Raw genomic sequence first — 72,089 nt, forward strand, 5'->3', positions numbered from 1 at the left:
GAGCCATCTGTACAGATGCGTGTGTATCCGTTGTACTTCTTAGTCATCTCGCTATATTGGTCCCCAGCAGATCGGTAATGTGGGTCCCATTTACGTCTCCTAGGTGGTAAATATTCAATCTTTAGAGATGCGCGTAGCCAAGAAGCGTCGCATACTACTTCCTTTCCGAGAATCCTCGGAACAGACAGGCCTAGTTCCTGGAGATAGTGAAGCAGTCTGAGGTCGAAAGGTTGGGGTAAGGACTTCTTCCCCTCGAATTGTTGAGCGGGCATGGTCTCCTGCCTTGAGCATTTGGAGAGACGAGACCTGCTAACTGGGCACTTACCAACTCTGGTCTCCTTGATTACGGGCTGCACGTTTGGTCTATTTTCAAATGCGCGTTTTGGTTGATTTCCGGGCTGTCTGCTTGAGTATGTACCTTCCAGCAGTATTGGGCTTTCTTGGACTTATGCTGTTAGCACGGTTAGCATAAGTGGTGTTTAGACTTATCATATCCAATTTTAGCGAAAGTAAATAGGTGCTGATTTCTACGACGCGTACCCGCCTTGTTGCGGCTGAAAGGTAGCAACAACTCCTGGTCGTAAGACCCCGTAACAAGCAAGGGAGTACTCCCTAGTTCTGTTTGCATTCTTTTTAGAACGATGGACGTAATCCGTGGTTGTCTGTAGCCGATCCTGTAGCGGTCAAGAGGTACAAAGAGTGACAGGAGAATATAGAAGATCCCCAGCTGTCCATGGATCGCTGCGGATAGTAGTCACATTCGTAGGCTTACCCAGATTTCTTTTGTAGGAGGAAGACAGCGAGTATGGGTAAATCCTACGGTAGTGAGGATAGGATAACTCTGGTCATGCTAGAGGACTAACTGTTAGTTAGGCCTGAGCGGAAGAGTAGGGCGGAAATTTCCCCATTCTCCTCATTTTCGGAGAGTGAAGGCTCGGACATGGATGTAGGGACATCTACCCAGGATGTTAGAGGCGACCCGTCAGTCGAAGAGTTCAAGGCGGCTAAGGACAGACCTGACAGTTCTGTCGCGATGTTGGCTGCAGCGCGGCAAAGTTTAGACAATTTTTTTAGATTATGTCGAAGGTCCCCGCGCTAACGCTGCGGGGACGAGGAGTAGGATATTGCCACGTCTAAGGCATGGTAGGGGTGTTCTTTCTGATTTGGCAGATAGTTTCGAGAACTTGGCCTCCAGACCTGCGGAGGTCAAGGTATTTCAGATTCCAACGCCTGCTCCGAGACAACAGAAGCGTTACGCTGACGTTGTCAAAAGCAAGCGTGAGGCTAGTCAAGCCTCGAAGAAGCCTGAGGTGTTGTTCGTCAACAAGCCTGAGGGGTCTACTAAAACTACTAGGCAACTTAAGGAGGATTTTCACGTCTTCTTAGTGATCAGAAAAAAATCAGAATTAGGGAAATTAAAGAGGCCAGCAGGGCTGTGGTAGTGGTTGCAAACTATAAGGACAAGTCATCTCGGAGTCTCCTCAGGTACAAAAGCTCGATGTTAAGGTCGACCCAAAGTGAAAGCGTAGCCCTGTGTTATTGTCTACGACATTGACCGATGGCTATCCGATGTAGAGGTTCTGTCTCGTCAAAGAGCAGAATGAATGAGGCCGAATTCAGGAGAAAGAGTGTAGGCTACTCTTTAAGACTGGAAAGCGTGATGCCCAGAGGTATCACGGCGTGTTTGAACTTGGCGCTGTTCTCTTTAAGAAGTCTGTATCTGAGGGTAGGTTATATGTCGATTTAACGTCCCGTAAGTTAAGCAGTACGTGGATGTTCAAAGGTGCTTCAAGTACTGTCGTTTTGGCCACAGAGCCAAATTCTGTAACTATGCGTCGTTCTGCGCGCATTGTGGCGAGGAAGGTCACAACCGTGACGATTGTCTGCAGAAAGCCGAGGCTCCATCTTGCGTCAACTGTGAAAGGTTGCGCAAAGAGTGCAAACATTCCGTCAACAGTAAGGACTATGGCTGTTACGTCCGGTAGAATTAAATTTCAATTCCTTGAATAGTTAGTATCCTTCTTTGAAGCTTGGTGTTTGTACGTAGTGTTCGGTGAATTAATGTTGTGAGTCTCAGAGTTCTTTCTCGCAACGTCCATCAGAAAGCTGATCTACCAGGTCGTGCGGGTTTTTAGTTTTCTATATTATAGTGATCCGTTTGCTCTTCGGTGCGGAGGACTGCTCATTTTAGGTTTCAATGAGATGCCAAATCGCTTGTTTGGCGAAAGTTAGGTGATGACTGTGAGCATTTCTTGCGGGTCGTGATTCTGATTACAGGGTCGCCTTCGCTTCGAACTCAAATGGATCTATCTTTTATTACGTTAGTCTCAGTCTTCGATTGAGTGCCGTAATTCTCAGTTGTGAGACCTGGTAGAGTTTCTGATTTCCCTGCGGTTTCTATTGTTGTGTTTCTTCTATACATTTTGACTAGCTTATTTCTCCTTTAACCTGCGCTGGCGTCTATGAGTACTGTGTCATGATTAGTATACCGGATGGCTAGAGTTCCGCTTGGGAGTTGAATTGACCAGATGTAGGCGTGCTTGGCACTGTGCCTCGGTTAGAGTAGTTCAAGTTTCAATGGGGCCGTGCCCGAGAGTATTTAATTCTCCCGTGTGTGATTTTAATGACAGCATGGTGACTTGTCGAATTTGAGTGTACACTTATTACTGGGGCTAATAAGTTTAAATGTTGGTTGCCATCAACGTAGCTGCAAATCCAAGTGGTCCTCAAAGTTACAGCTGAAGTAGGAGAATAGAGGTTATACTCAGCTTCCGAACGGACCAGACCTGAGGTCCTCTAGGACATATATTCTTCACGCTGGTAGCGCTCCAATCGCTAACTTAAAGGTATGCCGTCGTGGCAATATTTTGGCTGGATTTGATATGCTGTCGTGGCATAACTTGTTGCAATCGTTTGTAAAGTGGGTACTTACGGTTGTAGGTGGTTATAGTTTTGTACTGATAGGCGCGGGGTCTTGCATCTTCCGCGTGTAGGCTTTTAGCTTAGTACCTGAGGGCTTCATAGTAGAATTAGGTGCCTGATGTCTTTGAAGGCAAAACTTGACTAGAGCGGAATTTACCGATGTGGATGTCCCTCGGGGCATCTGCATCGGTGGCATCTCACGAGGCCGGACTGAACACTCTGGAATGTGATCAGTTTGAAGGCGAAAAGATGTCCTCCGATTAAACCACTCAGGGCTAGGAACGAAGGGGGTGGTGTAGCGACCAGACACGCTACATGGAGGATTTTCTTTCCCTCGGGAGGGAATTGAGATGACCGCGCATTTGATAATTTATTATTTCCTCCTACAATGTAATGGAAATTTATTGGATTCCGTTAATAGTCTTAATATATGGGTAGTGGCATATTCACCTGTGAGTATTCGAATGTAAGTATTGTAAAATAAGTCTAGTAAGCCCTAATTTTTTCTCTCGCAGAATCATACAGAATAGACCCGTGTTCAACAATGCTTCTATATGTGTCCAGAATGGTGTGTTTGTCAGGATCCCTGTTGCAGGATGATATGAGTTTAAGGATGTTAATTCTCCTTAGACATTCAGCCTTAATGTACTTAATGTAACTCGAGAAAGACAGCTTTTCATCAAAGTTCACACCTAGAAGTTTAATCTCTCCTGTTTCATTTATTTCATCTTCACCCAAGTAATTTTCGATTTTCAATTAATTCATATAATAAATTTTGAAAAAGATTTTAACGATTTATTTAATTTTGAAATTTAAATATGTTACAGATTTAGAGCAGTAAATCACCTCTTACTCTACAACAATACAATTTTTATTACTTTACAATGCAAGTTTTTCAAAGCAACTTCTCATTTTTGCTTCTTACTTCAACATTTGATTATCTCTAAATTAATTACATATTGGAGAATTAAGTTGTAGTGATTCAAATCTTTGTTCTCTTACGTAAATTTTATTATTAGTTTATTCATTTAGTTTTATCAGATGACAATGCATTCTTTAAGTGAAACCGAAAGAGTAACTATTGAATAATATGGCCAATAGACACCATGAGTACATCCTTTACAAAGGATATGTGATTTATTTAATAATAAATTTCTAAACAGAGAACCAATTAGGAAATCAACTGTGACCGAGGCAGTACAACGATTTTTAAGAAACCAACACACTAAGAAATCATCCTCGCACCGGGAGACCATGGCATTAGTTATTTATATTTTTTAGTTATTCAGTTAACGAAATTCTTAAAAACAATCATTTTTACTCTTATAAGTTCTTTTTCACTCTTGTGTAAGATCTTTTAGAAGAAAATTTTGATCGCCGTGTCGAGTCTTGTGATATTAACTGCAAAAAATAACTTTGACAAAAATTTTTCTAATTCAATATTTATTACGCATGTTAAATGGCTATGTTAATAAGCAAAACTATCGATACTGTAGCAATGATAATCTCAGATGGATGTTAGAGGGTGATACACAGTACTGTGATAAAGTTAAAGTTTGGGCAGGAATCGTTGGTAATCGTATTTTAGGGCATTTTATTTTTATTGAAAATTTTAAAGGTGATGCTTATTGCGACTTGTTAGCCGATAGGATTTTACCAAATATCCAGAAAAGGTTTGGATAACAATTAGATAACTTATGGTTTCCATTTAGCCATTTAATTTGTAGTAGTGTTGCAAATTATTATTGTGTATTTAATTAGAGTTATTTATTATTGTGAAAACTGTTATTATTAGTGTTTGGGCCATTAATTGCAACATTAACTGTTTAAAGTTTGTTATTGAGTGTAATGCTGAAGATAATACTAAATAAAAAAGTTAACACGGGGCGTTTTACTTCGTTTTTATACTCTCGCGATTAATCCGTTTTTGCAGTTTTTATTACTTATACCCAAAAAAGCGAAGGCATTTGTCAAGAAACAGTTTTCTTCATCGTTTTTCTTGTAAAATTTTACATTGAAATCATCTATCATTTTCCATGTAATACCTTCCTATTTAAAAAAGAGGTTCGATTCTAATGTGGCGGATTCAAGATGGTGGACAACAATTTCTAACACACGATAAAATAGTAATTTGGTAACTGGATAGATCCGCACTTGTTTTTACCTTCTAGTTTCCTTCAGATTTGAAATATAAAGTCGTCTCCATACTTGAATATCACCTCTCTTTTTCTGTTTAGCCTCCGGAACCACCGTACGGTATTACTTCAGAGGATGGTATTATGAATGTAAATGAAGTGCAGTCTTGTATAATCTCAGGTCGACCATTCCTTTGTGGGATTATATTTATCTACTACATTTAATTGTATATTAAAAGATTTATTCAAATCTTACAGTATACAATTAAATGAATATCCTAAGACAGGTTTAAAAATTCATTACTCAAAAAGAAAAAATAGTCTTAAAACGAATGGAAAAATAAGGATGGAAAACTATTTAAAACAAGTTAACATGAACTAAATGTAAGTAATTCTGGAGAGAATTTTAAATGGCTTCCTTACACAGCAACAGAAAAAAATTCAGATAAGCATCCAATTAGTTTCAAGAATTTTATAAGTTTAATAATTTAATTAATAATTTTAAATTTAATTAATAATTTTATTTTAATAATTTTAAAAGTTTTAAAAGTTTAAGAATTTAAGACGTATTTTTAATCAAAATAGGGCTATCTAATATAAATTGCTACAGTGACTAATAAATGTTATTGAATAGAATAAAAATTGAAGATTTATTTCATTAATAATCAACATTTAAAAAAGTTGTAAAACACAGAATATTTATATAATTCATTTAGACACGATGATTAGTGACTACAGGATAATTGATATAAAATAGGTTTGTTAATTTATAACAGACTTGATGCTCAGGTAAACGTATAAAAATTTCTTAAAAAGATGCACTTATATTCAAACAAAAAGCTTTGTGAGATTCCATCTTTAATTCGATACATCTGATTCAAAATTAAGCAGATATGCGGGTTCCTATTACGAGATAGACTTTATAGCGAATTTTAATATAGGTAGATAAATTCTGATACAGGCATGAATACAGTTACAGTAGGATGTGTGTTCAGACTGTATTTAATTAATAACCAGTTAAGACGTATTAAAGTAATATGTTTCTTTTTATCATGGGGTTAGGTGTGAGTTCAGATTTAATTTTCCTTTGATCTTAACCGTTTTCAGATAAAACAGCTCTTATTATGTTTGCAAACTAGTTACAAAAGCGGTCTCAGAATTATCAATGTAGGGAATCTATAGTCATCTAAAGTCACGTCTAGAAATTAGAAAAGTCAATTTTTTATTAAAACAAATAAATAAAAGTAATGAAAGCAGTTGGTGTGTACACGATTTTAACTTTTTTCTTGTTATTTTTTTTTTTTTAATTATCCTCCGAACAAAAGATTTAAAACACAGTAGTGAATTTCAAAGCAGATTAATTATATTAATATAACTAATAAATCTGTAATATATCTAACTGATTAACAGATGTGTTTTAAATAAATGAAAATTGTTATTAATATCCCTTTCTGTAGCCCAGTTCCGACTTTTGGTGATCCGGGTTAATTGTTTTAAACTGTAGTCACATATTTTCCTATTTGTGACTGGATACACTATAATCTCCTGTAAATTAAATTTGTGTATCATCAAAAATTTATTTATTTATCCTATTGACAGAAATTTTGATTTTTACCCAGTAATCCTTTACCTAAATTGGTATTATCTAAAAGATTTTATCGGACAAAATAGCTTGCTTTTAAACTATATTATCGAATATTTAGGGTCTTCTATAATGACAAGAAAAATTCAGTTTGCATTGGCATAAATTAAAAAAACCAATATATATATATATAAAAATCAAGAGGGGTAATGAATTATTTGATTGACATTAAGTTGAAAAGTATTTTATTTTAGTAAAATCTTTAATAAATTTTTTTTAATAGTAATACCAGTTCTCAGCTACCAGTATACAATTTATGTAGACGAATTGATTCATACTCAGAAATGACTCATTTTTATATTAAATACCTATATATTGTTAACAGTAAATATGTTAACGTTGAAATTTTTATTTTATAGCTTATAATTATAAATTATAATCCTCTACATAAATACAAAAATTAAAAAAAAAATCTTTGAAGTAATTAAACTTAAAAATACCAACCTTGTGACTATTAAAAAATAATAAACAATGATTTACATTTAAAAACTTATTTTGTTAAAACATGTGTCACCTACACGTTGTTTCTAATGATGAAATAATTTAAAGTTAACGTAATGCAGAACTTACTAAACAACAAAAGGAAATAGAAATTAAAATAAACTTTATTAATCTGAAAAAAAATGAAAACATTTAAAAGAATTCTTCGTAACAAGAAATAATAATTAAGGTACTACATTTTATATTAATAAACAGTCGGTTGCATTCCTGTAATCGGTTTTTATTTCTTCATATAAGTAGTTTACATATTGATCTTACATCAATAAATTCGATGACCTTGATTTGTTATTTAAATAAAGATTAAGATTATTTAGATAAAGATTCTTTAAAAAAAAAAGTTTTTATTCCTAAAAATAAATGAAGAAAATAAAATAAAAATCTTTTTCTTTAGTTTTTATAAAAATAACAGGTTAGTTATTTTTCAAAAAGAAATATTACTTTGCGTGATATTTCAAAAACTTCAGATTTTTTACTTATTTTATACAAAATCAATGATTTTTTACGACTAAATAGGCCACTTAAAATTTAACACACTATAATTATCGGCAATGCTAGTGGTTTTAATGATGAAGAAGGAACGAATTTAAATAACAGCGAAAAAATGTATATTGTTTAAATTGTTTATTCGTAGGCTACGTCTATGAAGAACTTATATATTTTTATTTAATAAAATGAAATATATTTAAATTTAGTTTTTGTTTAGCCTAAATGTAAATAATATTACAAAAATTGTTAAAGATTTTTAAAAACGTCTTTATACTTTTTAGTCATACATTAATCAAATTTTTATCATACATTGCATGAGTTTAATTAGTATGTTAATTTGGATTTAAAACCTGGCATAGCCGTTTTTAAGATTTTGCAATTTTTCACACCCGCACGCTTAATTTCCACTCTTAATTTACCCACGTACGTGGGAATGTTTACAAACGTAATGGTGTAATATTAGTAACCTTAGTAAATGTGCAAAATTTCATCAATAAGCATGTCAGGAAATATGTTAAATTATTACACCTGCATCCTTAGTTTACACCCGTACGGGGACAGGTTTGCAAAAGTAATGATGGAATATTGTGTTGTCCCCCGACCTTAATAACAGTGCAAAATTTTATCGATCGGCAATGTCAGGAAGCATGTTAAATTAAGGATGGAAGATTTGAGGACAAACATGAAACAAATTGGAAAAAAAACTTTGCGAGTTAAAATAAAGCAAGTAAACAAATTCTCGGCTATTTTTAGTACAACTGTAGTCTACTTATATATTTTTTCTATGAAACTTTTATAAATTTTATTTTTTTCAAGCGTTTTACCTATTTTATCAGTAAATCGTAATTAATTTACAAAAAAGAAAGTATCTATATAAGTTTATAATTGAGCTGTGAAATATAACTTTAAACAAAAAATATATTTAAATTTTTTATTAAAGTAAGAAAACTAAAAACTAATCGTAAAGAACTTCAAATATTATTATCCATCAATAAAAACCAACTGTATTACGTTATTACTGCTTGGCTGTTTTCATTTCCATGCAAAATAGAATCGTAAAAAAAAATTAATGAAAATTTATAAAAAAAGAAATAGTTTATCTAGAATGTAAGTTAACATAAAATCTAATTAATAACCGCCTGGAATGTATAATCTAACTCCGAAAACTTTCAAGTAAGGTTATAATTGGTCTTAGAAATCACTGCAACTTTATACAGAACCTGAACTGTAACACGATTGATGAGTTTCATATCATTTAACTTTCATTTAATAACTATAATTCAGAAAAATATTGCGGATAATATTTTTTGCAACAGTGTTCTCATTTTAATAAAAAGTGGAGCGAAAAATAATAAAATTTATTATTATATACTTTAAAATAAAAACAGTTATAAAGAAAAAAAAAAAAAAGTATATTTATTATGTAGTTTAACAAGAAATAAATATTAACAATTAAAAAACACGAATGCCAAAACAAAAAAACATTGCTGACAAACATTGCTCTTTACTATAATTACTAACATAGGATAATAAATAATGAGCGTGCAAGTGACAATTTTGTATAATATTTGTGTATAGTATAATTTTGTTTTATAATTTTTTAAATCTATTTAAATACATATTTTATATATATATATATATATATATATATATATATATATATATGTGTGTGTGTGTGTGTATCCTATGACATTCCCGGTAACGTAAGGATTCCAACACGGGATCATACATCTAAATCGGTGCAGTTGTTGGACTGTTACAATGGAACAAACATACATACATACACCCTGAATACGCTACAATCATTTTTGCAACTGTGTAAAATTAAAAAATCGAATAAAATTGATAACGATTTTATTTTTATATTAAAAAAGTTTTAAAACAGAAGATAACATGTAACTGAAAAGAATATTCAGAGGAACAGTTCTTACATTGCAACATTATTACACTCTTTTCGTAAAATATTTATATCAATTAGAAATCAAGATTTTGCACGCACATTTTACTTAAAATCATTCTTTGTTTACGTAATCACAATAAAAATAAAAAGATAAAAAATGTTAACCTCTATACAAAAACAAAGCGTAATCTAACTGAACATTCATGTAGCCAATTGCTATTTTAATTTAGGAACAAATATTTAGATAATACTATAAAATTTATTTTCATGTAGTTTCATTACTAATAAGTATTAAATAACATTTTAATAGATTAACTTGCTGTATAAAAGGACATTCTATATTTTAGGTTTAATAGTGCTGCGATATATAAATGAAATTAAGGGAGGTTGGTCTTAATTTTGCTTTTAATTTTTTTCAGTATATAAAAAATTGATTCAAATAGTTAACAAATATATATATATATAATTACGATTACTCTTTTATTAGTATACTAATTATTATAACGAAACAATTTTTAAAATTTTCAATTTTGATAAATAGAGTAGAGTGACTAAAAACACAATTAGAGAAATTCCAATTATTCAAAGACAAGGACACATGAATCCGCCACTTAGAAATTCTTATTGAATGGCACAATTAGGACTTAAGATGAACAGAAGAATCTCAACTTCTAATCTTACTATAGAGTACTACAATTCTCGTCGGTACAACGAAAAAGTTGGGTTAAGTGCAAACTGTCATAAGCCTGCTAATGGAAGAATCCATTCAGTACCTTCATGTTAATGAAAAAGATTGTAACCTGAGCTAAAGTAACTTATTTTGTGGAAGAGCAATTCATTGCTCACAAGTTCATCCAATTATTTCTAAGTGCCGAATTAAAGGTGGATAATTTGAATAACAGCTTTTATCCGAAAACGAAAGAATTTTTGACATAACTTTAATAAAGAACCACTAGATGTACTGAAAGAAGTATTTTATATATTGATATAAATAAAAATAACGATTTTGGTTCCTTCTAATTCTTTATTAACATCAATGTGAATGCATGAATCTGTTTGAGATTAGCTTTTTATAGTCCTTCATAATAGAAAATAAAAGTTGAAATTAAAGAAAGGATTACTCACTTTTGAGAAGTAATTGTATTGTTTTTTTATTGTTGTATAATGAATTATGACAAAATTTTTTTTAGGAAAACCGTAATCATAGTCATCATTCTAGTGTGAAGTACAGATGTATTATTATATCTATCTGTCTACACACACACACACACACACACACACACACACACACACACATATATATATATATATATATATATATATATATTTAAAAGAACTAGTCTGTGAATGATTCATAATCAATGCCAGCAAAAACTACTGAAGATAAATTGATGAAAATTTTTATACATGTACTTCATACGGTGTAAATGCACACTAAGAAAGAATTTCTTGAAATTACGAGTTTAAAGTATTAAGATCGAGTAACAATGAAATTTACTTTTTTTTTCAATTTCTCGGAAATAAATGAAGATATCATCTTCAATTATGGTGTGTGTAATCTTCATGTGAATATCTAAAACCAATTTCTACATTATTTGTAATTCGACCTTGAAAGGGGTGAAGTAAGGTAAAAAAAATTTAAGAATGATTGAAAATTTTCCTCATTTCCGAGTAGACTTTTATAAACGAGATATTCAGTAGATCTGGGCTTCCAAATACTCTTCAGATTATCCAAAAACCGTTTTCAGTTTTTTGAATTTTAATTTTTTAAGGAGTGCTGCGCTGTACGACGCGGCGGCTCAAGCAACACAGTCACTTCCACTGTTACTGTATCCACTCTATACAGTAACAGTGGTGCAGCCAGTCACTCACTGCACCTGCCTCTTGTTACTTGATTTAAAAATATGAAATAAAAAAACTTTGACCGCGACGGGAAACGTAACTATATACGGCGGTAGAAGCCACGACGGGAATGCTAGTTTTTATATTTGTTATCATTTAACATTTGAAGCAAAAATCTATGTATTAAGTATAACTAACTAATTTAGATTTGATTTCCTCTCAGATCAATCTTAGCTGATATCATTAAATATAAATTGAAGAGGCAGAAAAATTTTAATTGTTCAAAATGTTATATACATCTGAGAATGAAAGAACCCTCTCTTTTTCCTGTTTAGCCTCCGGTAACTATCGTTTAGATAATACTTCAGAGGATGAATGAGGATGATATGTATGAGTGTAAATGAAGTGTAGTCTTGTACATTCTCAGTTCGACTATTCCTGAGCTGTGTGGTTAATTGAAACCCAACCACCAAAGAACACCGGTATCCATGATCTAGTATTCATGGATGAATAGAATGAAAGAACCCATCTCTTCCCTTTTATACGTACGAATAAATCAACTTGTAAATGTCTCGATTTATTATCTTGTGACTTGCCAGTACAGGAGTGATTAAAAATAACTTATACAGATAGATATATACGCCTAAATTTCGAATTATTCTTATTTTTTATTATGGCTATAAAGGAATTTATAGCTAATTTGTGTAATTAATAGCGTCTATTCTAATATTAAAAATATTTTGTAAAAATCATATCAATAATATATTTTCAAATTTCTCTTTTTCAAGAAATGTAAAAATTAGGAAGAATGGTTCAATATCAATCTAAAGTATTACAGGATAATAGTATTACAGAATTATAATTATGTGTACATTTACACGTTTGCAGAAACATATTTTCTGGCCGTTAGAAAGCTCTATTTTGTCAGCAAACAGAAAAAGGTGTAAATAATAATGCACTGAGATCGATAATCCTCACATCCGGAACATAACATTTACGTTCCACGTCTAGGACGGAAGCAGCTGTACATAAGTACTATTTATAATACTGGCTAACGGAGCTCCGAGTGTTTTCCCATGGTGATGAAATTATTTTCGGCCTGATTCCACCTACAGGCCATACTACAAGCGTTGGATTTTTCGGCCACACGCACATATGAAAATTTAAATGATTAAGGAACTGGATTCACACCATCTTTAGAGCTGGCGATATGGCGGCCAGGGTCAAATTGATTGCAGTGTAACGGAAGCCCTTCCGCTATCCACATGCCCCCCGCTATGGAAAGAATGTAGCTATGGTGCCTATGTATGTCGGTACATGGAATTTCAGAAAATTTCTGTGTGTAGAGGCCTGGAGTCAGTGCAGAGACTGCGCATCCGCTCTCTCCCAGGACATATGCCGATTCCACCGGAGTACCGGACCGGACATCCAGGGTCGGTAGGCCTGGAGTGGGGGTGTACCCCGGCGGCTAGCCTTGCTACAGAAGGGAACGAAAAGCATGCAAATTGAACAATCATTAAACGTGACAAATGTTTTACGCAAACACTCTCGTTTGAAACTAACCATTTCGCCTGAGGCAAAAAGGAGAAAAAGTACTGAGGCTGGAAAGATGGAGAAGGAGATAAAGAGCATACAGAAAGCTCTAGTCAAGAATAATTTTGGTAAACCAAAATATTTGGTAGTTAGTAGAGAAGATGGAAATTTTTCGAGGATAAATCTTTTCCTTATCGCTCGAGAGATAAATAATTGTGCTGGAGGCCCAGTAAAGGAAATCCGTAAACATACAATGGACTTCATATAAAAACGACTAATGACAACCAGTCGTAGAAGATCCTTGGGCTGAAGAAGAAAGGTGAATTTGCTGTACGAGTTGATCCTCACAGCACCCTCAATACCTCAAAGGGTGTTGTGGTTTGTCGGGATCTTCTCAATTGTACGGAGCAGGATATTGTAGAAGAGTTGACACCTCAGGGAGTGATTGAATGCCAAAAGGAAATGTCAATCACTCCTCAGGGAGTGACTGAACATGAAGAGGAACGGCAAAGTTCTTCCATCTGCATTTCATGTCCTTACTTTTAATAAACCAAGCCTGTCGGAGAAAGTGCGGGCAGGTATGCACCGTTTGAATGTGCAGGTTTTTGTGCCGCAATCAATGAGATGTTTTGTCAACGTTTTGGTCACACCGCTGCTCGGTGCGAAAGGCCACAAATGTGCATGTATTGTAAGAAAATTCATGAAGAAGAACCATGCAAGGATCCTTCTACTTGTGCAAACTGCGAAGGACAGCATTCCTGTAAATCTAGAAACTGTCCTGCTTACAAAGACCAGGTGGTTGTGCAGTAAGTCAAAACCCTGCAGAAGGTCAGCTACTTCGAAGCAAAGAAAATTGTAAGCGCACGCAAGCCTAGACCAACAATAACTTATGCTCAGGCTGCGACTGCAGTTCCTGCTCCAACTGCTGTTGGTACAAACCAGTTTTTCAGCTAACATGCATGGATATTGGCTACCATGATTGAGAGAATAATAGATAATAGAATGAAAGCTCTCACACAAGGAATTTAAAAATCCTTTGATAAAAGTACTGCCTCCAGAGGCTAAGTCGTCAGTGAATGAAAGCGAATCTGACTTTAGGAAAACAGCTACTAAACCAGAGGTAAAAGTGAGTTTGCGTGACATATTTGATGATTTTGCAAAGAGAATGACTGCTTCACAGTCTTCTACGGAGGCTCCCACGTCTCCTACAACCGAGGTGGGCTCTGAACCACAAAAATCTACACAGGGGAGATCTGTTTCCCCCCTGCCTGTGGCGGTGATTGGTGCGACTCCTTTTGCGGGGATCTCTGAGGTTCCCGCTTCTCAATCGGCGCCTAAACCAGATGAACCTAACCCGCCATGGCACTATATGACGCCTAAATCGAACCATGGACCGGCTTTTGAATCGGCGCCGACCCATGTCCGTTACATAATATTATAAAATTGATATGAGAATCAATAAAAATAAAATCTTTTGTGAATTGGTTAACTGCTACCACTACCGTTTATTTATGGAATTAAAATTATATTTTCATTTACGATTCAAATCAGCCAATTGTTTTCTAGGTTATACAACTTAAAGTAGGTTCAATTTTTTTAGGATTTCATTTAAGAAATTTGAACTTACTTTAATGAAATGCATGGATCTTTATCAACTCTTAGTTTTTCAAATTTTGGTCAGGGCCGATTTTAAGTAGGAAATCTGAATAGCAAAACTGGTTGGGATATATAAGAAGAGAAAAAGTACTTTTGATAAAAATGATAGAAAGATCAGAAGAAGGTGCAGTAAATAAAGCCTGAAAAGAGTACAAATTGTAGACGAACAAAAAGGAAATAGGAATTATGAAGTTCTCAAAAGTTTAGCTGACAATAGAGGACAATGGAGACGTAGTAACACAAGGAACTTACTTCATGATAGATAATGATAAGAGATTAATAAACATTTATGAATAATAAATGTAGAATTGCTAACAATTTTTATGTGCTCTATTGGTGAAAACTCCCTCTATGAATCATGAGACATTGCCGTTGGTGAGGAGGCTTGAGTGCTCAGTGATACAGAGTAGCTGGACCGAAGGTGCAACCATATTGGAGAGGTATTTGTTGAGAGCCAGACTAAGGAATGACGACAGCAGCTCTTTCAGTAGTTACGGGCGTAGTTCAGAGGACGTAGTTCGGACGACTTAAACGGCCATATCAACATAACTCAGTCTTCTGAATACTGCGCAGCTGAAATCAATGGAAAAATACACCTGCTTTCTTTCGAAGAAAAAATAGCTCTCTGCATTTTCATATAGCAATGATGGATAATATAGCATATTTTCATATAGCACCTTCCTTGATAAAATATTCCCAACTACTGGGTTTTATTCCCAAACTAGTCCCCCGTTCGGATCTCCGCGTGAGTACTACTAAGGAAGGGGTCACCAGAAAATTAAAAAATAACATTCTACGACTAGCAGCGTGGAATGTTAGAAGTCTAAAAAAGGATGGTAGGTTAGAAAATTTAAAGAGGGAAATGGATAGAATAAATGTAGATGTAGTAGGAATTAGCGAGGTTCGGTGGGAAAAGGAAAAAACCTTTTGGACAGGTGATTTTAGAATTATTAACTCAGCTTCAAATAATGGGCAGGCAGGAGTAGGTTTCATAATGAACAAGAACTGTTCATTTTTAGAGTATTTGAAAATGCATAGCGATAAAATCATTGTAATAAGAATAAATCGAAACCTAAACTGACAACGATTGTTAACGTCTATATGCCTACAAACGCCCATGATGACAATGAGGTAGAGTGTGTATACGAAGAAATTGACGAAGCAATTAAACACATAAAAGGAAATGAAAATTTATTAATAGTTGGATATTTGAATGCAAGGATTGGAAAAGGCAAGGAAGAAAATATGGTGGGTAAATACGGGCTAGACAAAAGGAATGAAAGGACCGACTTATAGATTTTTTACAATTTTTTTACAAAGTACAATTTAGTAATTGCCAACACCCAGTTAAAAATCATAATAGAAGAATATAAACATGAAAAAAGCCAGATGATACTGCAAGGTATCAGATAGATTACATCATGGTAAAGCAAAGATTTAGAAATCAACTCGTCGGCTGCAAAACTTACCCTGGAGTAGATATTTCTAGTCAACATAATTTAGTGATAATGAAATGTAGATTGGGTTTTAAAAAGCTGAAGAAATGTTGTCAGATAAATCGGTGGAATTTAGAGAAGCTTGATGAAGAGGTGGTAAAGAAGATTTTTGAGGAGGACATCGAGGTCTGAGTAAAAAAGATAAATTAGAAAATGTAGAAGAAGAATGGGAGAATGTTAAAAAGGAAATTCTTAAATTAACAGACGCAAACTTAGGTGGAACAAAGAGAACTGGTAGAAAACCTTGGGTTTCAGACGATATATTGCAGCTGATGGATGAACGTAGAAAATATAAGAATTCTAGTGATGAAGAAAGTAAAAGGAACTATCGGCAATTAAGAAATGCTATAAACAGGAAGTGCAAACTGGCGAAAGAAGAGTGGATTAAAGAAAAGTGTTCAAAAGTGGAAAGAGAAATGAACACTGGTAAAATAAACGGAGCATACAGGAAAGTTAAGGAAAATTTTGGGGTACATAAATTAAAATCTAATAATGTGTTAAACAAAGATGGTACACCAATATATAATACGAAAGGTAAAGTCGATAGATGGGTGGAATATATTGAAGAGTTATACGGAGGAAATGAATTAGAAAATGGTGTTATAGAGGAAGAAGAGGAAGTTGAGGAGGATGAAATGGGAGAAACAATATTGAGATCTGAATTTAAGAGAGCATTAAACAATTTGAATGGCAGGAAGGCTCCTGGAATAGACGGAATACCTGTAGAATTATTGCGCAGTGCAGGTGAGGAAGCGATTGATATACAAACTGGTGTGTAATATTCATGAAAAAGGGGAAGTTCCGTCAGATTTCAAAAAGAGTGTTATAGTCATGATACCAAAGAAAGCAGGAGCATATAAATGCGAAGAATACAGAACAATTAGCTTAACTAATAACAGTACAAGGTGAAAAGATAAAGATGCTACGATTTGCTGATGATGTAATAATTATAGCTGAGAGTAAAAAGGATTTAGAAGAAACAGTGAACGGCATGGATGAAATCCTCGCAAGAATTACCGCATGAGAATAAACAAGAACAAAACGAAAGTAATGAAATGTAGTATAAATAACAAAGAAAGACCACTGAATGTAAAAATAGGAAGAGAAAAGATTATGGAGGTAGAAGAATTTTGTTGTTTGGGAAATAGAATTACTAAAGATGGACAAAGCAGGAGCGATATAAAATGCCGAATGGCACATTCAAAACGAGCTTTCAGTCAGAAATATTATTTGTTTACATCAAAAAATAATTTAAATATCAGGAAAAGATTTTTGAAAGTATATGTTTGGAGCGTCGCTTTATTTGGAAGTGAAACTTGGACGATCGGAGTACCTGAGAAGAAAAGATTAGAAGCTTATTAAATGTGGTGCTATAAGAGAATGCTAAAAATCAGATGGGTGGATAAAGTGACAAATGAAGAGGTGTTGCGACAAATCGATGAAGAAAGAAGCATTTGGAAAGATATAGTTAAAAGAAGAGACAGACTTATAGGCCACATATTAAGGCATCCTGGAATAGTCGCTTTAATATTAGAGGGTCAGGTAAAAGGAAAAAATTGTGTAGGCAGGCAACCTTAGGAATACGCTAAACAAATTGTTAGGGGTGTAGGATGTAGGGGGTATACCGAAATGAAACGGTTAGCACTAGATAGGGAATCTTGGAGAGCTGCATCAAACCAGTCAAATGAGTGAAGACAAAAAAAATATATATATATAAATATATAATTATTATCATGAATATTATAAACCAAATTTAAAAATCAGCTCATTTTCTACACACAGAACATTTTAATAACATTTTTTTTTTAAATAAAAATTATAACCTTGACGTCGGTAAAGAAAATAATAGTTGTATAAAACAAATCGCATTGCTTGTTTTAAAATCCGGTTCTTAGGTGTAGTTCGTTATATGATTAATTTTCATATTATAATCGATAATGAAGCGTAGAACGAAAAATTTAATTTATTGCAAAATTTATGTATTAACCTCTCAGGATATTCGTTATTGTATTTATCTTGTAAATAAACATTACATGAACTAAAAACAATTAAATTATTGAATTTATAATTTAAAACAATGTACAACTGACAAACTGAGTAATTACTGATTCTTCTATTAATGAATTTTTAACATATTATTAGGCTCGTAATGAAAGAAAATATTTTTCTAGAAGTATGGGCAGCATTTTGTATATATATATATATATAATTTAGTTTCATGAATATTATAAACCAAATTTAAAAATCAGCTGACTTTCTAGACATATAGACATTTTAAAATTTGAATAACAATATTTTTTTAAATAAAAATTATAACCTTTACGTCGTTAAAAAAATTATAGCTGTATAAAAAATTCATGGCTTGTTTTAAAATTCTTTTAACGAAAATCTTTATTTATGTAGACAGCTTCAAGATATTTTCTATTTTATTGTTTTTATCATTACATAAAATTAAATTGTCGTAGCATGATCATAAAATGACAATGTAATTCTGATATTAAAAGTATTTTAAAGCAAATATTAAATATATATACATATAATATGCTCTCTGTAATTAAGGAAAAATGTTTTGTGTTAATTGAAATAGTAGAAATGGGTAGGATCAACCAAAGTTACAACATAGTTAACAGTACATTTTTGCCTAATTAATTTTTGTTTATTTTTATATCCAAAAAGTAATTTTAGAAATGTAAATTGTCTTTAAATAAAAATAATTTTAATAATACAAAATAATATATTTTTTTATTATTTATTTATAATTTTTTATTTTATTATAATGCACAGTATTAACTAATAATAGTATTTACTAGATAGGCAAGAAACGGTACTTTGAACTGCCAAGTTTAGAAGGAAGATATCTTTGGCGAAACAATTACCCGACACAAGTTTTATAGAATTATATTAATTAAATAATAAAATAAAATTAATGAAAAAACAATACTTTAGCTTTTATTCGGTATCTTTATGGTGGTTTAATTTAGTTCAATAATTATGATATAATAAACAAATTTTAGTTCTTTTACTGAACATTTTTCAGTTTTTTTACTGAAAATTGAAGGAGCAGGAGATGTTCAGTTTAATCTGTATTTAAGTTTAAACCAAAACACCTAACAAATGATTTTCAATAACTTTTTTTTTACCCGCAAAATTAACGAAAATTTTTATGTATGTAGACAGCTTCAAAATGTTTTCTATTTGCTTGTGTTTATCATTGCATAAAATTAAATTGTCGTAGCGTGATCGTAAATGACAATGTAATTCTGATATTAAAATTATTTTAAAGCAAAATTTCAAGAAAGTTCGCTAAATTTCTTAACTTAAATTTTAATTTCAATTATAATCATTAATTGTATAAACATAAATTAAAGAAAACAATTCATTACACCGAGTCAAAAATTCACTGAAATGAGCTTTTAACATCACACTTCTATTAGCAGTGTGGTGTGATTAGTGTACGTGTATGGTACACTAATTTTCATATTAGCATGGCACACTAATTCACTTTTATCTAATTGTAAATAACTTCGTAGTTGTATAGGTATTTTAAGTTTTCTTTTCTATTCAAAAAAGACGCAAATATATTGCGTTCAATATTTTTTGCGTATGCCTACCAAAAATTAAATAAAACTAATAAAATTAAATATATATATCAGACTAAAGAACTGAAAAAAAATAAAAAGAAGTATGGAGTAGAAGGTTTTGTGTTATTTAAATTTAGGTTACAACAAACTTTGAATAATATTTGTATTATATTTTTCTAGTTGTTCCTTTCTTTCATAACACATATTACTCTCCTTTAAAGAGTGATGATGTTCATTCTAAAATTAGTTGTTAATTGTTGAACCAACAGGTTGAAAATGTTACTCTTACCTTTAGGTCTGAATATCAAATGATGAATTTTGTTGGATTTGGCATGCTAATGTGCAAAAGTATATTCGGGCTCAGTGGAAGTTGACAACTGGAAATCAATTTGTTAATCGTTAGTTAGTAGTACATTACTTCCGTTCTGTATTAAAATTCACATTTATCTTAGGGTCTGCGAACCTTCTACAATGCACGCCTGTTACCTCTAATGGATTATTAAACCATCCTGATCCAACCCTGTAGATTTTTTCCTGTTCTGTCTTTTCGGTTGCTCAGTAATCTTTTGTTATCAACAACCACTTTTTTCTCACTTATCCTAGTAAGTCTGACATGAACAATTTGGTATTGTTGAGAAAGGTCATTCTATTGTTGTGAATATCTTTTCTCTTCTGTCAAGTTACAAATGATCAGACATAGTACCTAATAATTAAACAATTAATCCTTAAAATTTATAAGAATTTGTTTATTCTAATAAAATTAGAATATATATTATATTTATTTTCTAATATACTAGAATATAATATAATAAAATAGGAAATATTTGTATAAAATATTTCCAAAAATAATATTTATTAAAAAAAAATTAAAAATAAAAATTTTAACTAAAGATATTTTAGTAGTATATCTCATTTAATAGATAATAGTTTAATCATTTTGCTGTTAGATAATGAAATTAAATAACGAGTGTATTTTTATTTTTTTATTATATTCTAACGTTTCTAGTTTATTAAAATGAATATTATTTACTAGTAATCAGACTTTCATTCCAGAGTAGTACTGTTTTCTGATTCTCCAAATATTACTAAGAAAAAAATTGTATGAAATACCAATTGTATTAAAAAAAAAAAATGTTTGATATAAATTCATAAACATTAAAAACACAAAATCATTTACATTAATTAATTACAAAAAAAAAAAATTGATGGTTTTACGTTTATTGGAATTGAATATATTTTATGGGATAATGGACTCAACGGCTATGGTCATTAGCAGAAATGGAAATTTTTAGCGTACGAAAAATACCATGTCTAACCGGCATTCGAACACGGGACCTCCGGATGAAAAACCGAGATGATGAAATCGAATTGATAAAATTTCAAATTTTAAATTAATTTTTTAATTATAATAATAGTTTTAATGTAAATAATGTTATAATGATGTAACATATAATGTCAACTGGTGATATACGTATTAAGATACACGATTTAAATATTTTATTTGAAAAATTAAAAAAAAACCGTTACCAAAAATATTTGAAATTTTTTAAATACGATTATTATTTTGATAAATTAAATTCTACTCATATAGTAGCTTATTATTCTTTTAAATAATAACGAATAGTAACCTAGTATTCAAATGTTGGGAAGGCCAGAGTATCATTCATTATACTACACCTGTTAATTACATACATATGACTCATTTGAAGGATTGTTACTTTGTTTGCGTTCTGCTTTACATTGCTTATGTTGTTATTTGTACCATAACGTTTCAATGTAATATAAAAAAACACAGGAAATTAATATGTACTTTTAACTGAAAAACCATGAATTACATAATCTTTGGGAATACCAGTTAAAAATAAAAATGACGAAACATAAATGAAATATATTGTAGGTAAACAAATACGCCGCTTACAACGTATACTAAATGAAGTACATCCATTTACATATTGAGTGACGAAGATAAATGTTATTATAAATTGAAGTTCATTTTGCACGTCTGAAAAGTTTTGTATTTGTACAATTATTTGTTCGCAAATTTTGTAATTTTGTTAAGAAAAAGGTATTTTTTTAATCTTTTTTTTAAACGTACAATATGAAGAATAAAGTCTTATTTTACTAAAAAAAATCTACAAAAAATTATTACTGTAATTTCACTGTTAAATCAACAGTATTTTCTGAATAAAAGTATGCGCCATTCTTAGAATATTATGTTTTATTTACTTTTTACTGGTATTGAAAAGAAAAAGGAAAAGATGTATGTGGTTTTTCTTACTTTCGGATACCTTACGATTAATATGTCTTTATTTTTCAAGCATTAAATCTGTTCAGAAAGCCTTACTTTTATGGTGAGCGTATACATACGGCATATAAAATTTATATTTTAATAGTTTTTTATATCGAATTGTATAATTTATAAAACGAATGTTTTTGATTATTTAAATGACAGTTTATTTAGTTATATTTGAAGGTTTTTGACATGTTTAACAATGGCAATTATCATTCATTACTACGAACTATCCAAGTTGTAATTCGTGTTTAAAAAACCGTTTAACATTAAAAGTTACGTTAACATGAATTTTGGAGACAGGATTTTTAAAATGATAGATACCAAGTTTGACGTTATAAGATGAAAAATCACAAAATTTGAGATTATAATACAGAATAAAGGAAATTTCAGCGTAAGTAAAACGTTTAAAAGGATATCTCTGACTTAAAATATTTCATTAAAATAGATATAATCCGCGTTTACTTCTTACTTTCTATTTATGAAATAGCCATAAACAAACGAAACCATAAAATGGTTCAGGAAAAAACTATATAGATATTCTTAGAATAAACCTCTCTCCGGGATGGATAAGTAGTGACTCGGCCTTTTATCCAGTGGTCCCGGGTTCGAATGTTGGTCAGGCATGGCATTTTCATACGCTAAAAAAAAATTTCATTTCAAATTCCAATGCACAAGTTTTTTCAAGCTTATATAGTGAAATAATAAAAAAAATTCTTTTAAATTATACGTATTTTAAAAATATGTATTTTTTTAAAAATAATGAATCATATTTCATATGAAAGAATATTAAGAAAAAGAAAAAAATATAATATTTTGCTTGTTGAAAATAAAAAAACGAGAGAGAAACTCATGTTTCATATTTTTACGACCTTAAAAATAATCATCTAAGAAATCCTTTGACACGTGAGTATTTGTTTGATTTCCTTAATTATATTTTTAATTTCAAATAAGGAAAAGTGAGATATATTTGAATAAAACCACCAGTAGTTGAAATAATTGAAGAATCACAGCAGCATCATTTACGTCGTCTCAAGAATAAAAACTTCTTCGGTTCTAGCCTTGAACTTATAAGCTGTGTGGTCAACAACCAGAAACCTTAACACTATGCTTTGCTTCAAACAGTAAAGAATGATGGAGTTATTCGAAGTCAAGGACTCAAGAAGATGCTGCACCGTTCGGTCGGGGAAACCACGCATTTATTACAGTTATATTCTCAGATAATTTTATATTTAGTACGCTGTAGCATATTAACAAACAAAATAATTATATAACCAACTCCGTCGAATTAAAATAAATAATAAACAACTAATTATATTTATATTCAATCATTATTCATATCGAATTTTATAAACAATTTTGCGGCTAATTATTAATGTAATTTGTATGCTGTAAATGCAACTTGTTTTTATAAATCAATAATTTTCTGCGAAATAAAATGTTCTTGAACCTTATACAATAGAATAATTATTTAATTCACGTACAAAGTACAATTTAGTTAATCTTAGAAAGGTATTTATGAACCTAAGCTATTAATTTCCTTTGAAATTTACTCCACCCTTTCCAACCTTAAGGAGCACTATCTTCCTCTAAACTCTGTTTTTTTTTTTTTTTTTTTTTTTTTTTTTAATTTTCAAATACTGTAATCTGTTTAGAAAATCTTTAAGCATAAATGTAAAATGACAATACTATATTCAACCGAAACAAAATTTTATATACGTGGAATATCTATTCTATTCTTAAACTATACTATTTAATTGATAAAAAATTGTCAAATAAAAATTTAACTGTACATCAGATAATAAAAATATTATTTGAAAACAATCAAAAAGCAAATCGCATTTTTATACGCTTTTGTTTAACTTGCTCTGTGTACTGTGCCACAGCGCGATGGTCAGGATTTTGTCAGCAGTATTTAACCTACTTCTAGATGAGATAGAAGGCTAAAATTTTTCACAAATGCTTTTTATCGCTGAAAATGCATTGTAATAACAAAAATTTCATAAAAATTCTATTTTCATAAAAAATTTGTTGTTGGAAAATAACGGAAATTCAAACTACCGCGCATGTTCGATCACACCTCCAATCTGAAGATGGGTTATATTTATATATATATATATATATAGACAGCTGTCAATTAATGTCAGTGAAAAACTGCTTTAGATTTATGCACAAATGTGTTTGAGTAGGTTAATCATTTCGCTACATCATTATATTTCAGAAGAAATCCATCTACGATTGTATACAGTTGTGTAGAGTTATGTAATCGCTTTTTACATACGTTGAAAAGTGATAAATTAACACATTTCCCTGAGATTGTATCCGAGAAGTTTCATAGTAATACAATGTCTTGACAGTAACTTTTATTAGTCTAATTGAGACTAAAAAATAAAATAAACAATTTTTTAATACGCTTTTATTTAAATAATGAAAAAATTACAAAAAGGTACTGAAATTTCACTATTAGAAATTATTGAATTAAAGTATAAATTGTTTGTAAAAGTTTTTCCAGTACAAATATATATATATATATATAAAAACGCATTAAAAGAAGAAAAAAAAATAATTTCACTTACATATTATATCAAGAATAAATGTTTATAATAAAGACTTCGATTAAATTCAAATAACATTTTATATTGACAATGATGATTTATAAATCTGTTTTCTGTTCACGGTAGTGAATGTAATTTTATGCGAACATTTGTTTATTATATCTGTCAGCTACATTTAATTATAATAATGCGTATTGAATGAATCTATTAACAAAATTCCTTTACATTTTATATCCTTTAAATTTTTAAAGAGTAGAGCGCCCTTCATTGTATTACGTAGCAAATTAGAATTTCAGCTGTACCCTAGAATATGTAATGAGAGAGTGGTACAAAAAAGGCCCACCATACGTAACAATTGAAGCAAGGAAACATGAAAACCATATCAAAGTAAACCATCTAGGATTTGCAGATGACCTAGCGTTTCTAGTTAATAATATCGCAGAAGCTAGAATCCAAGTAACTTCATTGGAAGAACTAGCAGGAAAAATAAGACCAAGAATATCGTATGAAAATACTAGAATAGTGGCCATAAATTCCCTGGTATTGAACGACGTAATCATAAACGGACATAAAGTCAAGCTAGTTGAACGGTTTAAGTATTTAGGAGAAAATATCACACATGACCTCAAAGAAAAAATAAACTGAAAAGAAAGATCACAGAAGCTCAATTATGCACAAAATACCATCAAAACAACATATAATAAAAGATGCATCTCAATAAATACCAAACTCAAACATTACAAAACAGTAATCAGACCTATGGAAGCGAACACTCTTCAAACTAAAATCCAACACTTCCTACTCAGCAGAGATGCAAAGAATAGAAAGAAGAATTCTAAGAACATGCGTAAATAAAAGACGACTTATTGATGGGGGAGAATGGAAACTCATACCAAAGCAAAATGTACATAAAGACGTAGAACCAGCTCTAGATTACTTTAGAAAGAAAAGAATTTCCTTCCTTGGACAGACAATATGAACAGAACCGAATAGGCTCGTCAGGAAACCGGTCGAGAAATACTGGAGAATGTCCAAAACACCGATCTGAATAACCAAAATTAAAGAAGATGTGCAAGAACTAGAAATCACAATAGAAGATTTACAAAACAAAACTAACAGTATACAAATACTAAAAGAAGAGAACTCCGGATTTAAAATTAAAGAAAAGAAAACAGCAACAAGGGTTTGTTCAGCAGAACTCAGAAAAGCAAGATCTGACAGAATGAAGAAGTATTCGGAAGCAATCAAGAAAAAAAGGAAAAGAAAAGACGAACTGGAGCTGGCTAAAGTGCTCCATTGTGACCTCAAAAAAAGCAGCACCTAGTAAATTATCAATGAAATGATTATAAAATATAATGTAATACAATGAAGGGTGCCTCACGCTTTTATTATTTGTGATATAAAATATAAAGGAATTTTGTTAATAGATTCTTTCAATACGCATTATTAAATTAAATGAAAGATAAGAGATGATAATGATGACATGAGAGATGTAAAAAATAAATGTTTTTATTTTGCATTTTATATATATATATATATATATATATATATATATATATAATTTAAAAATCCTTTATTGAGTTTTAATTTAAAAAATGTCACTATTTAAAAATTAAAAAAAACTATTATTTTAAGCAATTTTAGAAAAAGTAATAATGATAATGATTAAAAGTTACTCAAGCAATCAATAATATGTGAAACCCATTGTTTTTCTCTTGTTTTATGGTTTAAGTTAAATTATATGATAATCATACATGCTTTTACAAAACAGACTTGTAATGTTTATAACACGTAAAAGTTAGAAAAACAAACAAAAAAAGCTGTTCAGGTTTTTACACCTGAATGAAACACTTTATTATTTGATGTCATTATATTATTAAAGCAGTAACAAAGGGTCTGTTTTCTTCCTCATTCTACATAATGTTAAAAAAAGCCGCAACAGAATGAACATTTTTGCAATATTATTTATTCTCATTATCGTTGGAATTAAGGATTCACAAAATATAATTTCATATGATAGACCTGAATCTGCGGTAATATTTGAAAATGATGAAGTATTTTTACATGCTGATACAGTTAGTTTCGATAAACTGAATTCAAAACCGCGATTTGTGCAAGTAACCGGATCATACTTAGACACAGTGAGTATATTAGTTTATAATAATTATATGAACTCAAAAATTTACTTATTGTGATCGTAGTGTAAATTAAGTCAGAATAACACTTATTTTAGTAATTTTGATAGGTATTTTTCTTCACATGAAAACACTGTATTTTAAAACCATTTCTTTTACACAATTATTAGTAAAGAAGTCAATGTAGGTACAACATTAATAGCCTGATGTGCAATTATTTCATTATTGGATCTCTAAGAAACCACATAATTAAAACTTACATAATTAATATGTGAATTTTACGATCAAACTATGTTAACAGGAAGTTGATATTAATGTACGGCACAGTCTCTTACAATTTTGCCTACAAGATAATTTCTATCTGATATTACCATTATTTATATATATGTATTCCAAATTGCACGGCAAGCTCTCTGTAGATGATTCTGTAGCTAAAAATAAGAAAAAAATTCATATAAATACAGGTTAGAAAACAGTTCGTTAGCAAATTTCGACTAGAGAAATATTTAGCCCTGCTTTCTGCTTCCTCTGTAAAGTTAAACCGTACTAAAATCCTCGGGGTAAATATCGACGGGTAAATTTGAATCTTCTTTATGGTTTCTGATCTAAGAAATTGAATAAAAGCAATCCCAGACCTCTATCTTACTTAGGTTATAAAACCTTAGTAACAGTTCGGTTTTCGGTAAGGAAACCGAAGTAAAACACGAAAGTATTTGTTGCAAAATACATTTTTTATTTATTTTTAGAATAAGTTAACTTTGTTAATTTAATCGATAAACAATTAAAAATTTCTAGTTAACTTCGTAGCGAATTTAATTCTGAGAAAATTGATGTATATAACCTTATTAAAATTAAACACAAATTTGAGAAGTTCAACTTTAATTAGAAACAAAACACACAAACCGGATCGGAAAAGTAATACGATTTTAAACAGAAAAATTTACGTCCAAATACTAAAAATTAAAAAAATAAATTTGAAAGACATTCTTCTAAAACATATTAAGATCTTCACGTAAATTGTTCTGTTTAAAATCGAATCACTTTTCTGATCCGGTTTGTGTGTTTTGCGTCTAATTAAAATTGAACTTTTCAAATTTGTGTTTAATTTTAATAGTTATTTACATCAATTTTCTCAGAATTAAATTATCTACCAATTTAACTAGAAATTTTTGTTTGTTTATTGGTAAATTAACAATGTTGTTTTATTCCAAACCTAAAAAAAGTGTATTTTCCGACAAAAGTGTTTTACCCCGTTTTTCTTAAAACCTAAGTGAGATAGAGGTCTGAGTTTTATTCAATTTCTTATATCGAAACCTATAAGGAATCACCAAATTTATCCCTCGATTTGTACCTCAAAAATTTTAGTACGGTTTAATTTCACAGAGGAAGTAGAAAGCAGAGCTGAATGTTCCACGAGCCTACTAGCTAACGACCTTTCTGTGACCTTTTTATATAAACTTTTTTTCTTACTTTTGTCTGTAAAATCATCTCCGAGAGATTGCCGTGCAATTTGGAATCAGTCTGTATATACGAACTACACATACTTGAAGTTCTATATGTATATTGATCCTGATTTGCCGATCCAACAGAATTTCGGTTGCAATCACCCGGTTCCTATGTATAGGACTCGGTCCACAGGGTTGTGGACCTATGTACAGGTTTGTGTGTGACACAGTGTCCGATTTTGGAACCGAATTTCGGTTTGGTGTCCAGCTGGAATTTTTTGTGAGCGCGATATTGCACTGCGATTCCATATGTTTGAACAACTTCAATCCGACGTCAACCATTCTTTCAAGTATAGTTCTGTAAGAAATAAATTGTATTAAATAATATACTTTGAGTATAATAAATTTCATAATACTGGATTTTAACCGGGGATTAATTATTCAATTACTTCTTTGTACACAGATGTTAAAGAAGCTTTTAGTTGGTACCCTGTATATCTAATTACTCTAAACAACACACTCGTTGTTCAGAATAACCTACTGCACAAAGATTTAGAGCTCTAAAAAAGATATACCACTATGCTTTTGTTCAATCAAGGATTTTTCAAGGACGAAAACAAAAAATTTCTTCCAAAATATTTCTTCTTTATATGTTTTCAATCTTATAAACAGCTGTTGCTGTTCAGTTTTGATCGTTGGGTTGTTTAAAATCCGAAATGAAATTAAAAAGAATAAATGAAAATTTGGATATCATATATATCAAATACTTCTAGTGTAATAATTTTTGAATTTATTGAAAAAAAACATTTTCATGAAAGCAAACCTGTCTGTAATAAAAAAATAAAAGATAGAAAATGTAGTGCATGCATGATAATCGATTCTAAAGATTTGCAACCTAATTGCAAGCTGCAAGAAAAAAAAAGTGGCAGCACTAAACGTTCGTACCAAAGGCTAAATGAAAAAATATGAAAGATTAAACAAAAGTAACCTTTTATTAGCTTTTTATTGTAAAAAAATTGTATAATTTAATGTGAATTTTGTAAAAAAAAAACCTTAGTATTATAAAGACTACTAGGTTAATAACAACACAGTTAACCTGGTTAACGTAGGTTATCGTAATGTCTATGCTAATGAAATAAACTTAAGAAAATAAAACCGAGAAAATAAACATTCGGAAATAAAGGGGGAAAATACAGCACACGGGGAAACAGCATAGTTTAGAATTCTTTAGAATTTTAATTTTTCTTTGAATGAAAAGGGTACATCGATTTAGATTTAATTTTTTATGTTGTTGATAGATCTGGAAGTAACTTTAGAAAAATAATTATTTTCACCAAAAAATGAATAATTAAAAATAATCTACGAATATACGGCTAAGCTATATGTCACATTTCTTATATAATATACTAGGCTGCATTCAATAAATAAAAAAGGATTGAGCAGCTAAATTATTTAACAATTTATCATCAAGCACTAATAAAAAATCTCTATATTTTGAAGCTTCATAATACACAATTAAAATGCCTTTATTTATTCATTTTCTTTTAGAAACTAAGATGTTTATTGTCAGAATACATACAGAATGTCTCTCGAAGAAACAAAGAAACTTCCAGGACATGTTCTAATGACGAAAATAATGAAAAAATTCATATAAACATAGGTCTGGAAACGCTTAGTATTCAAATTACGGCTAGCAGAAGATTCGCCCGGATTTCAGCTCTTCTAATAAAAATAAGCCCTATTCTAATTATTGAGATCCAAATTAAGGAGTAGCTGATAGTTTCTTATGTAATTGCATCTGGGAAATAGGATAAAACAGGTCACAGAACTTGAACTATAGTAGTTTTTTAAGATATCTGACGTAAAACACAATCTTCGGTGTCAAAAACAAAGTTTTTTTAGGTTTTTTGTACATTAGCTTTGTTAAATAATTAATAAATGGGGAAGATTTATTATCTTTTTCACATAACCTCAAATGAATTAATCTACTAGCGTTAAGTCAGGTGATCGTGGTGGCCAACCAATTGGTCCACCACGTCCAATCCAGTATAAGAATTTAGCAGTTGAATGATTTCTAGCTACTGAAGAAAAATATGGTGTTGCACTATCTTGCTGGAAAATCATTTGCAATCTAATTTGTAAAGATACGTTCTCCAAAAAATCCGGCAAATAATTTTTCAAGTAATGAACGTATTCATCTCCCGTAAGGTTTTCATTGAAAACAAATGGTTCCAAAATCTTGTCATAAAAAAGCCACACCATACACATTAATGTGAAATCAATGTTGGAAACTAGCTTCCATAGTACCATGTGGATTGCCTTCGCTTGATTAATGACTATTTTTAGAATTGAAGACTCCGTTTCTCGTAAAAGTGGCTTCATCGCCAAATAAAATTGAATTTACATTATCAGCGTTGTCTAGCAGCCAATGATAGAAGTTTAACTGCCGAAGGTAATCTGTTGACCACAAAATGTGAATGCTACATCTGCTGCAGTACAATATGAAACATATTTTCCTAATCGCAGGGTTTCAGATCCCCAAACAATAAGCGAAACTTTTCGAAATCTTCGGCAAACAGGTTCACTTGCTAGTATTTAACTAGCTACGAACCACTCTCCAAGCGGATCAGAGTTTTGCATTTGATGGTTTAGAGGACACTTAAAATAAACAAGTTTTATCATTATCATAAACAGCCAGTTCAATACTACACCCAGGAGACGGTGCGCTTCACTTAAGAGTTGCAGAACTCCAAGCGAATAAAAATCGACAACTCTATAAGTATGTTATCTATCTCGAGTATGTTATCTATAAGTATGTCACGCTATCTCGAGTGAAATTTACCTCAAATAGCATCAAATTTCACTCTAGGTAGCGTCAACAACTTACACAATGGGCAGAAGTAAATCCTCATGAAACGGTGGAAGGGAATTTTCAATACCGATTAGCCTTAATGTATGTGAGGCCTTCTTCACAATTAGCTATTTGGATCGTTCATATTACATATTCGCTTAAATGCTGAGGTCTACTTGCAGTTTTTCATGAAGAATTGCCATTTTGCTTGAAGATGTTCCTCTAGCGCTGAGACGCAAAGTATACTTCCAGCACTATGGTGCGCCTCCCTACTTCTCTTGTGCCGTTTTCACTCAGTTAAATCATTATTTCCCTGAGGAATGGATCAGACTCTCTGTATATATTATATATATATTTTTTCATCACAAGGAACAACTTTTTAGTTTGTAAGTGTATTTAAATTTTATTTTGTTTTCAATGAATATTTAATGGTAATTTTCAGTATAAGTGTGTCTACGTAGAGTACTTAATTTTCCACCAATATGAATAAGTTTGAAATAATCTTAAGTAACAATTTAATTTTGTTTATCAATAAACAAATTTACACTTTTAATGTTATAAAATTTTACTTTTCACTGTAATATCTTTATATATATATTTCTTGTGTGCGTGTGCATGTCACTGAACTCCTCCTAAACGGCTGGACCGATTTTGATGAAATTTTTTGTGTGTGTTCAAGGGGATTCGAGAATGATTTAGATTCACAATTTGGTCCACTGGAAAATGTTTTTTAATTAATTTATTTATTTATGTGTTGTTGTTGATCTTGCGATGGTTAAGGTTCACAATTAAATCCGGTAGGCAGCGCTGCGATCGGATTCTAGGAAATTTTTTTTATTTTGTTGCTTTTTCGCATATCAGTTACTTGCGTCGTAGCTTAATATTGTTATTACATTAAAATTCGTATTTTTAACAGTCTACTGTGTTTAGAGAGTAGTTTGAATTAAATCCGATAGGTAGTGCTGTTCTGACAATTGGATTTATTTACATTCTGACTTTAAAAAAAGTGAAAGGTTAAATTTTATGTAGTTTCTTAATGTTGAGTATTAATTGTAATGATTTTGCAGCCACAACCCTTTTCGTTAAAAAATTATATTCCACCGAATACTGTGATTAGAGAGTGGTGTGAATTAAATCCGATAGGTAGTGCAGTTGTTTTGCAATTTGGATTTATTTACCTTCTGACTTTTATAAAGTGAAAGGTTAAATTTTGTGAAGTTCCTAATGTTCATTGTTTTTAAGGTTTTAAACTTTCAATTGTGTTCATTTAATTTGTATGTATACTCAAATCTAGTAATAGCGAAGCATTGCCGAGTCTGCTAGAATTGCGCGCTTATTGAGAATATTATTTATTTAAATAATGTTTTAAAGTGTAATTAAAAAATATAATACATTGTGCAAATTTGTAAGATGCAGTATTGACGTGAGTATTTTACACGATTTTTCATGAGTTTTAACGGTGTATACACCTGCACGCAATAACAATCAACTTAACCTACAAATTTAAATTGTCAGTTCTCATTTGATTCTATGCAACTTATGAAGTATTGAACGGCTCTTTGAAAATAAAAATGTCAGTTTGTAAAATAAATTATAACATTTATAAAATTAAAATATAATTTACGTATAATAATTATAGTTTAAAGTATATTTAAAAAATTGAAGTTATAATTTTTTAGCTGATTAATTTTATAAAAAATTTTCTAAAATTGTTTTTAATTTACAATTATCTAAAATTTGGTAAAATAAACGTTAAAATAAAGAATGATAAAAAATGATAAAAATTTCTACTAAAATTTTAACAACGTTGCTTTTTTTACAGTGCTTTAATTTTTTATTAATTGATTAATTAAGCTATCACATGGTTATGAAACTTCAAAATTATTAAATTAAAAAACAAATGCAGGAGGTACTGTTTTAAAATGATCTTAAGTGAAAATTAGAAGTAACGTGGATGAAAATTTAGGCACTTACGTATTAATGCCACCGCAGCTACAGCTTTATTTAAAAACAAAGTAGTCATCGGATTTCGGTGGAATATGAACAGTCTCTTTATTAATTTATAAAATGGTTATTTATATTTATTTATTTTATAAATATAATTTAACCAAACTTAACCTACGCTCGCTAACCTTGACTAATTAATACCGTAATTTTTTGAGTATTTATTTAATAAATTCAGTAATTATTGCAATTATTTATTATTTAAATAATCAAAATACTCCTGTTAATTAGTCAAGGTTAGCGAGCGAAGCGAGCGTTGGTTAAGTTTGGTTAAATTATATTTATAAAATAAATAAATATAAATAACCGTTATTAAAATTAATAAAGAGACTGTTTTGAATCTATGTTAAACTCTATATCGGCCCATTTTCCACCGAAATCCGATTGACTACTTTGTATTTAAATAAAGCTGTAGCTGCGGTGGCGTTAATACTTAAGTACCAAAATTTATTAATTAAACTAATTATTAATTTTACGATGTTTCGATTTTCGTCAGATATCTCAATATTTAGTGAAAATAAATATTAACCATACTATACATAATTAATCAATAAACCCATTACAATAATACAACAATCACAAACTGATAATAGTCATACTAATAGTCATATTAATGAAATTTCGTCCACATTCCTGCTAATTTTAACTTTAATAAGTTACTTATATTTATGTGTTGTGCATTTATTACAGAACAATGCCACGTCAGGACAACGTCTGTCGGGTCCGCTAGTGTTATATATAAATTTTCATGTAAAGGAGATAATTACAGTATATTTTATTTCAAGACGCGATTTCTATCTTTTTTTAATACTAGTATATTAACTTCTTTAAGGACCAACTTTTAAATTGCAGCGACATCAACTATCAATAATTTACTAACCCTTAATTTTTTGGCGACTTTTTAAATTCGAAATATAAGGAATTTCTAAAAGAATTACTTTTTAGTGTTTAGTGACTATTTGAGAGGGAAATTATTATTTCTTTAATATATATAAACTTAATTTTTCATTTTTTAGTTTATTTAAATAACGAGAAGACCTACAAGAAAAGGCCCCTAATTAAGAAAATAAGCCGTTGTAAGAAACCCGCTATTTGATAAAAATAAAAAAAAATCGGGAAAACGACATAAAGAGATTACTACAGAGCATAAACTAAGGTATTTTGGAATAGGAAAATATGTATTAATTTGTACCCAAGTGTTTAAAATAATTTTTTTTTAGTTTTTGTTAAAAACACTCCAATTATCGCAATAAAAGAATATGTCATAAAGTTGTCACAGACTTCAAATTAATAATGATGTTAAGAAAACTTTATCTGTGTGTCTACACAATTACGTTCTCTAACATAATTCTTCTTTTAAAAATCATACATTTATAAGTTATCGAGGGAAAAAATATAATGGAACCATCAGAGGAAATTTCTCTACAAAATCATAATTGCTCCAATCGATAAAAACAGTAAGGTCATACAGAAAAAGTATGAGTGCATAAGAATTACGTGATAACCTCTTCCTTTCTTAAATTCGGTTGAAATACAAGATCTAAATACAACAAACATAAGAAATATAAAGCGTAGCATCAATATTCATTAAGTTTAAATGAATTGGACAAATACGTGTTGAATTTAAGTCTTTGTGCGAGTTATACAACTTGAAAGGTCGATAAATGAGTATTATATATAATAATAAAAATGTACTCGATTAAGGACGCGTAGAGGAATATGACATGAAAATAGACAACGTAAATAATTGTTTCGGCAAATAGAAAAATATATGTTTTTGTAGCTTTATTCTTTTAATAAGTAGAAGATTGACATCAAGCAAGGTTAACCGCTGTTAATTAAGGACAATTATTTTATAAATATTATTTTACATTGTACTGAACTCTAAATAGTAAATATTACTATGTTGCTGGCATGGGCAAGGAAAAATGAGCATGAGAAATTTATAATATTTGTATACTAATACAGGTAATTTTTATTACAATGCTAAACCTCAGATAACGAGCAATCAAACTTTTGTGTAACTTGGTGGATATCAATAAAAAAATTTTTAAATAATATTTTCCGTCATAAAAAATTTCCATTATAGTATAGATTCATAAAAATTAAAAATAATTAAAAAATATATTGCCTTCAAAGTTAAAATGAGTTTTATAAGGAGCCGTTAATATACGTTTATAATATTTAAACATATTATATTTTGGCAAATAAAAATGCATAATGAAGGTCATCATAGCAACCACAAATGAAAATTGAAAAAAAAAGAAATATGTATTTATAATTCTAATAGAATCAAAAGATATATACAACGACCAAAGAAATAGTTTTGTCAGGCTTACTTGTTAAAAAAATAATTGAATCCGTATAGTAACTTAACACAAATTAAGATAGATCGCAAATGAGCCAAAATTAGGTTTTAATAAATTAATTGATTATAAAGTCATTATAAAACAGAGACTTTTAATGGATTACAGTGTAATAAGTTTTCCAACTATAAAAGAATAATAAGCAAATACATAACACAGACATATATATATAGAAATTCCCCCGGAACTTTCATAAACCATTCTACTTGTGAAAATAATGGAAAAATTTCATAAAAACATGTGTCCTAAAATGCTTCGTTTGTGAGATATGGCTAGTGAAATATTTCGTTCGGACTTCAGCTACCCCGGTGAAATGAGGTCATACTGAAATTTTTAGGACACAAAATTAGTGGTTTCTTAAGGTATTTGACCTGAAAAATTGAATAAAATAGTTTTCAGAACCATATCTGCAGTAGTTTTTGAGAAATATTGGGAGAAAAACCAATAAATTGAGATAAAAGCCCTGTTTTTTATGTACAATAACATTGTTAAATGAGTAATAAACACAAAAAACTTTTAAACAAAACCTGTAGAAAATTTACTTTTGAAAAAATGGTGTAAGATAAGTTGAATAACACAAAGAAAAGTTAGAAGATTCGAATTTTGTTAGAAACAGTACACAAGACAAAAGAGCATCATTATACGTACCAGTTTAATGTTAAAAAATGACCCCGCCATTTTCAACACATTTCATGGTACGCTTTTGTACTGCTTTGGTTGCTCTTTTTAGTTCTTTAGGGCTGTCCATAAGTTGCTCAGCCGCAAACATAATACGGACAATTAATTGCTCATGAGGATGTATTTTCGTTTTGTATAAAATATTTTTTATCCATCCTGAGACGCAAAATTCTAAAGGAGTTAGAGCGACCTTAGTGGCCATGAATGTGGACCTCTACGACCAATCCATTCCAGGGAAATGATGATTTAATGAATGCACAAGAGAAGTGGGGAGGCGCACCATCGTGCTGGAAGTATACTTTACATCTCAGCGCTAGAGGTAATCTTCAAGCAGCTACAGCAATTCTTCCTGAAGAAAGTGCTGGTAGATCTCAGTATTTAAGCAGCTAGGTAATATGAACGGTCCAAACAGCTAATTGTGAAGAAGGCCGCCTAATACAGTGATGCTAACTCAGTGTTGAAAATTGCCTTCCACCGTTTTATGAGGATTTACTTTTGCCCATATATGGCCAATAGCAGAACTCCAAGCGAAGCGGAACGTCTACTGGGTGTAGATGTTGAACTGGCTGTTTAGGATAAAGCTCAAACTTTATTTGTTTAAGTGCCCTCTAAACCATCAGAAGCAAAACTTCGATCCGCTTAGAAACACGTCATTTAGTGACGCCTGGACTGCGCTGAACTGCATCGATGACAATTTCATCAAAAACAACGTCGTGTTGGAGAGATTGTTCTTAGCTGTTACGAATACTAAGTAGTAACTTGTTTCCCGAAGATGTGGAAAACCGCGCTGATTGGTTTAGGATCTAGAATTCTGTGATTTGGAAAACGTATTTCATATTCTACTGCAGCAGCTGTAGTATTGTGAAAATACTACACGCACTCAAAATTAATACCATATCAGCGTAATTTCTGTTGTAAATAAATACGACATTACTTCAATGACAAACCGATCACGTTCAAACTAAAATTCACAGAAAACCTTCCCTATACACAGTACCCGATATTCTTAATGTAACTTACAGAATGATTTAAATACAAATACAATACAGTATTGCACATTGTTGATCAGCTGTTGTTATTTTATTACCAACTTTGAAATACTGATTTTTCAAATAATTAAATTATTTCTGTAATAAAAAAATATTATTATCTAATTAATTTTTATTTATTTATTTTTATTTTGTGTTTTTTTGTATTTTTTTATTTTTATTTATTTTCCAATTGTGTAATTTTTAGTTTTTACAAAAGTTTTAACAGTAAATTTTGTTTTTACAAAATTCCACATCACCAAAACGAATTTGGGTTTTATTTACATTAAATAAGTACATTACTATGTATTTTTAAATAAAATAAGATTTTTTCCAATTTTTCTTTGTTTTATTCAGTTTCTTTTCGACCGTTTTGTTCATAATTCAATTTTCTACAAGCTTTGTTTAAAGGTTTTTATATGTTTATTACTGATTTAACAGTTATTGTACGTCAAACATAAAAAACAGAAACATAGAAAACTACTGCTAAGAGAAAATTACTGTTCTGAGACCTATTTTATTCAGTTTTGAGGTCAAACACCTTAAGAAATCACCAATTCTGCTCCTTAATTAACATCCTAAAAATTTAGCATTTATGCTAACGAAGCATTTTAGAACATATGTTTATATGAAATTTTTCCATTATTTTTACGAGTGATACACTCTGTATATATGGATTTAATTTATTTTAGCATTTAATAAAATTAAAGGTTTGAAAATAGAGCGCAGGCCTCTGTGATTAAAAAACAATAATTTATTTTCACTTTATTACAATAGTTTTTGATTTATAAATTAAATGTTCAGTTATTTAATAGTTTCCTTTTTGCTAAATTTATTTAACTGATTGTATTAATGTATAGTTAAATTGTAAGAAAAAGAGTTACGATTACACTTGCGACTCATCGATCACAACCGTAGAGAAGTTTAAAAATGACCAAGTTATTATTGAATAAGATCACTGTAGTTATGTATATATGTTATATACCATAAAACAAAATGGTTTTTAAGTAACCTGATGTGAGATACAAATCACTACTGAAACTGGCATTGATTTTCTCTGAATAATATTACAAGAATCCAATTGTAATGTTATTAAAGAAAATTGAAGAATGAAGAGGTTTTTCACTCTTTTCTTGAAACTATAAAATGCAGAAGTACTCAGCTCTATAAATGACCCTTTCATACTTTTAAGAAAAGATAGTGACTTTAATCATACAGTCAGTTAAAGGATGCTTACTACAGCACCATTTAGTCTCAGAGAAAGCAACTCCTGACTGCTGAATCTTGGGTTTATCTCAAATGCTTTACATGAATCACAGGCATTTAGATTCATCTGATATCCAACTCTAAAGATAAATAGATTAATAAATATTATATAAAGCAAATATAATAAATAAATTAATTTACACCATTACCAAATTAATTTTTTTAAAGTTAACAATCCACACAAGTAGCGCCACTCGACTAAAATGTTTCAAAAAATATGACAAATTTTTTTCTTTAAATTTGAGTTAAGATGAATTTACATAATTTAATCGTAATAAAATTTTTCCTGTTTTGCAGAGACTGAGTAATAAAATTACAATTACATCACGGAATTCATTGAAACAAGCTGAACAAACAAGTGAACATCATATTGCGAGAAAGAAAAATCTAGCACCTCTTGTGTTACAAGGCCCCAGTACTTTAACATCCCACATCCATAAAAAAAAATATTGTGAAATATAATACAAACCCATAAATTTATGTATCCTTTCTATCAAGAGATAATTCGTAATACATTATGTCTCATCTTAGTAATAGAAAAACGTAAATAGATCAATCAATTAAAAAATACCCACAGATAAAATTAACTCTTTGCAAAATCAATAACGAAATAAATTTTCCGCATTTCATTCATTCACGGAACGGATTGGAAAAAGTACTAAAAAAACTAATTTCACGTGTAAAATTTACTTAACACACAAGTTGACACTCTATTTCACTAATCTTCCACTCTATTTCAAAGATATGAAATCGTTAAACCTCATAAATTTGTAAAAGACAGTAGGCAAAAAATATTGTTTTTCAAAATCTTTTAATGTTAACTGAAATAAACCAAGTATTTTTTTTTCATTTCAGGAAAGCTATTATTCAATATTATTTGTGATAGGACATTCTGAAGATAACACTTACGAAGTAATATACTGTGTGCTTAATTTGAAGGTATGACATAAAATATTTTAATTAATTAAAAATAAGAATTAATTAAACAAAAAATAATTAAGTAAAATAAGAATTTAATGATAGATAATTAATCTTCTTTATTTATTTTTACGATTTTTATTAATTTATGTTTAAACCTAAAGTATAAACCCACACATAGAGTATACGCGATAATGAATTATGTCATGGTGAGTAGTTTATTGCACCACGACATTAAACACCATGAAATTGTTTCTTGGAAATTTGTGTTTGGATGACTTTAATTTATATTTCGTGTTATAATTACCCACCCACCCCCGTCCAAAAAACAAGAAAAAATCTACTGTTTACCTAATTTTAAAAGATATTTGTGTCCATGTCTGAGTAAGATTTAAAATAAATTGTATAAAGAAGAGTAGAGAATGGGGAAACAAGTTTTTTTACCAAAAAGTTGAAGGAAAAATAATAATAAGAGGTTAGAGCTGAAAAATGATTTTAAAAAATAATGCTCAGGATGCTATTAATGAAAACCATAATTATAATTAATATATTGAGGTTGAATGCATTACTGTGTTATTTAGAACTGGTTTGTGTTAGTTTTAATAAAAATAAAATACTTCATTTATAATAAAAAAACATTTTTAAATATTTACAAAAATACTTTAGTCAATATTAAATAACATATAAGGTGATTGCAAATTATATGGCAATCTCTCGGGAGATGATTCTATGGACAAAAATAAGAAAAAAAGATCGCATAAATATAGTTCATAAAACGGTTCGTTCGCGAGTTGAAGCTCGCGAAACATTAAACCCTGCTTTCTGCTCTTTCTATGAAAATAAACCGTACTTAAATTCTTTGTGAACAAACCGAGGGATAAATTTGATGCTTTCTTATGGGTTTTGATCTACGAGACTGAATAAAAATGGTCCCAGATCTCTATCTTAGTAAGGATTTAAGAAAAACGGGGTAAAATATGAAAACGTTTTGACGGAAAGTACACTTTTTTAGGTTTGGAATAAACTAACTTCGTTAATTTATCAATAAATAAGTAAAAATTTGTAGTTAATTTTGTAGTGAATTTAATTCTCAGAATATTGATTAAATAACGTTTACTAAACTTAAATACAAATTTCAGAAGATAAAAGTTAATTAAAAAGAAAACTCGCAAACTGGATCGGAAAAGCGATACGATTTATACGATTTTAAAAAGAACAATTTACATACAGATGCTAAAATTATAAAAATAAATTTGTAAGACACCCTTCTAAAACGCATTAAAATTTTTATTGTTTCATAGGTTGGCAATAAATAACAGCTGATCAACAATTATGTTCAGTGTCTAGCAATTCAATATTGATTTGAGTGGTGGCGATCCAGTATGTGTGATTTGTTTTAAATTAAAGTTAAACTTCTCTAATTTATGTTTAATTTTAATAGATATTATTTACATAAATTTTGTCAGAGGTAGATAGAAATTTTACAAAGGTAGATAGAAAGTTTTCTTTGTTTATTGGTAAATTAATAAAGTTATTTTATTCCAAACCTAAAAAAAGTATATTTTTCGACAAAACATTTTCGTGTTTTACCGCGTTTTTCTTAAATTATAAGTGAAAGAAGTCTGGGGTGACTTTCATTAAATTTCATAGATAAAAAACCATAAGGAAGCACCAAATCCCTTGATTTATCCCTTGATTTGTACCCCAAGAATTTTATTACGGTTTAATTTCACAGAGGAAGCAGAAAGCAGGGCTAAATGTTTCGCGAGCCGAAACTCGCTAACGCACCGTTTTCTGACCTATTTTTATATGAATTTTTATCTTATTTTTGGCTATAGAGTCATCTCCCGAGAGATTATTGAGCAGTTTAGAATATTCTTTATTTACAGTGATATGGTTCTTATAGCATTGAACGGCCGTTTTAAATGTTGAGGGCTGAAGAATGTAAACTCTACCTTTCCCACAATTATCTGATTCAACCGAGTTGAAGATCATTGAACGAGTCTACGATTTATTTAGTGCTATATGTAAAATTGCAGGACATATATGCCATATGTGAAATTGCAAAATACTTAAACAAAGGGCCCCGATATTAAAATGAAAAAATAAATAAACCACAAAATAAAAATGGAACGAATGTTTTCACAAAACCAACAATTTTTTTTATGCATCCCCCGGCAACTGGAACCGCCGTTAAGTATTATATCAATCGCCCCATGATACTGTGGCAGTTGACTACTCCTTATAAATTGTCCTATAGGACTTCACCCATCGGGATCCACTCCGCGTCATAGGAGTAATTCGACCACCTCTTCAGGACGGCCAAATAACCCCTCGGCGGGGAGGCTGCTCTTCCCGGTCCTGACCTATCTGGCTCCAGGCATGCCTTGCGCATACCTTTTGTCTAGCTCTTTCTGTCAACCTTCGAGGGTCCCCCATGCTATTAACGGGTAGGCCTGACTTCCTCATTCTTGGATTAAGGCGAGCTCCGGCGACCCAGGCAATAGGGCTACCTCTCGGCCTTATACTTGCCACGCTTCAAAACTCAAGAGTCGGAACATATTAGTACACTCTCTTCGTAGTAGTGTTCCAAGTAGCGAAGAGCTTGCTGTAGAACAGTAAATTCTGTCGTGTAAACACTTCCATATCTGGCATTTTCCAAAAATAGGCTTCTCCATTTACATACATGGAGCATCCAACACGATGTTCAGTTTTAGAACCGTCAGTATAAATTTTAATGTATTTTTCGTAACTACTGACGGTTGATAAAAATTTCTTGAATGATTAGCTTCTCTTTTATTTTTCCACAAGAGAGAATCAGTCTTGTATTTACTGCTGGTAAAAGCCATGGCACTACTACTACATTTCTACTTCTTTTGTAGAAATTGCTAATGTCTCTGGTACATCAAATTTCATATTTTCTTGTTAATTCGTGATACCTTATTCCGGCTGGTCTGGATTAGGTAGAACGATGTTCATATAATGCAGCCAAAGGATGATTGTTGAAAGTTTTGTCATCTATATGGGGAGGAAAGGCTCATATTTGCCGCATTTCTGAAAATAGAATCTCTCTTCTATAATTTAGTGGCAGTATTCCGGCTTCCGATATTAGACTAGTCGCCGGACTTGTACGGAATGCGTTTGTGGCGTATCTTATTCCGCTGCTATGTATTACGTCTAACGATCGTAAATGCGACTTTCCAACGGATGAATATACAATACATCCATAGTCAAGCTTCGATTGAATCAGTGCTTTATACAGCCTCGGTAGTATTTCTTTATCTGAACCCTAATTGATATTTGATAAACATTTAATAATGTTTAGGGCTTTTTTGCATCTAACACTCACGTTCTGTATTCGTAATCCCCATGTAAGAGATTTATCTAGTAATAAACCTAAAATTCGTACATTGTCCTTGTACAGTATAGGATGGTAAAAACAGGACTTCGGTGAGGAATTCTCTTCCTACAGAAGTGAACACAGCACGTTTTCTCTGGTGAAAATATAAAACGATTATTCCTCGAAACTTCAGTGAGGGCGTTTATCGCTCGTTGCAATTTTTACTTCAAAATAGCTGTAGTGTTGCTGGCATACACAATTGCCAGATCATTGACATAAACGCTTTTGCTGATTTCTGCTGGAATAGCTAATATTAGTTTATTGATGGCGATCGTGAACAAGGTACCGCTGAACGGCGAGCCTTGTGGTATGCCATTTTCCAATCTTTTTTATGATGAATATTCATTATTGACGCGTACTTGGAACGTACGGTCGTTCATGTAAGTGCTGAGTAAAACTAGCAGATTGCCCCGAATGCCCATTTATTTAATTGAACCATTATTCAATGCCACCAGGTTATATCGAATGCCTTCTGCAGATCAAAGAAGACTCCGACACAATGCTTTCTTGTGATAAAGCTGTTATATATGATGTTCTCTAAGTTAATCATTTTATCAGTAGTTGAATGGTGTTGTCGAAAATCTGCTTGATGTGAGATAAGAGATTTTCTTTTTCTAAAATCCAAACTAGTTGATAATTTATCATTTTTTCAAACATTTTTCCAATAGCGAACGTCAAACAAATAGGACGGTAACTATTGGGATCTGTTAGATTTTTATCTTTCATTGGAACTGGAACAATACATGCTTTTCTCCACTGCATTATTATTATTATTATTATTATTATTATTATTATTATTATACATTAATTTTTCTTAAAATTACTTTTTCTTTCATCTCATATCATATATAGAAACATTATCTTTGACTACCAATGTACCTAGGTTGTCTGAAAAGTTTTGAGTTTCACATAGAAAGACGTATTTTTTTCTGTCAAATATAGTTTTATTTTTCAACAAAGTTTCCTTTCAAGTCGATAGACAGTTTCATCGATGCTCTAACCTCTTAAACTCTTTCAAATAGTAGCTAGCGTCTTTCTCCGCAAAATAGACATTTACTTACGTGATAACCTCGTCCGATGAAAATATCTTTCCTCCAAGCAAAACTTTAAGGTTAGGAAACAAGAAACAGTCGCTTGGGCCAGATCTGGTGAATACGGTGAGCGGTCAACCAATTCAAAGTGCAATTCATAAATTTTTGCCATGGCGACCGTCGAAGTGTGAGCAAGCGCATTTTCCTGATGGAAAAGCACTTTCTTCTTCTTCTTCTTCAACGGGTTTTTTGCAATTCCTGGTTTCAGCTGCGTAATACTGTTCCGTTATTGTTTAACCTTTTTGAAGATAATCAATAAAAAAAATATCGTTAATTTCCTATAAAACAGTCGCCATCATCTTCCTGGCCGATGGAACCGTCTTCGCCTTTTTCGGAGCAGGATCACGTTTTGCAGTCCACTGTTTTGACTATTGTTTCGTCTGAGGTGTAGTGGTGGATCCACGTTTCATCTAAAATTATGATCGACGAAAAAAATCTGACTCGTTTTGCTTAAATTGCTCCAGCAGGGCCTTGGAAATATTCATTCGAATGCGTTTTTGGTTCAAATTGAGCAAGCGCGGCACCCAATGCGCGGATAGCTTACGCATATCCAATTCTTCAGTTAATTAGAACGTGTTTAGAAAAATACGTTCTTTCGATATGCCCATAGCCTCTGTTATCTCTCTAACCTTAATTTGTCGGTCGTCCAGTACCATTTGGTGAACGTTTTCGATGATATCGGTGGTGGTTGCAGTTTTTGGCCGTCCCAAATGTTCATCATCAACCAAGCTTGTACGACCATGTTTAAATTAAGCTGCCCATCTATTCACAGTGGCAAATGATGGGACAGAGTCTACATAAACAGCGTCCAATTCGGTTTTAATTCGTGTAGACTATTGCCTTTCAAATGCAAGCAAGCATTTAATCACGGCACGATATTCAAATTTTTCCATTTTTACAAAAACACTCACAATGACTTACTCAAACGATTATCAAACAACTTAGGGTCCAAAATGGCTGAAATTTTAGTGAGTACCTTTCAACGCATGCCCGAATACATTCCCTAATGTTTGTTGACGAGTACTGCCATCCTCATGTTGAGGCTCAAAACTTTTCAGACAACTCTCGAATAAACCCTCTTATATTTTTGGTAAAGTACCCCCTTTTCTTTCTAAATAACCAAATTCTTTGATTTCTTTTCAATTCCATTCATCAGATTAAGTATTAAATTCACCATATTTTTCTTTTTCGTATGTCATTTCCTTTGTGAAACTTTTATTACAATAAACTTTACTCGTAACAAAGAATTATTAAAACCTTTCAGTATTTCTTCTAACTCAATTTTTGTCAGAAATTCTAAAACATTAATTTTTCTCTATTTGGTTAATTATTTCATAATGAGATTCTTTTCAAAATCTTTAACATAGAAAGTAGAATTGAAGGCGATAGGTTTTTTCATGTCAAACCTTCTCCATACTGGAAACGATACCTAATCATCAGATATGATCACAGCTAACTGAGCGATTTTAGTGATTAGAAATAATTTTTATTTCTTTATAAGTCAGCTGTATTTTTTACGAAAACTTAAAAAAGTATTATTTATCACATTACCGAATTCTTTTTCAATAACCATAAAAATAATAAAAAGTTTTCTTTGATAGTATTTATCCATGTGGGAATTCCGGTAAAATCAATCTTTTTCGTAGTCGAAAGAGCTTTCCAATTTAGCTCCGTTATTTTTCTTCCCTCTGAAGTTAAAGATTATTCCGGAAACAAAACTTGCTCCTAATTTTCATCCTTTTTTTTATAGAAGAAAGTGGTTGTAATGTAGGATAAATTCTATCTCACCTAAATCTAGAATATACTCCGATACAACGTATTAATTTAAAAGTAGCATTTTTGACTCAGAAATATCAAACCAACAATGTGGTAATTATCTTAACAAATTTATCTGCTCTTGCTTTCTTTGGTATTAAATTTATTATCACTCTGTTTAGCCCTAATTTACATAAACAGCTTGAAAATATTTTCTGAGTAGTGTAATTGTTATCAATTCTTAAGTTATCCTTTCTGCATTTCTCTTGTGCTTTATGTCTGCTTCCATGATTTTTCAAGTTTCAACCTCAAATTTGAAAATTAATAACTTAATTTACTTTTCACAATAACGAACTGTAGGAGTATTTGTGTCTCCTGAAAAATATTTGACCAAGTAGTTATTTTTATTAATTTCTACAGCTAAAAGTTGGTTTAAAACCTTAAGAGTATTTCATGAATATTTTTACTAATCTTACAATCATAGATTGATATTATTGTAGGATCTCAGATCCTACAATAATAGCAAAAACTGTACTTAGTCACTGTATGTTTTAATAATGCATTCTCTGTCACATTTTGTTAGTGATATCTTTAATTTCATCATTTCCATTTTCTGTTTTCAAGTTAATTACATATAATTAGATTTAAAAACCTTTTTATCTCATCTACTTAATCCCTAAAGTAACAAAATATTACCTTCTCATTTTCCTGTTATGCCTACGGTTCTCATTTAAAGCTCTGACATTTCAATTTCCAACTCAGAGAATGCCATCAATCTTGTGTTTACTGATGATTAATTATTTTTCACCCAGTAATGTAGATGAAAATGGAAAACTACTTTTTATTTGTGAAAAATTTAGCTGATCAGGTGATATTCTGAAAATAATGGCATTCAAGAAAAATTTCAATTAGAAATTAAAGTTGTACACATACTCATTGTTTCTGTGAGCTGTAATAAAATTATGTACATGTAAAGAGCTGAATTTTATACAATTCTTTCTAGTTATAAGAATTATGAATCTATCTACTTAATTCATCTAGAGAGGCATTTAGAGCTATTTACAATACTTAAATATTTAAAATTCTAAATATATTCTTGTGAATAGCAATATCGTTGATTCACAGTTTTATTTTTCATGCAGGGAAACGCTCTTAAAGAAGGAGTGCTTTTAAAACAAGTAAAAAAGAATGACATTTACATTGGTAAGTAAAATTCACTATTAATAAAATGTATTATCAACAAATGATAAGTAAAGATGCAATGATTAAAGATATAAATAGTATTAGTTGAATAGCCTTATTTTCTTTTTATTATTAAAATCATTAATCACAATCAGCATTTTTCATTCATTTCTATTTCTGGTTTCCTTTTTCTTTCCTGGTCTTCCAATAATTCTTTACTCTTTTGCTTTCTTTTTGCATTCTCTCTTCTGATGAGACGTTGTTGCTTTCTTTTTTTTCCTTCGCTTGGAATCTCTTGAAATCTTCTTCAAGTTTTCTGAACGTTATTCTAACTTGCCCTTTCTTCAGATATTTTCATAACTTTTAGGTCTTTTTGAACCACTGAGATCCATTTATTTCCATTTGTTTAGTTATAAATGTGGTAAAAGTTTCGTTTTATAACATTGTTACAATTCACTTTCATAAGGTTACCAAAGATTATGGCTCCTTTTTTCTGATGGAATCTGACATTTTCTTATTTTCTTTGTATTTGTAAAGATCTTAATTACTTCTGAATTTGTATTCATTTTCAACTATTTTCATTGATCCTAGAATTTTTTAAAGATTTTTCTTCCTTTTTTCTGTTGCATTTATTTTGTCTGAACATGCATCCTGATATGTACAGGTGTTCTCGTTTGATTACAATATTGTAATATTTGATATTTTTTGGCTTTTATTGAGATGTTCTTTTTGTTGTAAATATCTTTAGTCAGTTAGTAGGCTAATTTCATTTTCTCATTATTTTTTCATTGGCTTTTTTATCAAATCTATTGATTTAGATTATTTCTCTCAGATATTTAAATCTACTGACATATTAATGTAACTGACTTATTAATCTTAATTTTTCCATATTTCATGTTTAGGGACTTTGGGGTATCTTTTATGTTGGTCATGAATTCCATATTTTTGAAGAAGATTTTTAGTTCTACTTTCTCTACATTTTTGTAGGTGGTTTACTTGTTCTGCCATTTTGAGATTTTTTGTGAAATTTGCGTTATTGTCAGCAAAGGCTAGGCAATTAATTCCAATTCCTTTTAATTTCTGACCAAATTTTATGCGATGGTATGTTCTAATTTCTTTTATCTTTGTTTCCCATACTCTTATTACTTTCTTTAGGATGCAGTTAAAATGAGTTGATGATAAATCATTACTTGTCCTACTCTTGTGTTAATTTTTAATTCTTTTGAGAGTTCTCCCATGAATTTTACTTTGAATCTTTTGTTTTCAAGAGTCTGTATGGTAGTGTCACTTAAACTATAAACACAAAAATAAATAACAAAAAAAAAATTTGAAACTATAAATTTTGTGTATAAAAAAAATTGACTTATATTCTTAAAACCAGATTAAAATTAAAACAGATTAAGATAAAATTATATTTAATTTTAAATTACATTTGAAATTCATATAATGATTGACATTGACCTTTAACTTCCTCATTGAATTTCAAAACAACAACTTTGAGAATAATTTATGAACTATGACTAAGTACATAGACAGGGAAGTCATATATGTTTACAGACAAATGTGCAACATATGTTGAATTTCTTGTAACATAATTAACATTTTGAATTTTTAAGTTATTTGAAGGAAATATTATTATTCATAACAGTTATAATATTATATAAATTAGCGCTCCTCTTCAAGAAAAGAGCCCGATTATATAAATTATAAGTAGCTGTCAAACACTTTATTGAAATAAATTTTCCTTTTGATTGTTTTAACAATCTGTTGCTAATTAAGAAGAATTTTGTTCCTCACCATGTCCCTAAATAGTAATTCTGTAACTTAAAAAAATATACAAACAAACCATAATAAATGTTTATGTTTGTAGAACATAAAGAGAAAAATGGTCAATTGCAAATGACATGTTTTACATTGGACTGAATACAAACGCTTAGAGATTACTTTTTTTACTAAATCACAAAAAATTCATCAGCATAATGAACCAAATATTTATGTTCCTACTAGAATTTAGAAAATTGACATAGTAATGGATTATTACATAACTAAATGCGATCATGCGATTTAACTGGTAAATTTTTCAATAACTCTCAAGTGTGGACTTTCAAAATTACTGCCTGACCTTCATTAATAAATAATCTTTAATCAATCATGTGCCCAATGCAGTTATTTATTATAGTCACATTACAAATTAATAACAGTAAATTTATAAGACAAATTTATAATTAGCAAAGTGACACCATCACCAAAATGAAACAATCAAACATATTTTACAAATTTTTTATACTCATAACAGTAATTAAAAGCAATAAAGCTCCCAATATTGACTGTGGCACCTGGAACTGAATGATTTATTATCACTTTTACTTCTACTCACTCTTACCCAAAAATGCTACAGTTAGCATTTAAATAATCTTTAAATTATGAACCTCAACATCGGTCTGTTAACTTAAATACTTTGTTTTTCCAAGAGTGCTGGTTGAGAAGAAACATCAAATTCTAGATCTCTAGATTGTCTCTATACAGGCTAACTATTTTAACAATATCAATTGATATATATACCAATATGTTCTCAATGTATTGATATTGAGAAAAATATTGATGTACAGTATCAATTAAAATGGATTATCTCCATTTGTGAATCAATGCATGGATGATTAAATCTAGATAAGGAAGATTATTGGGCTCCGCGGCGATCAAAATCTTCTTCTCATCAACATATGGATTGAAACCAAGGGAAAAAAGTTGATAAGGTCCTGATTAATATTGATAATTTTGTGATCTTCACCTAGTTTCACAAGCTGATATCAAAATCCACGATTAGAAGTCCACCAGGAGATGATGACATAAAGAGTTTCTGCTGAAATGCCTCACTGCTATAATCAGCTGCTGGCCAAGTTTTTACTGAATAATATTAAGTGATATGAATTTTTTTTCACTGGGGTATGACTTCATTGATACTCAAAACTGCCCCAGCTGTGACTCACCCTTCTACAATGTATAGACTCACAACCTGCTTTTCTATTATGTGCTAACTTTTATCACATATCCTGTGTGTCAAATTAAATGAACATTTTGAGAAACACCAGATTATACCAGAGGAAGAGAAAGGCTGTCAAAGGAGAAGTAGGGTTGCAAGGAGCAGTTACTGGTAGACAAAGTCATTTTGATATGGCAAAGAAGTGTCGAGGTAGTGTGTACATAGCATTCACTGATTAGGAATGCCTTTGACTGAGTTCTGCAGCCTTCAGTTATAAAAGTACTTTATTTGTACAAAATTGTCAACTATTGTTGTGGAGTTTTTTAATTTTCTTTTCATTCTTAGTGTTCTTTGGTTTATTAAGTTTTAGCCCTTCATCAACTTTACTGAAATCAATCATCAAATATTTTATATTAGGCTAATACAATTTACCACCTCATTTGTATGAATGACATAACTGTTCTCTAGTAATGAAGGTAGTATCCTGCAGTATGTTAAGCTTGTTGAGAGATTTATTAGTAAATATGTGGGTGGGGTTTGCGTTGGATAAGAATAGGATCAGTGCCATGAACAGGTGTGAATAGTCAGACATGAATTACTGTGTTCAGCCTAAAATATATAATTCAGATATTGTAGCGGCAGTGAATTGTGTTGATACATACAAATATCTGGGTTTCTGGAGGATGTTAGAATAAGCCTCTTCCACACTAAAGAGAGCTTAAAATCTTGTCTCACAAATCAAGTTGTAGCTATCAACAAATGTATTTAACAAATGTAAAAAGAAAAAATAATGACTACTAAAGTAAGTAATTGGTATAAAATACATTACAGGTTTATGATTGAAGATTTGTATCAAATCATTTATTTCATAAACTAATTATCTATGATTATAATCTATAAAACAGATTCATAATTACTATAATTAAGGCAGTTAATGTAAAAGTTGTTGATCTATTAACAATCATAAAATAGACAAAAAAAAGTGTAGTGAGACTGTTAAAAACAGTCTTTATTTTATTTTTATTTACTGTAATACTAGAATTTGTGTGAAATAAAGAGATTAAAAATTAGTTAAATTTTATAACTAAGCATTGGAAAATGAACCCCTAATTGCATCTGTTAATTATTTATTTATATATTTACCAGATATTTATTACAATATTCCAATACACTTATAAATATCTTCTATTACACATACATCAGAAGCAGTGGAACTCATAGGAGGTTTATAAAACCTATACACAAGCCCAGATGTAGAATTAAAAAAGAAAAAAAGAAAACATAAGAGCTTACTCTAAAAAAATGATACATACTTTAGTTCATATCAGAAGTTCATACAACTCCAACTTAACCTAAAATTAATCTAAAAAAATACTTATTATATAATTTGTAATAAATATATAAGAAATTTTTTCCTAGAATTGTTCTATTTACTTATTAACCTTTGCAGTTTAGATTTATGTATATTTTTACTTGAATTTAATAATTTCAAGCTACTCGGTAAGCTATTAAACATTTTTTTAGCATTGTTCAAGTGGCTTTTTTTACCCACTTTGAGTCTAACCAACGGTAAAGCTATAGATTTGTTTCTAGTTTTGCTACTAGACAAGTTTTTCATTTGTTTCAAATTATCGTAGTTATATATTAACACTCGTAAATTATAACTTAGATCATTATTTTGTACCACTTTGATGTCATTATTATCATTCTTTTAAAATATTGTTCTTAAAATCCTTTTGCGCAAGTTTAATATGCATGCTAACACATTATTGTAAGCAGGTTTCCATGCTATAGTGCTATAACTAGCAAGCAATTCCATTAAAAAAATCCATAATATGTAGTAAATAGAGCTTTAGTATTTAACAGTTTATAAAGTTTTGCAAAGATAAACAAAATATACCTTTTATTTGCTAAATTACTTACATGTTCTGTCCATTTTAAGAACATACTGTGTCCATCTCTATTGTTAACCCTGTATATATCTATTATTAACCCTAAATATTGGGTGTAAGTGAACCTTTTTATAAGTTTATTATAAATGCCATTCAAAATTGGACATGGATCTGAATGATTTACAAAAGGAATATATTCATTAATAATTAATTAAACGTATGAAGTTGATAGTGAAAATAGCTAATATATTATTAGAAAGACCAGTTAGTAAATTCTTCAATTTACACAAGATTATACACCAATTATTTTTTGAGAAGGTGATTCTAAATTTAAGAATTAAATATTTAGGGATATATTGACCCTAATTAATTAATGAATTAATTGTAGTCTGCAACATTATGAATTGCATAGAGATTTTGAAGTTTTTTCTGATCTTATTTTATAGATTTTGTCAAAATTGTATTTTAATAATACCACATTTGAGTTCTTCAAATGGATGAATCCGGATGCCACATTTGATTGAAATAGCATTATTATTATTATTTTACTAATAAAAGCATATCAGTGTTCTGGTAATCCACTCTACATACTCTATTTTTTTGAATGATGATATTAAAAAAAAAATTTAGCATTCATATCTATCATGATGATGACCTGATATTTAAATGCAACAATAGTGATTTCACCATTGAATGATATAGAAATGTTTTTAATATTAGGAACAAGCAATCTTATTTATTAAAATTGATAGACACTCCCGCTTAATTTATTGAAAAGCTATTTCATTTGTAAGTAACATCTCAGGTGGAATTTATCTTATATTATCATATATTTGACTATGTTTGAATAATCATTTTTATTACACAAGGATAGTACTAAATTAAAACATTCATATGAGTGGAATATAATATTTTTTGAGCAATGTTTTGAATTATTGTATTAGATATTAAAGCTTAATCATTTTTTGTGTGTAAAGATGTTTGTTATTTCTAAAGAAGAGTTTCAAAAGAATATATTTAAATTTCTTGTAATTAAGTTTACCAATCTAATAGCTCTGGAATGATACTAAGAACATTTAGTACTGATGGGTTCATCAATACTCTGAAAAATTAAACTGTTTAATTTTAAGTACTAAGGTTATTATTATGTAACCAGAAGAGTAAGGGCACAATAATACTATCTTGAATTATTTCTTAAGCCTGAGAGTGATGCTGACTTAAACTCACTCAATAATAGTATTTTATTAATGGCAAAGACTAGACCATTATTCTAAAGCAGTTTTACAAACAAATTTTGCTACTAAGCAATACTGAACGCCTTTGGTAACTAATAAAGCAGTTGCTCTGCGGTTGATATTATTGATCTACACAGAGTACATGATAAATTCTCTAATAATGTTATCGTGATACTTCCATTAATAATATCATGATGGAATATAATAAAGATACTGAATTTTTTGCATTATAATACCATTCATCATTCAAATATCATTCTTAGATTTTCTCAGATTTTGTACTGGTTTGCAGAAATGCAAAATAATAATAATGTACTCATACATGTTTGTATTATAAAATAGTTTAGAGGTTTATGATTGAAGATTTTGTTTTTTTAATAACATGTAATTCTTTTTTTTAGATTATCACTTGCCTAATGAGATGGAGGTTTTTAATAAGGATTATGATGATCAGAATATGTATGTAATATTCAGTCCACATTCTAACCCGATTAACAAGAATACTTTGAAAAATAAACCTGTTACTACATTCAAACTGGACGGTGACATTTCTGAATTAGTACAATTTTCTAAGGAAAATAAAATCAATGAGTTTACAGTATTAAAACAAGATGAGTCATCGTATCGTTATATTAGACTACAGTTGGTCAGAAGTAAGTCTCTGTTAAATGACATAGTTAGGAAGAAGTTTCTGAAAACAATGACAGACCATAAAAATTTTAAGTTGAATTAAAAACCATTTTAATATAAAATGTAATAAGAAATAAATTATTTATAAAATATTAACACTTCTTCTCTTTTGTTTATACAATTGATACCTTTGATGCAGAATGAGTAAGGTTATTAATATAAAACGTAATAAGAAATAAATTATTTATAAAATATTAACACTTCTTCTCTTTTGTTTATACAATTGATACCTTTGATGCAGAATGAGTAAGGTTATTATTATTATTTTTTGACTCGGAGATTCACATCCAGAATTTCAGTATGAGGGGCCATTGGGGCATACTTCATTCAATGCTGTGGTACATTTAACACAGTACGCACAATCCTGTACATCTCCAGAATTACTGATTTTTGGCCTTTTGGAACTATGCCTTAAGGATCCAGGCCAACCATTTCTATGTACTTCTTTAATTTTTTGTTTATTAATCCATTTGCTGTTATCACAATGGGAATAACTTCTATTGAGTTCAGTTTGTAAATTTCTTTGCATTCTATTACCAGAGGGTTTTATTTGGTTATTTTATCTGTTTCAGCCTTATTAATATTTTGATCTGATGGGTGAGTGACATCAGTGAGAAGAGCAGTCTTTTTCTTTATTGTTGTGTAGAGCAATGTCTGGCCTATTTGCACAAATTTGTCAGTATGCATGGGGAGATCATAATACAGTCTATAATGCTCATTTTCCAATGTAGGTTTGGCCTTATATTCATAATAAGGACAATGCTCCCTGTCATCTACAAGTCCTAATTTTAATACCAATGCCTGATAAACAATGTTTACTGTAAGATTGTCGTGATGCAGATATTCCGTGTTAGCCAAGTTGGAGCACCCAGTTATCAAATAATCAATTGTTTTTGATGATTGATGGCATACTCTGCACTCATCACTGATGTCCTGAACCTTCTCTATGAACTTTTTGTAATTGTTTGTTGCAATGACCTGGTCCTGGTTGGCAAGGATAAACCAGTTTCTCCAAATAGAGACCCATCCTTTAGCCAACGCGTAGATGTGTCATCGGCATTTTTGAGAGAATGGGGAAATCTACCGTGCAGTGCCTTGGATTTCCATGCTTGGATCCTATCACTGGTTGTAATGATATTGGGGTAGAAATTGTCATCAATCAGTTTTAGAGGGGAGTAGCCCTTGTCAGATGTAATTATGGTTTTGTATAACGGCGATGTTTCAGAACTAGAGAGAAAATATCTCTTCACTCATGCAATCTGTCTGTTACAAAGCGACTTCAGGTCGAGGAGGCCTCTACCACCTCCTTTATGAGAGATATACAAATATTTTACTTCGAATTTATGCTGATGCATCCTGTATTTTGTTAATGTTGTGCATACTAAGATGTTCAGGTTTTGAAGATCTGTCTGGGACCAATGAACAACTCCAAATGAGTATGTGAGAACTGGCAGACACCAAGAGTTAATGGCTTTGATTTTGTTTTTTGCGTTGAGTTCTGTCTCCAGGATTTTGTGGAGTCTTTCTCTGAATAATTTCTCTAACTGTTGTTTGCTTGATTTATTGCTTATGATGAGGGTCTGTTTGAAACCAAGATATGTGTAAGTGTCCTCTGAGTCTAGTGGCTGTATTTCTCCATTTCCCGGCAAACTGTAGGTTGGTTTTTGGAACATTTCTCCTCTTATAACCTTTAGAGTGGCACATTATTATTATTAATTATTATTTACAAAATTACGAGTAAAATAATAGAAAAACTATTTATTTGATAAAAATATGTCTATGTGCTCTACTTAAAACCTGAAATTTAAAGCAGAAATTTAAAATCTGAATTAAAGTAATAAATATCTTCAATTATTTTAAGACCTACTTCCTATTGTTATCAACAAATTATTTTTCTTATGTAGTAGATTAAGTGAAATCTGATTTTGCTGTGCTATTTGTTTTGTTAATTATTAATAAAAAAAATTAAATAACTGAAGAAATACATATATCCAAAAAAATTACGATGAAATTGTAAACCGTACGGTAAGAATTTCGCAGCTATCACTTCTTATGCTCAAAAAACAAAAATTTCTGTAATATAAATAAAATTGTTTTTAACAAAATGATACTGACATAAAAAAATATAAGATACTACATTTATATTATCAAAATCTGTTATTAATTTAGAATTTTCTATAAACAAAATACATGTTAAATATACGTAATAGACAATAGATAAATAGTGTCTTCCCTTATGGGCGTCGGGATACTGATGTTTCTGATTATTAGTATCAAATAAAACACTGAATTGATTGTTTTACACGTACGAAATTTATTCTAACTTTGGATGTCTCCTTAATTTTACCATTCAGTAAAAAGTTTTTAAATATTTGTCAATCACGAACAACAATTAAAAAATATCTGGGATGCGTCTACCCTGGATAGTTTGTGTGCAACAAGTCCACCATCGCAAAGAAACCAATACGAAAATTTTCAGATATCGTTTTTTTATTTATGCATTTTTTTTTAGGAAATCTTCAAAATCATATACACGTATAAATAAATGAATGCAACATTAATAATTACTAACTAAAATAAACATAATGATAGTTCCAATCTGTAGCTTCAGTGAATCCACTATCTGTATTAAATTTCAAATTACTCTGAAGTATAGCCCAGGCATTTCAGAGGTTCCTACTGAAGAGTTGTTTTCAAGTACTATAGAAATAAAAGTCTCTGAAGTAGGTAGCAAGTCTTAATTGACTGAAGACAATCAGAACTTCAGGTTGTATCAGTTGAAGTTTTAGTTGAACCGATTTTTCAGTTTGTAGGGATTCTGTTGAAGAGACGACAGGGTTTGAGGGTGTAACTCCTTGAAAATAGTACAGAATTATTTTCCTTATAAAAATATAATAACTTATAACATTCTACATTTTAACCAGTATTAAAAAGACCCATTTATTTAATTTAAAATAAATTAGAAAAAAATAGTATTGAACAACTTCGAAGGTTAAAGGTTAGTTTTAGTTAAGCCTGCTGCAAACCTACAATCAGTTCTTGCTATTTTGTATAGATTTCACCTACTTTTCACAAATGGTGAAAACTTTTTTTATCGATTTTATTGTTAAAATATAGTGCAAAATGAGTATTTTAAATTCTATGTTGTATATTTGGCTAGATTAAACAGATAAGAATAAACAATTAAAAATAAAGATCAAAAGAAAAATGAATATATGATATCAACTGTATGATACCGCATTAGTTTCTATGCGATTGTGAACCTGAGAGAAACCAAGGTAGACCAAAAACGAATTAGCTGAAATTACATTTTTTTAATATTTGAACAAGTAATAGGATCTAATTCACTACTAAATGAAGTCGAAAAAAGGAGATAAAGAAAAATATATTTATTTTTATAACAAATGATATATTCTGTGTTTTCTTCTTCTTTTGTTGTTTTTTTTATGGGTGTGTGTGTTTACGTTTTGGTGGTATTGGCCTAAAAGAACCTTTATTAACGAAATCAGGGAATTCTATTTGCATTATATTGCACTATAGTCACACAGTTGTATACATTTATCTAATTTTTATTTCATAAAATTTGAACTGCTAACTATTATGTACTCGTACATAAATGTGTTTTAAAAACAATTTCCTCAGCAAGTTACCAATCCCTATCAGATAAAATATTACTTAGCAGTTATGTCTAGCAACCTTTGGAACATAATATCTTTAACATTATCGTGATAAACTTACAAAATCGTATATTATTTTTTCTTTTGCTCCTTATTTTTAATTTTTTATTATTTATTTAACCTAGCCAAATATACTCTATAGAATTTAAAATAGCCCTTGTTGTACTATATTTAAACAATAAAATCGATAAAAAGAATTTTCACGAATTGTGAAGAGTAGAATGAAATGCGTACAATATAGCAAGAACGGTATCGTTTACACGATAGCGTACTGTAACACGGGACTTTTTAATACTATACCTTTTAATCTTTCCAGTATTCTTTGATCCTTATGGTTATCAGTAATTTTGATTCCCTTGAAGGGAAAATGTTTGTTCACCAGTAGAAAATTAAATTACTTTTTGAAATATTTTTTTTTTTTTTTAGTTGTAATCATGACAATTTATTTTTACATTTTATTAAAATAAGTTAAATTAAAAAACAAAAACTAACGTTAAAAAAATATTGAGAATTTCAGAGTAGATTTTCTTGAAGCTTTGTTCTTTATTTTTAAATTTAACTACAGTCTACATTCTTATCTGAATAAAAAATAAATGATAAGAATATCAAGGGACTGAAAAACCTGTAAATCATTCTGCTTTCTATACTTTTAATTGAAGACCTCATCTTTTATGGGTGCTCATAACAAAAATAAACTCCCATTGTCTATCTATGCTCGGTAAATTATGAATTTAACGACTTCATTGTAACTTCATTAACTTCATTGACTTCGAGTAACTTCATTGCTACCTTAAAGATTAAATTTAGTTCACTGGTTTTTCCTTTTGTTAGCGTATAGCTTTTATTGATAGGGAGACTTCTAAAGATACTACAGCAAGAAAAAACATCTTGCCGAAGAAATCTACCCTTGAAGGAATTGGAACCAGAAACCTTTAGTTTGAGGATGCTTTAGTCTTTAGTAAGAAACACGGAACTACATCTGATATGTCAGTAAAATCACAAAACAATAGTCAGTGAAACAGCTCATCCATTTAGATGAAATTTTTATACTACTCGTATTAATGTAAAAATACAATATGAATTAGAAAAAAAAATGAATTAAGAAAAATATTTCGTTTTTAAAGTACGAGTATTAACCTTTACCTCTCTACTACAAATTGTGTTTAAAATACAATGAATAAAATTTTTATCCATTAGTATTTAGCAGGTATTAAACATAATTAGCTAAAGAGTCAATTGAAATAACAAATTACGAAGAAAAAATGAACAAGGTCTTTCACATGATTAAACTCACATAGCGTATGAGCATTCGCACAAAATTTTATTTAACAGTTACCTTATGTAATTAGCAACGATTTCTTCCTTATTGTCTAATAAAAGGCACCATAAACAATTTATTTTAATAGATTACCATAATTTATAATTTTCTAAGAATCAGTAAGCTAGTGGCTTATAACATAAAATCTTAAAGAAAAGGTTGATGACGTCAACTGAATTATGCTCACGTTTTTCAATTTTTACTTCCTTGTGCGAAGTAAGTGAAGTATTGTAATCGCCAAAAATTTTGGTTTTTAGATTTCAACGGAAATATGCATTTTTACCATCCCTGAATCTATTTTGACTAATTTCGACGTGACGTATGTACGTACGTATGTATCTCGCATAACTCAAAACGAATAGTTATAGGATGTTAAAATTTTGGATTTAGGGCTGTTGTAACATCTAGTTGTGCACCTCCCGTTTTGATTGCAATCGACTAGACCAAAAGTGACAAAAAAAGCCCAAAATCCAAAACAAATGGGAATTTTTCTTAACTACAGTAATAAGCCCTCATTGAGAGCTTTTCAACGATATATAAGTGGTACTTATTTTCATTGATTACAGAGTTATAGCCAAATAAAATTTTAATTAATGAAATATTTGGATCTTACAAAGGAAGGTACACGGGTTCGAATCCAACTTCATCTCCTTTTTTAACTTTTATTTAATTTAAATAAATTGATTTATTAACCTCTGATTGTAAAATTCTCTTTACGGTAAATAATTATTCAATAATAACAATTAAAAAAAAAATTAAAAATATCAGAAGTTATTAATGAAATAAACTTTTATGTACTTTTCATTTTAAAGAAAATGTGTATATGAAATCTAATAGGCGTAAAGGAAGTCACATGGTGTCCTCATATGATTTTTTAAATTTATTTATTTATAAAGATTTAGTACAATTTCTTTTTGACGTAGTAGCTTAATTAAAATTTTTTGACAATTTAAATATTTTTGTATAAAAAACATATTATTAGTTGAATTAGGATAGTTTCCCTACCTCAGGCCTTGATCAAATTAGGATTGCAGAGAAAAAGAGAAAACAAATTATGACAGATTTTGTACCAGTATTATAATTTAACCGTTAATATATCTATTAACGGTATTATACTACTTCCCATAAGTGGAAGATTGTGGGTATAATTCGTTGTTTCTTTCAGAAAGTAAATAATCTACTTCTTTGAACGATTAATCTAGTCTTTTTATTCGCATGTTATTTATATATATATATATATATATATATATATATATATATATATATAAAAATTATCCTATGTATAAGTAACATTAATCAGACTTTCTTTTTCTGGAAGTAATCATGTCCGTTATACTATCACTCACTGTTAAAAACAGCTTGGTGATCACTTGCAGTATGCAGTATAACTAGCATTTTAACTAAAGGAATATGCTGCAATTCAACTGTTTATTTGATATTTGATTGATTAAAGAGGGAAACAGGAAACCACTTCATGTCTTATTAGCCTGATTTGGGATTTATGTTATTTTTAAGAATGATTACTCTATTTTCGAAAGTGATGTGTCACATGTTAGGTCACTTACATATATTTCTTAATAGTCCTTATCCTACATCTGGATCCACTGACGTTCTTACAGCCTTATATCAACGAACTTTTGAATTGCGTCTAATTAAGGGCAAAGATTATATCTGCAATAGGTCTCTACAACTTATCATCATAAGACAAAAGGTGGTTTCTAAACAGAAATAATACTACTGTCAAATTTTTGAACTCCTAAATTACGGATTCGTATATTTTCATTGTTAAAACGTAAATTTAGATTTCTTTTAAAGGATTAAGTAATAGATTTACATAACTCTGAATTGAAATATTTATATTCACTAGGTAAATTTTTAAGCAATCTATTTTTTTTTAATACTTGCACTAGGAAAAATATTTTGTTCTCGTTGGAGAAAACAAAAACTGGCACAGAAATATACCTTCGAATTTTGCCACAACTTGGTTGACCGTAATTTGTAGGTAAAAAGTGACATGTTTTATAATAAAGCAGTTAAGATTTTACCGATAAAATTTAATTTATTAAAATAAAAATTTAAATAAAATTTTTATTTTCAGTTTTAATACTAATATTGATGATATTAAAATTGATGAGTATCATTTTGTAGTTTGAAAGTTTAAGCCAACCATATTAATTTATTTCATAAAATATATCAATTTAACTTTTTATTTCGTCAGTGATATGTGGATTTCTACAAAAAAAAACTCTGTAAGAGAGGCAGCTGAAAGAAAACTTTTTAAATATACGTTTATACTAACTTTTTTCTGTTATTGCCGAAAAATAATATTTTCAATATTTTTAGCAACGTAGCTTGCATAGTTTTGTGTGTGCGTGTGTTTATAAAGATTGTCTTTGTATATATATAAAATAGATCTCGTTCTGGTCTTTTTGAAATTTTTTTACAAAAACTATCAGAAACTCTTTAAAATTCCTAATCTACTCAATGAAATATTATTAAACTTCCATTTAACGATTTTATTGTTAAACTTCTAGACAACTCTACAAAAACTAATGGGCAACAAGAGCGGACCACGGGCGAGCAAGCGACGGCTGATCCTTTCAGTGGTTTCCTCCGTCTTGCTGTACGCGGTCCCGGCCTGGAAGGACGCACTTTCGAGAAAGAAGAACGTACGGATGCTAGCCTCCCTTACCAGAAGAGCGGCGATACGCATAACATCGGCGTACCGCACCGTATCTGGATGCGCAGTGGCAGTCATCGCAGGGGTGCCTCCCATCGAGCTGCGGGCCACGCAGCTCTAGACGTCTTGCAACTTCTAGCAACTTCTAGAAGTCTTGTGACGAATGAACTTTAACTCACTTAGACTAACAGATCTAAATATTTCAGTCTCGCAGTCAAGTAGAATTACAAGGACTTCAGCCAGCTATAGATAATATTTTTAGAAATTTACCGAAAGATAATTTTTGATTCTTTCGTTCAGATTATATGTTTCAAATCATATTATTTATCAAGTTGCAATAGCATAATTAATTAGTGAAATCTGTGACTAGAAAATGATTACGTAATGAAATTTATAAGGCTTCCTTTCTAGCTTCTTGTTTTGATTCCACATTTTTTACTGATGGAAAAATTTTATACTTATGCTGTAAGAGTAGCTGCTTATAATTAGTTAAATTCGTACCTTAACAATCTTAAACAAGTAGTTGAAATTTTATTTTTTGATAAGAATATACATGAAAATATTAGGTTTCAATTCAAGATGTATGAGAGTTCGATTGTTGAAATCGTAGTGTTAAGAAGCAAACTGCATTGCTCTCGTTAATTTGTTGGTTCTTATTTTATTACGTCAAAAAAGCATAAAAGATTCATTCAACATGTAGGTTGTTTACATTACTACGATTTTCCTATTTATTTTGGACTTTTTCCTTTGTTACCACTTTTTCTTTTCACATAGAACTTCAACTAACTTAAAATGTTCTCCGATAATCAATCAGATTATTCTGAGATGAATCAATACGTGTGCAATCCAAATAATAACGGAATATTACTATACTCTCCTTCTCTTTCTTTACTGAGGGATCCAGATTACGTTCACAAAATGAAAATTTCAGTTGGTAGAGCGACGAAATTCCAGTGGCAAAAAAACGCCAACGGACAAATTATACTGAACCTAATATTCGCGTTCAGTCAGTTGGTCCATATTTTTCTGTTTACCCTCCGGAACCACCGTCAGATATTACTTTAGAGGATGATATGTATGAATGTAAATGAAGTGTAGCCTTGTACTGTCTCAGGTCGACCTTTTCTGAGATGTGTGGTTAATTGAAACCCAACTATCAAAGAACACCGGTATCCACGATCTAGTATTCAAACCCGTCTAAAAGTAACCGCTGGTCCATCTACTTTTACTATTCCTACGTCGAATAAATTTATTCTTCTTGAAAAAATTGTTGAAAACGAAAGTGTTCATGGAAAACACCTATTTTTGTAACAGGCCTAAATTCAATAACCGAATTGAAAGATTTTCTGTCACAATTTTTTCCTAATTGTAATGTTATGAAATACAAATTAACGACAATGAAATCGGGCCACATGGTAAAGGTTCTACCAGTTGATATTGAAACAAAATTATTAGGTCAAAAATGCTTGAAAACAATATTAGTCGCTATACATATAAATTTAAACATGAAAGAGCATGCAGAGTGGTCATGCGGGGCATGAATCACTCGGAAGATAAATCAGTTATCATTGAATAATTGACAAAGTTAGGTCACGAGTTTAGAAACGTTACTAAAGTTCTACATCGTTCAACGAAGGAATCGCTGCCATTTTATTTCATAGATTTGGAGCCCAAATTTAATAATAAAGAAATCTTTTATGTAAGATCTCTCAACTATACAATTGTAAGCTTTGAAGCCCTGTATGTTAAAAAAGAAGTGGCCCCATGCAAACGTTGCCTACGCTATGGAAATATCCAAAATCTATGCGATCGCCCGCATCGCTGTGTGAAATGTGGTGCAGATCATCACAATAGTCTGAGCTTAGGCACCACAGGTTCCGGCTTTCTGTATTAACTACGGCGATCAACACCCAGCGTGTTACAAAGGGTGTAAATTTATCAAAAGTATAAAACTAAGGTATATTCTCGCAAACCCGCCCTATCTTCCAGAGTCGCAACTAATAACAACTTTACAAATAATAGTAGTCATACTGTCAATAACAATCTGAGTGCTAAAAGAGGAGATGTTTGAGTAAATAACTAGAGTAACAATGATGTTCATAATTATAACAGAAATAATATTAATGATAACAATAACAATGAATACAGTAATAGGCTAAATATTATTTTTAAATGTACACTTTATACTTATTTTCTTGTGAATGTGGATATTCTAATACCGAGTTACTAAAATGGTAGTGTAAACGTACTGCTTGCTTGAGAAGATGATCTGATTAATAGCGGATTAGCAGGTTTTTCTAGATAATTATTTTATGCGCCAATTTGAATTTAGAAACTCGTATAAATAAAATATACTATGAATAAAATAATAATTTGCAAGTTCAGTAGAAATAAGATAATTGTAAGAGTCGGGCGCTGTATAATAACAAAATTCAATAATAAATGTTATTTTTATGATTATTGTACATGTAGCGTAGCGAAATTGTAATTACACTGTAATTACAATCACTGTAATTCAAAAAGATTGTGTTATATTTCTCATAACTGTAATTTGATTTGCTACTATAGTAATATAAAATCATATATATATATATATAAGCCGTTTCTTTCCGGTTTAAAAAGAATAATATTTTTTTTTTAATTAAATTTTGCCTTTATATCGTTTTTGGTATTGATTATTATTAAAAAATATTCAATAAAAGTTTTAACATACACGCTGTATGTGTAGTACCAGCAGAATATACATTATTTCCGCAAGTCCTTACTAATCCTTAATGTCGTTTTAACATATATTATCATATGTTTTTAAGCTCAATGTTTTTTTTTAATGTTTTAATTTATGATGTTACGTATCGTTAAATTTGTTACTAAAAAAAATTGTTGTGGGCACAACATGGTTTCCTCTTACGAATATTAAATTACATACACACATTTTTAAAAAAATGAAAAGTACATAAAATATTTCATAAATAACTTCTGATATTTTTTCATATATTTTTATTATTATTTATCGTAAAAATTTATTTACAATTAGAGGTTAATAATTATTAATACATCACTGTATTTAAATTAAAAAAAATTTGTTAACAAAAAGGAGATGAAGTCTGATTCGAACCGATGTAAGATCCCTTCCCTTCTAAGATCCAAATATTTCATTAATAAAAATGTAATTTGGCTATAACTCTGAAACCAATAAAAATAAGTACGATTTTTGTTATATCGTTGAAAAGCTCTCAATGAGGGATAATTACTGCAGTTATAAAAAAGTCCAAAATCCAATTTTTTGGGGGATTTTGGACTTTTAATTTATTTGATATTATTTTATTTAACGTAAATTTAATTTTATTATTTTTTTATAATATTATTCATTCAATTGATTCAAATCATTCAGTCCAAACCCAGCTCACAGAGTGATATGGACTCACGGTTCACAGTTCATTAATTCAATTCATTAAACTTTGTGCTTCAACCGGAAAATCTCCTCCACTACATTCATATATATTTTTTTCGTGATGAAATATATCGACAAACCTTCTCTGATATGCCAATTAACATGAGTAAAAATTTGATTGATTTAAAAATCAAGATATTTTTTATCAGTTCATTCATTCAGTTCTAAGACAACCTGACTACTAAATTTAAACTTCTCAGAATATTATGAATCATAAATTTTGTTCATCCTTACAAGAAACCATAGGGACTGGTAACCTATCATATTAAGAAAACTTAAGAATAAATTGACTGTATTTTTTGAGGGATTTTTAAAAGTTTCCATTTACAATCTATTCATATAGAGATCGATTTTTAATTAGTCTATGTGTCAGTCCGTCTTATTTTTTGTCACTTTATAACGATATAATTCCTATAATCTATTTGAACAAAAATATATAAATTAATAAATCACTATAGTCTAATTTAACTTTTAATTAACTTCACTCTAATCTCATTCAAATTTATGAACGGTTCGATTTTTTAATTTTTGTTATAGAACTGTTAATGTAAAAACGAATCATTTTGATTCTGCAACAGGATAAGGAAATATATACTGAACAATACAATCTGAAATTTTATAAGGCTAAAAAATAGGGGTCTACATTTTAAAATCTGAATATATTCACAAAGAAATTTATCGAAATTGTAAAAGTTGGAAATAGCATATACAAAAAAAAGATCGTAAAAATCACGTTTCCAGAGTTAACCTCTAAATTCTGGTAAATGTTTTACAAAAATCTAACGTTTCTTTTAAAAGTTTATTCTAGCTAAAAATCCAAAATCCATGCAAACTAATCCCCGCGGAAAGTACTAATATTTCATGTATATTATTGGGTTAAGAATAACAATCTATGTAAAAATTCATTTAACTTTTGTGGTGTTAGAAAAGGTGGTGTTAACTTTTGTGGTGATTAGCTTGCTTAATATTTATTTATTTTTAATTATTTTATTTATCATACATTTAATATGTTTCTGAATTTTGTTGTTATTAATTACTATTGCCATTAATAACGACATAATAACTATTTACACGTTCTTATTAATAATAGACTTATTATTTATAACATTAAAAGTTAAAAAACACTGGTATAAATCATCAGTATATGTAAATGGATTGCGCGTTTTAATGCGTTAATTTTTCGATCCGTCATTGCGGAGCATCCCCCCTCACCCGTACATCACCGCAGAAATATGGAACATGCTGTACAACATACGGAGCTAAAGATTGTCAAAAAATATTTTTACTTACGGTGATGGCTGCACTTCTCATTGTTGATATTGAATCATGATATCATGATTCTTACCTGTCCAACATATATGTATTAATACACAGAAAAAGGGGAGCGGAATATAATTTCCTCTGTAAGTATATAATATATTTTTGGTTGTTTCTTAACTGTTTGTATTTCATTTCATTGTAATGTCAGTAGACAGTGTCGATTCCAGCTTCAGCAAAGTTGAAACATGCCCTAGCCAGTTTACATAATAAATATCAATTAAAATAAATAGAAAGAAAATCGTTAAAATTTGATCTCTTATATATATTACAGTATTTATTAATAATAATAATAATAATAATAATAATATAAAATAATAATAATAATTAATAATAATATTAGAATAATTAATCAAATCAAATAGATTTTAGTCTGAAAACGGAAGATCAGAAAATTCTGTTTCAGCTAGTTACGTATGTTGTAACAAATATTATAAAGTTGATTACTCATTGGGAATTATTTATTCGGAATATAGAAAAATATGTGGTAAGTAGGCATGAATAAATTGAATTCGTGTACACATAAAAACAAATTTGATTTTTTAGCGCAGTACTCTATATTTTCTACTTAAGCTTTTCGTATGATTTTGAGAAATTTGTTTGCTCTTCCCAGATGTGGGTCCTATATTTTTATTCTCCAAAGAGATAAAAATATTTAAAAAGTCTATATATTTGTTTGCTTAATCCTTCAATTTTAAACGGATTTAGCGTTTAAAGTGTTCTAGTTTGTTACAGCAGGTATTTTTATCTTTAAGTAATATAATTAATTCAAATTAATGACAATGATTGATTAATTTTAATCCAATTTGTATCACTAAAGGAAAATTTCAAACGTGACATTTATTTATAGATAAAATAACAGCAATAACCCTGTTACAGGTAATCAAAATGTTAGTATTAAAACTGTATGAAGTAAGAATCAAAGTTCAAAATGTAACTTTCGATAAAGCTATTTCAAATACGTGCTTCAAAAAATTTATGATGTAAGTTTCTTTACAAATGGTACTTTCAAATCAATGGAATAAACCACAACGTTCATGTTGTATTGAACCCTCCTAACATGTTAGAATTGAAACGCAATGCTCTGTTAGGTATGAGTATTAATAAATCCAAAAACTGGGTTGTTGATTTTCAATGTATATAAACGCTTAATGAATTTTAAAAGGAACAAGAACTAATAATACTAATAAGTTATCCGACAAGTACGTATTTTATAGAAGTCGTAAAGTAGTTACACCTACGCAATTCTAGTGCAAACGATGCATTAGAATTGTTATGTTCCAGAAAGCATCCCCAGTTTAGTTGCAACACGACAGTACAATTTATCAGGGTGCTATACAAACCGTTTGGTTAAGTAAATAGTAATGACTCTTTTGGGCAAGGATTTAAGGATCCATTAAAACTAATATATAACGTCAAGGATGAAAAGATGTTGAAACATGCTGAAGTTTACTTGCCAGACTTAAAATAGATGGCATTTTAAGTGACAGATTATTAACATTAAATAATTTTAATTATTTTTCGACTTACAAATGTATGTAATCATTTATCTAAAGAAAAAACTATTACTACTGCCATATCAAAATACAATTACCTCAATAACTTACAAAATTAATTTTATTCAGCAACACTTAATAAATATTTATGAAAAAAAATTTATACTGCATTAACAATTAGATATTAAAGGATAATAAAGATCAATCTTTCATCTGTATTGTTTTATTTCTATTCATCTGTATTCATTAAAATTATATTGAATTATTCTACGTATCCAAACCATAGAAAGAATTTCCTAATAAATTATTTAAGTAATTATTTATAAAATAAAACTCATTCAATTATAAAGCTAATGGGTAAATAGATTTAATATTTATTAGATAAACTAGGAAAAAATTACGACATAATTACAACCCAAAAAAAAGTTCACAGTTCAGAAAAGTGTAAAAAGCAATCGGATTCTAATGAGGATTGTATCAGATACTGTCTGGCCCGATGTAAGAGTGGCAGCACCACACCGTGTTTACAGTACTTTGCTAGCAACCCATACTCATATACCCACCGGGTTGTTCTAATGTGAACTAGTCATCGCAAATCATCTAATTTCGAAGTCGACAGTTCTAGGGTTCAAATCCTAGTAAATACAGTTACTTTTATACGGATTTGAATACTAGATCGTGGAGACCGGCGTTCTTCGGTTGGGTTTCAATTAACCCCATATCACAGGAATGGTCGATCTGAGACTGTACAAGACTACACTTCATTTCATTCATACATATCATCCTCTGAATTAATACCTTACAGTGGTTCCGGAGACTAAACAGAAAAAAATCCATTTATTTACTTCGATGGCTATAACACACTATTTGGAACGAAATAACTCTGTGACTTTGCCCATCCATAGTTCCACAAGCGCTAAAACCAACTCGGTTGCATTTATTAATCTATTAATTTTGCAATACTTTATTTGTGTCCATCCTACTTAAATATACATTTTAGTACTATTTTCCTCGACTAAAAATTGAACATGCTTAATTCAACTTAAAGCTTATTTTAAAACTATAAAAAAAACTCATAGAAATAATGTATTGCCGTGCACAACTTCATATTATTAATATTTTACAACTTTTGTTGCAAAGCACAATCTATTGCAGGTTATCTATTTTAAATGCTTCCGGATAATATCGAAACGTTTAATGGAAAATTTGTCAACACCAAAAAATCATTTTTAAAAATATCTCACTCATGAGCCATGCACACTGGTTTAAGCCCACTTTTTTTTATTCATACCTCATATATCATATATCACATAGATCAGTAACAGTAGTAGAGTGATTAATAACAATAACAATAACCAATTAGAATAAATAATTTCTACATAAATCCTTGCAGCAGGCTGTAATACAAAGTACATAGAGAACAGTTCACAAATTCACGGATTCTCGTTAATTTAACGAAAGACTTTTAATACATTTTATCTTCAACAATTTAAAATAAATTTTTCGATAATAAAACAACTTCTTGCTGTTTGGAAAACAAATAGCTGTCAAGCAAGTTTTATCCAGTATGTACAAAATGCTGAGAATACAAAATGTTATAACGTTAATAAAAATAAAAATTCAGCCACTATTATCATCATTATTGAAAAAATAAAAAAATAAAAATATTTTTATGGTCATATATTTAATAGGAACTGATTACAAAATAGAAGGATGATGGATAAAGTTCGATTATTTTATAAAAAATATTATTTGTTTATTAAAGCGAGAATAAATGTCAAAATCCTTTTTTTCGTCAAGACTGACAGTTGAAAGAAACGCATTTAGAAGAATATATTGATAATTCGGCGATATGTAAATTACTAATACAGTAAATTTATTTTACTATATTACATTTATAGTAAATTTATTCATAATGTTCTCATATACGGTAATAATAAAATAAAATATGCATTGAACCGAAAACACGCTTCTGCATACTGTACTATAGAACCAAAAGGCTGTAATAAAACAATACCATCTTCACAATTTCATAAAATTATTACAAATTAAATAAAATTATTTGTTTTTATGTTATATCACAACCACATGGATAGTCCTCTCTAAGTAAAATACGTCACTGGACTTATTGACTTATAATATATTGAATACTGATATATCCTTACTAATATTATAAATGTGAGTTTGCTTATTTGTTACGCTTTCACGCAGAAACTACTCAACCGATCATCATGAAACTTTGTACACATATTCTCAAAGGTATTGCGAAGGACATAGGACACTTTTTAGTAAAAAAAACAATATTTTTTTCGGGAGAGTAAAATATTTATATTGGTAGGTATGATCGTCCGACAAAAAATTTGACCAAATTCAACGCCATCTGGCGTTCCAGTAAGTAAATGAAGTGCCAATCCAACACTGTAATACCGACGGTCAAGTCACTATTTAATTGAGTATAGTGCTTCTGCTGTTTCGAATCCTTCTATATTATTGTTATTCTTCTGTCACTTCTAAGCATTTCTAAAACTTTTCCAGTTTTTGAGGTTAGGTGTCTGTTTATTGTTTTATTTCTAACGCTATTTTCAGCTTTTACTCTCTTTTTTTTTTTTTTTTTTTTAAATGCCTCGGAAGTGCAAATCTAACCTGTCCAGGGATTCATCACGGGCCCGGGCGGCAAAAGTTGCTCGAACTCAAGAATCTTCCGCTCACGCAGAACTAAGACGACAACAACAAGCGAGGCGACAATGTGCTTTGAGGGCTGGTGAAACAACTTCTCAGAGACAAGAAAGGTTAGATGAGCAAGCTGAACGCCAAGCTACCTTAAGAGCAGCTGAAACGCCAATTCAAACACAAATTCGTTTAGAAAGACAAGCTGAACAGCAGACAGCTATAAGAGCGAGAGAAACTCCAGAACAATCGCAGGCGGGAAGAATCGTTCATGCAGAAATGCAAATCGCTTGCCGTCGAAATTTCATGCGTAACAATTAGTCTGTATTTAATAATTCTGGATTTCAATATGACTCTTCACTTGAATACCATAAGCATTCTTTAATTGGTATTAGCTCAATGAACAGAAAATGTCAGCAATGAGATGCTTTGAAATGGAAAGATGAAACTGCCGGATTGTGCTTTTCCAGTGGTAAAGTTTCGCTTCCTTTACTTAGTGAACCAGAGAAGCCTTTGAAAACTCTATATTTAAGTGTTACAGATGAGTCGAAGCAATGTTTAAGTAAAATCAGAAAGTATAACTCTTGCTTCCAAATGACATCCTTTGGAGTACATAAAGTGATAAGAATGCCCGGATTTTCACCAAGGTTTACTGTACAAGGTCAGATATATCATAAAATTGGATCACTTTTTCCAGCAGATAATGAACAGCATAAATTTTTGCAGGTGTATGTCATGGGTGATGAAGAAAATGAAGTAAACCGTCGTTGTCAGTATATTGAAGGAGTCGAAAGAGATACAGTATTGAAAACTCAACGAATGTTACACAGCCACAATTTGTTGGTAAATACCTTTAAAAGTGCAATAGAAAACTGACCTCCAGATAATTACATAGTGGTCATTCATGCTGATCGGACTCCACGTGGCGAACATGAGAGGCATTATAATGCGCCGATGATCAATGAAGTTGCTGTTTTGGTTACTGGTGACTCATGCTCTCCACGAGACATAGTGTTACGGGCACATGATAATACGCTGAAACGTGTAGCCGATACTCATAAATTTTATGATGCTTTGCAGTACCCGTTAATTTTCAGTAAAGGTGAACCAGGATATCATTTCAATTATCCATTCATTAATCCAACAACAAGACAGCCAGTTCCCAATAAAAAAGTTTCCTGCATGGATTTTTATGCGTATCACATGATGTTTCGAGAGCACGACTTCAATCTCCTTTCGCGGTCAAGGCAACTCTTTCATCAATTCTTGGTAGATATGTATATTAAAGTAGAGAGCGAAAGCCTTCGTTACATTTCTATAAACGAGACGAAATTATGAGCTGAAAATTACATTCATCTACAAGATGCGATTAGCGCAGATGGTAATATTAGACCTAACGACATAGGCAAGGTGGTTATTCTGCCTTCTACTTTTCACAAAAGTAGAAGGCAGAATAACCACCCCCGTTATCTGCATGAATACACTCAAGACGCTTTCGCTTATGTACGAACTTACGGCAGGCCTGACCTCTTTGTAACGTTTACCTGTAATCCTTCGTGGCAGGATGTAACTAAAGAGCTAATGCCCGGGCAAAAAGCCACTGATCGACATGACATAGTTGCTCGCGTATTTCGTTTAAAGGTTCACCGCGAGCGAAGCCGCGGGTAAAAGCTAGTATACTAAATATATTTCGGTAATCACCTACACACAAAATAAAATTTGTTTATTAAAACATATTAGAGTAGTAGTTCAGATTTTTATCAGCAAATGTAATTTTCCCTTCTCATGTTTTGTGATGTTTTATAGTGCAGTAACATTTTTCTACTAAAATTATGTGAAATTTCATTCCCTAAATTCATCCTTTCTTAAATGTTCGAAAACATCTGAAAATGTTTATGCATGTTTGATTGATAATATATTGAAAGTTAGTTTCTTTATAACTGCGAATAATCGTATATAAACAGATGAAAATATAAACAGGAACACGACAAATGATCGTTATAATTCTTAAAAACCGAAACCGATAAA

General features: G+C 30.3%; 1 protein-coding gene across 1 annotated transcript; it reads left to right on the plus strand.

The window, feature by feature from the left end:
• Nucleotides 1-26,395: 26,395 nt before the first annotated feature.
• Nucleotides 26,396-53,551, plus strand: LOC142333920 (uncharacterized). The gene is made up of 4 exons (XM_075381540.1): nt 26,396-26,680; nt 39,168-39,251; nt 46,619-46,679; nt 53,167-53,551. The coding sequence occupies exons 1-4, from the start codon at nt 26,483-26,485 to the stop codon at nt 53,496-53,498; spliced, it is 675 nt and encodes a 224-aa protein (XP_075237655.1). The 5' UTR covers nt 26,396-26,482; the 3' UTR covers nt 53,499-53,551.
• Nucleotides 53,552-72,089: the final 18,538 nt, after the last annotated feature.

This window comes from Lycorma delicatula, chromosome 1 (assembly GCF_047948215.1).
Source record: "Lycorma delicatula isolate Av1 chromosome 1, ASM4794821v1, whole genome shotgun sequence".
NCBI classification, from domain to species: Eukaryota; Metazoa; Arthropoda; class Insecta; order Hemiptera; family Fulgoridae; genus Lycorma; species Lycorma delicatula.

Coding starts and splice junctions, on each gene's coding strand:
- LOC142333920 (XM_075381540.1), top strand. CDS start 26,483: ATGAACATTTTTGCAATATTATTTATTCTCATTATCGTTGGAATTAAG. Junction 26,681..39,167: donor CCGGATCATACTTAGACACA/GTGAGTATATTA, acceptor TTTTCATTTCAG/GAAAGCTATTATTCAATATT. Junction 46,680..53,166: donor AAAGAATGACATTTACATTG/GTAAGTAAAATT, acceptor TCTTTTTTTTAG/ATTATCACTTGCCTAATGAG.